Source organism: Benincasa hispida, chromosome 6 (genome assembly GCF_009727055.1).
Source record: "Benincasa hispida cultivar B227 chromosome 6, ASM972705v1, whole genome shotgun sequence".
Lineage (NCBI taxonomy): Eukaryota > Viridiplantae > Streptophyta > Magnoliopsida > Cucurbitales > Cucurbitaceae > Benincasa > Benincasa hispida.
In genome coordinates, this window is record NC_052354.1 from 5792799 (window position 1) to 5864887 (window position 72089).

General features: G+C 34.9%; 3 protein-coding genes across 5 annotated transcripts in view; 1 reads left to right on the plus strand and 2 right to left on the minus strand.

Annotated features, from left to right (window-relative positions):
* The first annotated feature begins 13772 nt into the window (after positions 1 to 13772).
* Positions 13773 to 18101, plus strand: LOC120080460. Its single transcript, XM_039035114.1, has 5 exons — positions 13773 to 13961; positions 14165 to 14748; positions 15775 to 16977; positions 17097 to 17167; positions 17742 to 18101. The coding sequence occupies exons 2-5, from the start codon at positions 14185 to 14187 to the stop codon at positions 18076 to 18078; spliced, it is 2175 nt and encodes a 724-aa protein (XP_038891042.1). The 5' UTR covers positions 13773 to 13961; positions 14165 to 14184; the 3' UTR covers positions 18079 to 18101.
* A 7361-nt stretch (positions 18102 to 25462) lies between these two features.
* Positions 25463 to 40362, minus strand: LOC120079652 (fanconi-associated nuclease 1 homolog). 3 transcript variants are annotated; one of them, XM_039033923.1, is made up of 15 exons: positions 40099 to 40362; positions 39832 to 40003; positions 38597 to 39087; positions 36670 to 36774; positions 34512 to 34773; positions 34366 to 34428; positions 33767 to 33841; positions 33549 to 33658; positions 29798 to 29868; positions 29602 to 29692; positions 29350 to 29490; positions 29064 to 29272; positions 27703 to 27976; positions 27260 to 27493; positions 25463 to 26501 (listed from the first exon to the last, which is right to left on the minus strand). In XM_039033923.1, the coding sequence occupies exons 1-15, from the start codon at positions 40189 to 40191 to the stop codon at positions 26055 to 26057; spliced, it is 2838 nt and encodes a 945-aa protein (XP_038889851.1). In that variant the 5' UTR covers positions 40192 to 40362; the 3' UTR covers positions 25463 to 26054. The 3 variants fall into 3 exon arrangements, with proteins under 3 accessions (XP_038889851.1, XP_038889850.1, XP_038889849.1); XM_039033922.1 differs by having other exon boundaries at positions 29605 to 29692; positions 33549 to 33664; XM_039033921.1 differs by having other exon boundaries at positions 33549 to 33664.
* A 22443-nt stretch (positions 40363 to 62805) lies between these two features.
* LOC120079675 (ran-binding protein M homolog) overlaps positions 62806 to 72089 on the minus strand; it is a 23560-nt gene continuing 14276 nt past the window's right edge. The window contains exons 5-10 of the mRNA XM_039033976.1: positions 69339 to 69415; positions 68522 to 68684; positions 67287 to 67355; positions 65004 to 65063; positions 64819 to 64905; positions 62806 to 63326 (exon numbers count right to left, since the gene is read on the minus strand). Of these exons, the coding sequence (XP_038889904.1) occupies positions 63045 to 63326; positions 64819 to 64905; positions 65004 to 65063; positions 67287 to 67355; positions 68522 to 68684; positions 69339 to 69415 (738 nt within the window). The 3' untranslated portion in view covers positions 62806 to 63044. The remainder of the gene's footprint in view (positions 63327 to 64818; positions 64906 to 65003; positions 65064 to 67286; positions 67356 to 68521; positions 68685 to 69338; positions 69416 to 72089) is intronic.

Consider the following 72089-nt stretch of genomic DNA (forward strand, 5'->3'; position numbering starts at 1 on the left):
TTCATCCGAGAGATTGTGCATCAAGGAGATGACTGTCACAAAGATAGCTTTGGAGCACAACGTTGCTGATTCATTTACGAAGGCCTTCACAGCTACAGTGTTTGAGGGTCACCTATAGAGAATAGGTCTATAGAACAGACCACGGCTGGACTAGGGCAAGTGGGAGATCTTGTACTAGGCATGCTATGTCCTAGTTTATTGTTTTGTATACTTGTATTTTTTTATCTTCTACACCTCACTAGCTTTAAGACAAGTGGGAGATTGTTGGGGTTGATGCCTTAATCTCGTAGGGTCCTATAATTTGTAAACCTTGTATAAACAAACTTGTATGTGATTAATAATATTTGATATTTTACTCATTTTGTCTATAAAATATGTGATATTTTAGTTGCAATAACCATAAACCAATAAAATAACATCCACGATTATCGTTGTAACTTACACATGTATGTGGAGACATACAGACCGTCACATCGTGTAGCTAGAGCTATAGGTCCATGAAGTCTCCTCGGTAGCTTAACGGGATTTAATGAGAATCTGCTTTTGGATTACTTTTAATTATTCGAATTACTCGAGGGAATTAATTATATATGATATAATTATTATAATGTATTTGATGTATTATATTAAGTATTTGTGAGAGGAAATAAGTATTTGGATATGATTCAAATATTTATTATATGAATTGGATTCATATGGTTAAATTCAATGTAAATGTGATTTATATTAAATGTCATTAATGAGAGAAAAGAAACTATAGGTTATGTTGTATATAATACAATATTAAAACTATAGGTCATATGTTATATTCGATATAACATATAGTTTAATATATATTATATGATAAGTAAGCTATCATATTAATATATATTAAATTAAACTAAACTAAATTAATTTTACTAATTTAAAATTAATTAAGGGAGGGAGTTGACTCCCTCCCCCTTATTTCTCTCCAATTTACGTGAGTGGAAAATATGGGTTGGCAGTGGTCTACTTCTTCATGTAACAAAATACACAGAAAGTTCTGTGATTGAATGTGATCCTAGAGAAGAACTCAATATTTCTACTTCCTCTCATTCCTCCTCCCTCTCAATCCAAAATCACCAAAGCATCACACCTCTTGGATTCTCACCAGAAAACACTGAGGTTTCTTTCTTGGTTGTGTCCGATTGGAGATTGGGATTTCCTTTTGAAGAACGTCTTGAAAGGTAAGGGTTTCCAATAACCCTAATTGTAATTATTTTTTAATTTTTATATGCACGTTATATTATTGTATGATTAATTGCATAATCTATCTTTATTTTTTCTGTAAAATTATCAATTATGTAAAAATAAGATTTGAGTATATTCGCTTTCGCTCAAGGATCCCTTACATGGGTTCCCTTTAGTCCAAACTTAGAGCTCTCCATCGGTTGATATAGTCGATGACTGACTCTCCCTTTTTCTGTTTGGTGTTCGTCAGCTCCATCATGCTAATAGTTCGCTTTGTGCTGTAGAAGCGGTTCAATAACTCTCTCTCCAATTGTTACCAGTTGTTAATCACTTAGGGCTCTATATCAGTGTATCAGTAGAAAGTGTTTCTTTTCAAGGTTCAGATGAATTGCTTGATCAGTGGATCTTCTCTGGTTTCTGCATTTTTGTAAGTTTTAATGAAGTGAGCAACATGTTGCTTTGGATTGTCCTTTCCATCGAACTGCTAGAACTTTGGAGGTTAATACCCAGTTGGCATTTTCAGGTTGTTGATTCTCTTGGTATACAACTTGAAGTACATAAAATAAGTCTATGGCAGTCCTCCATATTGATCCCTTATGGAGTTTATGATCATATCCTGCAATTGTTGAACTGATAGAGAGGTGATAGAGGTAGATTGTTGTGGCTAACTTTCCTACAAGATAGTCTTTACATTGTCATTAGCTTTGGCAGCTGGAGTTTGACTCATCTCAATAGTTTATCGAGCCTATATTTGATCTCTTAAGGAACGATTTCATGGTTACGCTCCTCAACAACTTTCATTAAGAGATTTATCTTCCTTTCCATCTCTATCACGACCGACTCAGCCGTTATGTTAGCCATCATGTCACACCCCTTCCCAAGCTCACCCTTGAACCCGAAAGAAGGTGTGAGGATGACAGATACCACTCTTTTGTGATACCTACTGCCCACCTGAAACTTCTGTCTCTTAATAAAACTCAAATCAAGTAAATACGCAACAATTGTTGGCTAAAATTATTTTATTACAATTAGTATAACGCTTATACAACTTCCAAACATAACTAGAAATGTTTACAACAATAACTTAAAACTGGAAGTATGGCTATGGCATAACAAACCTTGACCTGAGCAGCACTCTGGAACTAGGGTTGGCAAAATTACCCGCGATTGAGGCAGAGAATCCCCGGTTTGACTGGGAATGGGGTCAAACTGAGGAAATTTTTCGGGGCCCCATCCAGGGACTGTCTCTTATACACATCTAGATGTGTATAAGAGACAGGTGATAACCTAAATAGGTCTGTAGTATAAGGATTAAGGTGGAATACCTGATCTTGGTGACACTACGGATACGACCCACTTTGTAGAGGTTTGCAAGTGTTGTAAACTACTACAGATGGTAGATCCTGACCATTCATATGGAGACGTGCGAGCGGGGGTGTCCTATACAAAGAGTTTGTATAAGACCTGGACCACAAGATGTGTCTCTTATACACATCTAGATGTGTATAAGAGACAGCCTGTATATAACGCCGTTGATACTAGAGACTTGCATCTCACCTAAACGACCATAGGTGACATGACCTCAATCCTCAGTGTTTTGGGAACTCCTACCTTTGAGAGCGGTCCTTTAATTAGTATGGGTGAGAGTGGCCAGATTGTCAACTCAACATACCTACCTTTTTGGGGACTTGTATATAACGCCGTTGATACTAGAGACTTGCATCTCACCTAAACCACCATAGGTGACAGGACCTCAATCCTAAGTGTTTTGGGAACTCCTACCTTTGAGAGCGGTCCTTTAATTAGTATGGGTGAGAGTGGCCAGATTGTCAACTCAACATACCTACCTTTTTGGGGACTTGTATATAACGCCGTTGATACTAGAGACTTGCATCTCACCTAAACGACCATAGGTGACATGACCTCAATCCTAAGTGTTTTGGAAACTCCTACCCTTGAGAGTGGTCCTTTGATTAGTATGAGTGAGAGTGACCAGATTGCCAACTCAACATGCCTACTTTTTTGGGGACTTGTTTAATATGGGAGTTGGGAACTCAATCCACAAGATGGAATTCACTCATTTCCTGAAGCAGGGATAAGTTGAGAGATTGCTCCTTTAAGGGCTGATTCCGGAGCTTGAACATAGAGGCCACAACTTCTCTTTGGAAGAGAAGACTCAGTCATAGTAGGACTATGATTTACGTTCATTAGAGGGATTAGTGGTACTTAAGGAGATAGATGTAACTATAGGGGCATAACGGTATTGACCCAACTGTACTTACGAGCGATTTGTGAAGGGTTGTCACACTGCTAATTGGTTAAGATGGACACATAATATATCTGTGGCAAGGAGAGTTCAACTGTCAGTCTTTAGTGGAATGCCTGGCGGTTAACGGATGATGGATCCCGTGACTAACGTGTTTAGTCAGTTATTCACGTACCATTGGAGCTTCGAGCTACAGGTCCATGAGATCCCCTTGGTAGCTTGGATTCAGTAGAGGATCAGTTCCTGGTGTTGATTTGAAATGTTCAAATTGACAATAGGTATTTTGATTATATATGATATAATCAGTATGATGTATGAGATACATCTAGTGGAGGATTGATGTTAATGAGATTTACATTAAGTACCATGAAATAGAAAAAGAACTATGGTTTATATGTTTCATGAGATGAAATATTAAAACTATAGGTTATAAATATAGTATGATAAGTTGGTTATCATTTATATTTATATTAATATTAATTACTGGATAATTAGTTCTTTTTCTTTTAAATAACCAAAGTAGTGGGTGGTTATTGAATCGTAGTAACCGTGAGTTTAAAAGGAAAATAGTTCTCCTATTTTGAAAATGAGGTTTTTACAAAAGTTGAAAAAAGATTTTGAGTTTTCTCTCTCGCGGAAAAGAAACTCACGGGGTCGTCAAGTAAATACAGATTTACTAAACAACGGCTGGGTGAGCTAAACGATCGTGCAATATTTACTAAATGATCACATAGTTTTTCTAGAGGATCCATGGCCCAAGGTATAGGATCTTGTAGAGTCTGTAGGGGACAGACCGAGCTAAACGATGACCTAAAAGATCCCATAGCTTTTGCTAGACGATAGCTTAGCTTTATCTAAACGATTGGGCATCGATCTATACGATAGGTCTCCGCCATCTCCCACTTGTCCAGTCGTGTAAGCGATCAGTGTTTCCTCCGTTCGTCTGCCTTATACCAAGTCCAAACAGAGCCCACCCTTTGGATTCTCACACAGAGAATACCAAGGTCGCCTTGTTGGTGGTGTCAGACTCAATTCGACATCATCAAGGTTTTTTGGAGGCCGTTCGTGTTACTGTGGAGGTCGTTCGCTGTTGCAGAGGAGAACGTGACCGAGGAGATTGTTGAGGACGAGCGTGAAGTGTTCATTGCGGTGTTTCAATCGTGTAAATTGGGTGTTCGAGGTCGTTGTTGTTGTTCGAGCGTTCGTGCGCATCGGAGCGTGGAGACGCTTCTGCTATTGTGCGTAGAGTTTGATCTCTTTATGCATTTGTATTGTTTTTGCTGTAATTTCTGCATTTTAATTGTATAACCGCTTATTTTGAAGTCGACTGTAAATATATTTCATTTATGATTGTAATTTGGAATAGTCTTGTTCCGCTGCTCATAGAAATCCAAAATCCGATTTCCTTTAGAATTAGTAGGGGAATCCCCACGGGGAAACGGGGAATGGGGCTGTGTGGAGACCCCGTTTCCCCGACGGGGAATCCCTGCCCACGTTCTTACCTTTAAATGACAGGGACGGGGGCAGGGATGGGGGAGAATTTCTCCCATGAGGCCAGGGACGAGGGACGCCCCCTCCTCCCCTACCCTCCCCTCTACAATTTCCAACCTTACCTGAAACTCCTCATCTTTCGCTACTTGAGAAGAAGACAGGAAAGAAAAGAATGAGTTTCAAGAAGCCCAGTGAGTAGTAATAACTCAACAAGTCTCTTTCAACTTATAGCAATAAAAGCATATCACATTATAAGGTCAACATTAAAATCTCAGTCTTGAACGAGTCTTTTCTCAGTCTTACCTACACACACGGTAGATAGTTAAATATAATACTTATCCTAAACGTTTAATCTCCTATGTTCCTTATGTGCACATAGATTCCCCTCTTATGGGCTCAAAAGCTAGGCTCGTCAGCCCTCTAACCATCCCATACGAGGTTCCTCTCACAAGCCAAGGAACTAGGCTTCATGGCCCCCTGACCATCCCCTGAGATTCTGCTCCAGGCTCAAGAACAGGTCTATTGACCCCCTAACCATTCTTACCAAATATTCTCATTTTCATTTGAGCTACTCATTCAAAACATAAACATAAAATCTAAAAGATATGCTTAAGACCTTAAAAGAATACCAATCACCTTGTTTTACTGGAACCTTTCTCTCTTCCTAAGTTCCCTGGTTTCCTCTAGCTTCCTTTTGAACCCTAATTTCCAGATCATTTTGAAGCTCAGATTACTCATCATTCCAAATCTTATTTCGAGACACTTTCTTTTACAAACTTGTTTAGAAATGTTAACTTACTTACCTTAAAATTTGAACTTTAAATTTCAACTAAAGAGCTCAAGAGCTCAAGATTACTCCATCTTGCTCGGTTGTCCCTGATTCTGTGAACACCTCTCGGTTTCCTTTGATTTTGATAGCCCTTCTCCTAGATTTTCTTTGTGACAACACTTATACAGAAACTACACTCAATTTATGAGATTTTGGCTTAAGAATCACATGATTTGCATGAGTAGTTTGAGAGAGCTCCTCGTGTGAACTTAGGTTACAGTCTGCCCCCAATGCCTGGATAGCACCTGCACCTTCTAACTTAGGCTCAAACTCTTCTCGGTTTAGCCATTTGTCCGGATGAGTTAGCAACTCAGCCTTGTCCTCCAAGTTTTCCTTGTCATCGTATAAACTTCCTCATGACTGCGCATTCCACCTAACGTATGGTGCCCCTATGTGTCCATCACTTAGCCAACAAGACACCTTCTTGGTGTTACTGTTCGCCTAACCTCCCAAGACCAGCGCCCCATGGTTGGCCTTACACCAAAGCATCCTAAAAGTCCAACTCATGCGTCCATGCCTTAACTACAACGTATAGTTTGTCCTTGGTTCATCACTTAGCCTCACACAACCTCTATAAGCCTTTGTTGCCTCACATACATAATGCCTCATGCGTCAATGCTTCCTAACACCAATGCATACCTACTCTTGGCTTCTATACTTAGCCAATTTTTTACTCGCTAAGGCGAGCATAAAGCCACCCATGAGTCCTATTTCAACACTTAGATTTTCTTCTTCCTTTTTCTCTAACCTTTTTCCTACAACATAAATTAACTTATACCTTGTTTATCTCTCTAATACTCACGTAAGTAAGGAAAATAGGATTCAGGTTTCACACATCATGACAGCCACTACATCAAAGTGTGATTCTTTCTTTAATTGATCAAAAGCAAAAGCATAGTTGTCGAACAAGGGATTTTCTTTGATGAAGATACCGCCTTCAGAAGATCCCGTCAGTTGTTCCTAGATTTTCTTTGTGATGACAATGCCTTGCTCTTATTTATGTAGAATCCCCTTTGAGTGTCTTTGAGCGAAAAGTCTTGTATAAACGTCACTTGCGACAGTAACTTTGGATGTGGCTTTCTTTGGTGTCATTTGTTGATATATTGATTTGGATGGCGAGAGAGATGAGAGGTCCTACTGGGCATGCCAATTTGTACGCATGAGGTTTCCAGAGAAACTTGCTTCGTGGAGTTGAACTTGTATTAATGTTGACGTTGATTTGATGTGATGTGGTTTAATCTGTAACAACCCGACTCCCTAGGACTTGAGCTAGGTCGTTACTATACATATGCATGCATAGAATTTAAAATGATACATTTTCATATTGAAATATAGGCTATATAAATAAAGTCAAATAAAAGATTTTCATTAAAACTAAATAAAAGTCAAATAACAGGGTACTCTAAATTATAATTAGAAATTTAATGAGTCTAGAAAACTATAAAAGTTTGGTAACGAATACTAATCAGTAAGTTTCAAACATGAAGACTGAAAGTGAAAAACATGAAAGAAATCTAAACATCATGAGCGGAAGCATAAAACTAGTCCCCAGTGGCTCGTTCAAGGATTCCTCTTATCATTCACCAGTGTGTTCTTGCCCTTACCTGAAACATAAACATGAGAAAGGGTGAGTATAAAATACTCAGTAAGTAACCCCATTACCAGGGTCAGGCTAAGCATTTATGTCCAATAAATGCAACATGAACTGAAGCTTTCTACTAGTGGGACATGAAAATTTCCCTTACATGGCTCACTCTTTTTCCTTTCCCCTAGAGTGCACCTCCTACTTACACCCCAAGTCCTCTCTATGAATGTAGGGACGTGTACCTCTTTTCTACATATGGTTATGCATACACCTCTTTCATATACACATAACCCACTGAATGTGTACCTCTTACGTACACATGGTTATGCATACACCTCTTTCGTACACATGGTTATGTATACACCTCTTTCATATACACATAACCCACTGAGTATGTATCTCTTTCGTACACCCCAGATCCTCTCTATGAATGTAGGGATGTATACCTCTTTCGTACTCATGGTTATGTATATACCTCTTTCGTATACACATAACCCACTTAATGTATACCTCTTTCGTACACATGGCTATGTATACACCTCTTTTGTACACATGGTTATGTATACACCTCTTTTGTATACACATAACCCACTGAGTATGTACCTCTTTCGTACACCCCAAATCCTCTCTATGAATGTAGGGATGCATACCTCTTTCCTACACATGGTTATGTATACACCTCTTTCGTATACACATAACCCACTGAGCGTGTACCTCTTACGTACACCCCAGTACCTTCTAGGTATGTATCACTTTCATACACAACAACCCTAGTATATCTCTTTCGTGTGTTAGCGCCCTCGGGCATGCATCACTTTCATGCGGTCACATAGTCTGAAAAGGAAAGGAGATTGCATCTAACTTTATATTACATATAATATTCACTTAATCCTGAGTCCTCTAAAATCTCCTCATCAACCTCATGTTAATTAACCTCAACATACATATTTAATCTAGTTTTAAATGGATCAACTGTAGCACATCACTCTCATGCACTAAATCATGTAAACAATCGCACGTTCGGAATTTCATAATACATCATATAACATACATACTTTCATAATAAATCACATAAATATGTACATAAAAAAATGCTCCAACTTTTACCTAGCTTTAAGACATTCCAGTAGTAGTGTCATTTAACTCATAATTTAGAGTCATGCTCAATCGTCCTTTTAATTGTCTCATAAAATTCTAAATCATGTTCATACATTAACATGCTTCAGACATATTATCACATGCTCATATATTTTTTCTAAACAGTCCATTCAATCTCAGAACAATTAAAATCATCCTTATAAACAGTCTTAAAATCCTAAAAATAAATCTTAAATTTATCGTATGGCACAAAAGCGGTTCCAATAGTAAGATTACTTACCTTAATATTAGGTCGAACCAAAAAACAATTGTATCACCCGAGAATTTGCTTGCGAGGGTTTAAAGAGAGAGAATTGGGTGGTTCGGGGTCTGCATGGGCTTCTAAATAAAAGAAAATAAAACCTAGCTTTCTTTTATTTTCTATATATGTAGACCCACAGTAATGGTAAATTCTTCAATTAAATCTTCTCATGTTATCTCTTCAAATTTCAATTCTTTTATAAACTTAATAAAAATTCTAAATCTCCTTTTTTTTTTCCTTTTTAAATCTCCACCCACGCAAATTATAAATAATATATATATCTAAAAAATATATTCTTCCCTTTATTTTTCTTAAATTCCAAAACCTATATATTATATATATATATATATATTCTTTTTCCTTTCCTTAATAAATATATCACATCAAACCAATCTTTCACCTATTCTCAAATTAATTAAAAAAATCTCAACATAAATCCTCAACTTTCTGCTTTCCAAAAATCCTAAATCCCAAAATTAAATTCCAACTTTTCAAATTAACTTAACCTAAATTTACAAATCTTTTTAGATACTTGATTTAATAACTTCCAAATAAACCGATTATGTTCTCCTCCTAATTTTTTACTTAAATTTTGGATCCAAAATCTAAAATTAAAGAGGTAAAATTTTAAAACCACAATTTTTTCTTTTCCCTTTCAAATTTCACAAAAAGTCAAATTTATTATGCAAATAATTCAATTATCCCTTCCAATTAATTTAAACTCTACTCAAAGGATCCACATTAACCAATAAAACTTTTTCAACCATAACAATTTGATTCCAAATCCCAGATATTAGGGAAACTAAAATCAATAATTTGCAATAATAACTTTAAAACTTCCTACAGCTTCGGGATGTTACATAATCTTAAGTACTTGATCCTCTATTCTCTTTTAGTTGAATGCATACGGGTATGCTTGACTTGACGAAGCGGAGCACGTGATGTTCAAGGAGTGTGCAACTTTACGAGTCTAGGAATCTTCTGATTGTTGGAAGAATCTATCTGGGCTCTTAGAATTGCTAACACCCACCAATGAAGAGAACTACTCTATTTATAGAGTTGTCAAGTGGCCTTGGGTTTGGTTGGTCCATGAACCTGGTCCTTGGACCCAATTAATTGGATTTGAGCCTAATTTGGCACTTGAGTCAAATTAAGACCTATTTTTGGGCTCAATTAGACTTTGGACCAAATAAAAATATTAAATTGGACTAAATTAATTTTATTCAATCCAATGGTCATGAAGAAAATATATGGCACCATCGAAACTTGCCAATTTATGTCTTCATACTTCAATTTGGAAAACATGTCAACTTCTAATTGGTCCCAAATTTGATGATTTATAATTTCGTCATTAATTTGAGAAATGATGTGACAATTTGTGATTGGTCCAAAATTTCTTATTCAACGTTATATGATATTTTTTATATATTAAAAATCAATTGGAACCAATTACAACCTCTCAAACAAATGGTGGGCCAAATAATTTAATTTTCAACTTACATGTTGAAAGGGGATCCAAGTAAAATTTTGAGCCCCACGATTGTTCAAATTCATTTTTCTCATTAAGAGAGGCGATCTTCCCTTTGATGAGGTTTACTGTGTGAAAAAGTTGGATTCAAATTTCATTGTCATACGACAAGTAAATTGGACGACTACCAAGCTATCAATCCTACTCTAGCTTAATCATTGTTAGATTTCATTATTAATACTTAATTGGTCCTAAATTTAATAAATTGAAGATTCGTTGGGATGACGCGACGAAATGATCTATTTGGAAAAAAAACATTTTTGGACCCTTTGACTTTTAAATAATATGAAGTTACAATTTTACACTTATTCTTTAAGAAAACAATGTATTTAAAAGTTTATTTTCCTCCCATCATTTCATCCCATCCAATTTGTGATTTATTGTTCAATCAAGTTATATCTCTAAAAAAAATAGTGATTTAAATAAATTAACTCTGCTATTTAGACTAAGGCTCCGTTTTGGGATTGTTGTAGCTTTGAAAATAGTTATTGGCCGCTGTATTTTTAGAAAAACCAGTTGTGAAAAGGAGTAAAATAGTGAGATAAAGTTTATCAAACTTTAAAAGTAGGCCCCGTTCGATAAATAACTGCAAAAGCATCTTATCTTAGATATAACAACAAAAGCAGACTTACAATCAACATTTTTAAGTTTTTTTTTTTTTAAATTTAAAATTTAAAATAATTGTTTAGTATATAGATTGTTTTTAAATATTAAGGAAAACAATTTTATTTTTAAGAAAATGAATATGGTATATTTTTTTTTTTTAAAATGATACTTTTAACTCATGAAAAATATAAATAAATTTGTTGAGGTGAGAAATAGGTAAATATATAAAATAAATCTTCTTTTTAAAGTATAAAATTGAAAACTAAATATTAATTAAAAATTTTACCTGATTTGAAGAGAATCTAAAATCTAGAAGGATATTGCTTTTAAAGTTAACGTGAAATCAACGTATTTTTAATATTTTAAATTTAAATTTGTTTTAACAAATGTAAACAAAACGATTAAGATTTTTTCCAAATAGCTTTTTGAGGGCAATGCCAATTGTAGTTTAAGTTTATTCATGATGACATTATCTTTATCAACGAAGTGTCTAAAAATATTGTTTTTTTAATTGCAATCAACAAACATTAAGTATATATCAATATTTATAGAAAATTGCAAATATACCAAAATTTATCAGCAGTTAACTCCTATCATTGATAAACTTTTATTAGTGATATGTTCTATCATTGATGGAAGTAGAAGTATGAGCTAATATGTTCTATTACTAATATACTGTAGGAGCTTATCTAAATTTTGCCATATTTACAATTTTTTTTTTGCATTGTGCAACTGGCCCTATTTTCATTCAAAACATTAACATTTAAGAGATGAGCCAAACATCTCAGGAGAGTTGCTTTGGGCATGAATTAAATGGAAAAGGAAGAGTATGACAATGAATAGATGGAGGGGGTGCTTTGGGCATGAATTAAATTATGAAGTATGAAGTTAATATATTGGAGTTAGAAAGTTTTAGTTATGGATGCAAATTGTAAGATAGAATTACAACTAAACCTACATACCATTGAAATTGAGTTATTTAAAATAGAAGTTGGGCCAAACATCTTGGGAGGGTTAAAGTTCTATATCTTCTCTTCCTCGAAAAATTGACATTTTTCCCTTTAGAAGTTTTCCTTTGAAAAAAAAAGGACCTCCTTAAAAAAGAATGTATTTTTGACCCCTCAAAATTTACTAGAAATAGGAAAAGATCATTATACCATTTTTTAGGAAAAATATTCAAACTTAAAACTTTCATCAAGTAAGTAATTATTTTCATACATTTTAGGAAGGTTTTAGTTTTGAATTTCTTCATTGTTTTTGATTTCATACTTTTGTGAGTCTTTATACTTTATTTGGTTATAATAGTGAGTTTTGATCTTATTTAAGCTCATTTGATTCTTTTTTGGTAACAAATTTATGGGTTTTACTTTCATGGGGTTTCATAAATATTTTAACTTTTTTGTGAAAAAAACATTACATTTTAGAATGATTTTGAGGCCTATAGATAATGTATGAGTTCATTTATATATTATAAGCCTTTTTTTGTTCCTTTAAATTATGATATGCTAATTTTGAGATCTCTTAATTCGATGAAGTCTGAACGGGTGACCAGGTGGGGGACTGGGATGTGATGCAGGCAGGATCAAACAAATGAAGCCCAACCGGGCTACTTGAAATATTGTTCGCGTGGGGACTGGGTGGGATGCGAGCGGTGGGACCAGATGATGAGGTGGGACCAGACAACTCGGGACCAAAAAAGGGAGTGGGGGGGGGGGGTGTAAAGTGTACGTAAACTATTTATTTATTTATTTTTTTTTTTGCCAAGTCTCATACCCTGTCAGCCTTGGTCGGTCTTACATTTTTTTTGGATAGTTTGATTCAATGTGTTGTATTGTGTTGACTTTTAATTTATCCATTTGATGAAAATTATAGGTTATAATAGAATTGGAAATGAAGATTCATCCTAACGATCATTTTCTTGTAGCCTTTCATGTTGTTCTCATATAGAAAAAGTCATCCCTAAAGTTAAAGAAGAAATTGACTCCGACACGATTAGCCATGTTTAGACAAACATGTTTTGGTCCTCTCCTTGACACAAACATCATCTTCAATGGACCACTGATTCACTATATTTTTATCCGAGATGTGCTAATAATCTTCGTTGGAGTCTACATCTAATAATCTTCTAGTGGATCGATGGAATCTACGTCGAGATGCTTTCGTGCCTCAACAATATGAGAATGGTGATTATGGTATGTTCACATGTAACTTTTCCTAATACAATGTAACCAGGTCCACAATGACAACATAACACAAGATAGGATAACATATTTTCGTAGACAATATATCATTCAGATTTGGACAAATAGAGCATTGTTTTAGAATTTAGCAAACTTTTATGAAATTAATAGTTCAAGAGATGAAACTCTATAATTGGCTTAATATGTTTTTTTTTTTTTTTTGTTAAGTAGTTTGTGTTATGTAAAACATGCAAAATACACTCAATTACCTGGGCAAGTTCATGCATGTAGGCACAATTCTCGGACGGGTTCATGCAAAACATACAAAATACATACAATTCTCGATTAATCCAAAACATACAAAATGCACACAATTCCCACCTAGGTTCATGTATGTAGGCGCCAATTCCTTGCCAGATAATTTCAACCCATTTCCATTGTACCCGATGAAGAATGGGTGAAGCCCGACCAGGTATCTTAAAAAAGTTAAGTATTTTCGTTTTTTCTTTTTTCTTTTTTATGTTTTTTTTTTTAAATTTTCAAATATACTTCTTTGAAATTTTCAAATGGTCGCCCCATACTTCATATCCTCGGTTGGGCCCACACCATGTCCCTACTCTAATCCCGTCAAATAAAGATATAATTTGGTGATGAGAATTTTTTATGGATAATTTTTTTTCGTGGGTTGTAAAACAATTAATTTGGTAGAAATTTTTTTTGTGAACCTGGCCTGAAGTAAGAATCCCAAGCTGAACTCTCTCCCGCGGCTTTTGAACCAGAATTCGCCGCCCACGTCATGGAACTTGCGGCGCACCAACGGCGCCCTGCTTCCACAACCGTGCCTAGCCTGTACAGAATTTCACAAGTATGTGCCAAATCCTCTTAGTTTTCTTGTTCGCATTTCGCCATTTCCCTTTTTTTTTGTAAATATATATTTTTATTTTAGTATAGTTTCGGCTATTTCTGTTTTCTTGCTGCTGAGACTAGGTGAATTCTGAGTTCATTGGAGAATTAATCTATGAAAACTTTGATTGTTACTCATCTTTATTTACATTTTGTCGTCGTCAGGGTTTATAACTCCTGCCATCATGAAACGTGTGTACTGCCTCCTGCTTCAATTGTCTTTAAGTGAACAATTGGATTTATCTAGAACTGAAGCTGCGTTGAATGAGTTGAACCACGAATTTGGTCGGTCTGGATTCAAGGAAAGTTTTCGGAATTTTTGGGCTTTGGCAGATTTTTTGTTCAAAGAACTTGATAGGAGGTTTAAGGGAGTTTTCCATGATTTGAGAAGTATTTCTTTTTGCCCTTCTCCTGAACTTGCTCGTAAAGACAATGATTTGTGGGATGCCGTTAAAGAACTTATGTTGCTCTTAAGAAGTTGTTTGGTTATCATGACTCTGGTCGATTTCGAACAAAATGCTCTACTGGAAAAGGGCGGTGTAGTTCTTTCAGTTCTCAGGAAATTGCTAAATTTGATTACAACTGGAAAGGAGGAGAAAGACTCCATCAGCTTGGAAAAGTCTTTTTTACACGAATGCAGAATCACTGAATCTCATTGTACTACCATTTTCTCTGAGGATTTTTTTGCTTCCTTGTGTATTTTAGAGCCTTCTGATCCATGCCATCCATTCATATGTGCAGTCCTTGAGGTTCTTACAGAATTTCCTTCTCTCCTTGGGGACTTGATATCATTTCTCTCCTTTTTACTGCATTTTCACCTTTTTTTCCCTTGCAAGAAATAATTTTTCTAACAAGTTATTAATCAATTACCATGATTAAAAAGATCTAATATTTTGATACCTATGCCAATTAGATAAGAATGTTGTTGTGTAGGAATATTATAAGGAACTCACATGCACAAGTGCACTCACTTTGGGAAGTGGCTGAATTTAACATCTTTTTGTGGGTGTTTGTGACTAAATCTTTTTGTAATTATGAGCTTGGTTTCGTTCTTTTGAACTAAAGTCCTTTTCTGTAGTTGGGGTAAGACTTTTTTTCCCTTCTTCTTCTTCTTTTCTTGTCGGGCTGGTTTTTGATATATGCCCTTGTAATTTCTTTCATTTTTTACAATGAAAATGTGGTTTCTCCCCAAAGAAAAAAGAGCACTCACTGAACCGAACATACTCACATGAAGAAGCGCACTGTTATCTTTTGTTAATATATATCATTTAGTTCGCATCTGTTATATACCAAGAATCTATTTGGTTGGATCATCAACTTATTAGTGTGCTCGGCAAGTTTTTATGCAAATGGAAAATGCCCATGGTCTAAAGGTTGGGCAGCTATGTCTCACTTTTGCTTTCTGATCTTTGATGTTGGCTTGTCTTCGCCACCATTCAGCTTGGCAATCTCCGTATGTTCACATAATATCGTTTTAATTCTTAGTGGAGGAGTGGGTTTCAGGGGGCAGTCAATTCTCATGATGTCTTGCACAAACTGCTCACCTTGTTGTGATAAGCTTCTTATGTTTGGTTACCATTTTGGCTTTATTTATATATTATTATTACTGTGTGCATTTGTTGATTTGTCACCTCGGTTAATTTGGGACAAACTGCTCACCTTGTTGTGATAAGCTTCTTATGTTTGGTTACCATTTTGGCTTTATTTATATATTATTATTACTGTGTGCATTTGTTGATTTGTCACCTCGGTTAATTTGGGCTATTAATTCTTAGGTATTCGTGGATGAGCTTCTGATGCATAGATCATTAAGAGAATACTTTATGCTGGTAGATTCTGTATCTTCTACTACTAAAATGATATTTATGCACGACCTAGTTCATGGTGGAATTGGGACGGTGCTGGAGGTGATTTCTGCTCATTTTATTCTGTCAGTTTCTGATGAGCAGGCATTTCATAATTTCCTCAATAGACTCTATTGGGCACACTATGAGGATTTAAAAGTTCCTGAATTAAGCCTGACCTCAGCTTTATCATTACTTCTAAATCCTGTCATGCTCTCTGCTCCCAAACTGTTTCAGGCTCATTTTATTTCACTGGTTTCTGAAGTCATTGGCATCGGCGTTTTCTTGAGATCCCCAAACCCAGATCATAGACTTATGGATTGGTACCTTATAGCATTTGAAAAGGCAATCATGCTGTATAATAGGCATATGTCTAATTCGTATATGAAAGGTACCTCATTGAATTCCAATGGCTGTTTTTCAAATTCAAGGGTGCCTTGGAATAGTGGTCAGCAACCTTTTGAATCTTATATTCATCAAGTTAGGAGAGAAAAAATTGACAATCTTATTTCCAAGTATGAAAACACTTGTTTGTTTTTTAGGGATAAATCAGAGCTGCTAACCTTATCAATGTCGTATGTGGAGGAGAACCAACATATTTTGGATGAATCACTCAAAGATGATTCTTTATCAATCTTACATTGTATAATTCTTGGAGCTTCTCAGGATGATGTTAATGACACTGAAATTTACAAGACTGGGTATACAAGTCACTATGATATTTATCTTCTTGCTTCTATATTGAAGTTGATGAGTTCATCGTTTTTGCCTGCTATCTGGTGTCTAAGGCACCATGGAAACTCTGGTGGCCGTAAAAACTTACGAGACATTTCATCTAGTACGGAGTATGGTTTTCTTTTGAGTATCATCGGCTGTTTTCAGGAATTTGATATTTTCCTGCCAAATCAGAATCTCATATCTAAATTGATGAAATCTTACCCAAAGAGGCATAAGAATTCCAAGTGGATGTTCCTGCATTTTATAGGACTACTGGCATTAAGCTTTTCTAGAGGGTCTGACATCTTAGTGAAAGACTGTGTACTGGCAATTATGACAACATTGAATTTGTTTGTTTTTGAAGAAGGAGATCTAGATGCCTTATCATCAATAATTGGCTCTGACAAAGCTGAAGAGGTACATTTTATTTTATTTTGATTTTAATTACTTCGATTTGCTGTGCTCTTTAATTTTTCTTCTCTTTCATTTCACTCTCACTTTTAATTACTGCTTTTAACTATTGACATATACTACAGGGGTTCTTACACCTAAAATCTAGTGAAACAGTTGCAATGGAGTTCCAAAAAATTCAGACAATTCACATAAGGTACAAGGAGCCACTTTTTGCAATATCTTTAGAACTATTCCGTATATGGACCAAATGAAACCTTCTCATCTTCTGGGTTCATTATACTTCACACTTGTGTATTTGTGTCATATTGGGTGTCTGAATTCAGTCACTCCTCTTTATGGATATGTTAAAACTGTTTTACTTTTAAATGCAAATTTCATGCTGATCTCTTTTATGTACTAGTTCCTGCTTCCTCATCTCTTAGATTGCTATTCATAGTTGGTTTTTCTTCTTTAGAGAGAATTTCAAAACTTCTCTCTTTTTGGTATTGTACAAACACGACAATGAGAAACATGTTTGTAAAGCCCAATTCTTCAGCTGACTGGATTAAATTGTTCTCTTCTGTACCATTAGCCTTGTTTTAAGATGTCTGATTGTTCAAGTTGCATTTCTTATTAGCACTTCTTTATGCAGCACTGTTTGCTTTGTGTATTTTTCTGTTCCTGTGACATTAACATATCAGAAAGATCTGGCTGCAATGGAATGCTTTGGCCTTGTTTTACTGTTGAAAGATTTTTTAAGGTATATTTATTTAACCTTCATCTTGCAGCACGAATTCTCTCGAAAGCTGCCATCGAAGAATACAGGATGTGTCGGGACAATCGTTGGAAACTGCAGCCAGTCATAGTAATAGTGAAGAGGAGAGTAATATGGACGTAGAGAAAGCGGAAGAAACTTGCAGTGGGGAGGTATTTCTAAAATGTTTAGGCTCTTCATCCCATGATGATATAGCAGACTTTGTGGAGTGCAAGCGTGGGAAGGATTATTTGCAGTGGATGAAGAACAGAACAAAATATCGCAAATGGAAATCACATAAATTGGCCGTGTTGAGATGGAAGAAAAGGAAAAAAATTTGGAAATGTATCAAAATAAATAATGATAACTGATTTGCTAAATAGCTTTCTTTTTCCTCTTTTTTTTTTTTTTTTTTTTTTTTTTTTTTTTTTTTTTTTTAAATACAAATTGGGGGTAGGGAATTTGAACTACGGACCTCTTGGTCCATAGTGTCGCACCTTCATAAGGGTTTCGAGGCGATTGTGCGACATTTGTTCTTGTCCTCAAACAAGTCGGCCAATCAACATTCGAATAGCCGATGACACAATGGGCATTTCTAACAATCTCTACCTCCGTTTTTAGAAAAGGTTTTAGAAAACAGGTTTAGAGGAAAAGGTTTTTGCAAACGTTTGAAAGCATGTGTAAACAATGAACATTGGTCGTACAACTAGAAAACAATAAACAACAACACGACTTTATAGCAGACAACTCATTGGTATGAGGATATGGTGATTAATCTTACCCCTATATAGTGTATTATGAACAAAAACACATTTGTCACCCTTGCATATGGAAATGGGCGGGCAGTCACACACTAAGAAAAGTACATAGAAAGTAAACTACCTAACAAAAGGAAATATATAGGATGAAAACATAGTAAAAAGACGTGGAGGTGGACATGTGGCCATTGGTAACATGCCTTGGACAAGCATGATCGTGACATTCTCCCCCACTCAATTGGTTGACATCCCCGTCAATCGACTCTACTCGAACTCAACAAATTGTGGAGCAGTTGTCTTGAGGTCTTCTGTGCGCTCCCAACGAACTTCTTTGTCTAGGCAGCTTTTCCACCCTCCAGGAACTTTTCCCAGCTTGGTTCTGGTCTTCCAACTTTGTCGTTTCTTCCAGCAAGTCTTTCACTGACTTCTTCCTCTATCATTCTCTTTTTCGTGGCAGTCGGACGAGTCACCACCCTACATTGCTCCTCGACATGGTCGAGATGACAGGGTTTCAGTCTATTTACGTGGATGAGGGATGAATCTCCATCCACGATGGTAACTACACCCGATAAAAAGCTTTCCCAACCCTTTCGATGATTTCCACCGGTCCTCTAAAGCTGCTCACGAGGCGACGTTCTCCTTGTCCTCGACTTTGAAACTGTCCTAAGCACAAGTTTATCCGAACTTTGTCCCTGGTAGGAACTCTCGGTGTCTGGGTTTCCTCTTTCTCCTTCTCCTTCTCTTTGGAGGCAGGGACTTGTGTAAATTGTCCGGCTTGACAACAACACTTCTCCAAGATACACAAAATGTCTCGAGGGGCCTTTTCTTCCATGGTTTCAACTGGCTTGTGGGAAAGGTCCTTCTCCAATTGGAGGGTCGAGATCATCTTTATCCCCTTCAGTTGTTTGATCCCGACATGCACAATGGTGGGCGTGGACCTTGTGATCATTAAACATTTGGCGAGGGGTATCAGTATTACTTTATGTTCAAGCAAGAACTCCATCTCCAACACCATGTCAAAATCATCCATTTTAACGACCACGAAATCGGCAGAGCCACTCCAATCCCTCAACTTCACGATTGTTCTTTTTGTCATTCCTGTAATTGGCAAGGCCGCAGAGTTCACAACTTTCATTTTACCTGCGCCTCCTTCCCAATGGAGATTCAACCATCTGGCTTCCATTTCGAACATAAAATTATGGGTGGCATTCAAGTCGACCATGATATGTTTGGTCGATCTATGGTTGACCCAAACATCTATATACATCAGCCCTCCCCTTTGGGGCTCATTTATTTCTCCCGTGTTCTTCTGGAGGGCAGTTAAAAATCTTAGGGCCCCAACTTGTGGGGTCTCATCTTCCTCAGCTTGTACCTTCTCATACTCTACCTAAACAGCTTTGTCTTTCAAGTCCGAGGCTAATGAGGCTTGAAAAACGTTAAAGGCTGCTCGTTTTGGACATTCGTTCGCCTTGTGCTGTCTCTTGCATATATAACAGGAAAGGGGCCAATAGAAATTCTGCTCTGCCCCCACCACGTATTTCCAGTCGTTTATTGAAGTGGTTTTCCATCCCCAACTAGCGTCTCTCTCTCCACCACTGTTCCTCGATAGGCTCAAACCATTGCCCTTTCTCCCCCTATTAGGGGATCTCGAGTGTTGCCTCATCTCTTAAGATTCATCAATTAAGTCGAACAATTGTTTGGCCGCCGCGTATGCGGTTGGAAGATCCTGTATTCTCTGTTCATATAGTTTTGCCTTTGCCCACGGTTTCAGACATTTGACAAAACAGAAAGCTTTGTCTTTTTCGGACATATCTCTTAAGTCCAACATCAACCTGGCAAATTGTTTCACATAGTCTCTAATGGTTCAATATGTTTCAATTCTCATAGCTTACGTCCTGCCAAAATCTTAACATTCTTGGGGAAGAATTGAGAACGCAACTCTTATTTTAGTCTCTCCCACATGTCAATGGTGCACTGACCCTTTTGGATGCCCATGAAACGGGACCTCCACCATAACTTAGCATCCTCTACTAGATGCATCGTCGCTAGGGTGATCTTCGACTCTTCAATCGTTGTGTTTGTAGCTTTGAAATATTGCTCCATGTAAAAGATAAAATTTTCTAGCGTTTTCACATGCGAGCCCCACAGAAGGGCTTAGGCTTAGGTACTTTTACCGTATTGAATTGGACTGCATCCCCGATTGAGGCTTGATTTCCCACCACTCTCATGGTGAGGTTAACTGTTGCACTAATGTCCGCAATCTCCCCCAATGACATCGATGGTGGCTCGAAATTCTTCGGATAACAACTCAGTCACCATCTAAATTATCGCTTTCTGCGAGTTGTCTAGTTCTTCGACACGCTTTTCCACAAGGGCAACAGAGCCCGACGAACCATCCCCATGCACGAGAGGCCTAGTTCTCGTAGCTTTTGCCTTTAGGGTCTCAACCCTTGTCAACAATTCCCTGGCGGGCATCCTGTCTAAGCGGTCAGCCACCGCGTCGATTTCATCGGCCTTGTTAGCGATTTCTTGTAATCGAGTTTTTAGGAACTGAACCTGATTAGGGACTTCTATTAGATAGAGCATTTTCTCTTCTATCTCGACCAACCGATCAACATGAGACTTGCCTAACTATTTTGTAACAGATATGATCACAACTTCTCAACTCCGCGAGCCGACTTGGCTCTAATACAACTGTCACAACCACATCTTCGTAAGGGTCTTGAGGCGATTGTGCAACACTTGTTCTTGCCCTCAAACAAGTCAGCCAATCTAAATCCGAGTAGCCGATGGCACAATGGTCGTTTCTAACAACCTCCACTCCCGTTCTTGAGAAAAGGTTTTAGAAAACGGGTTTGGAGGAAAATATTTTCGTAAACGTTTAAAAGTATGTGTAAAACAATGAACATTAGTCCATAAGCAACAATGGCTTTATAGCATGCAACTCACTGGCATGAGGATATGATGATTAGTCCTACCCCCATATAGTGCATTATGAACAAGAACACATTTGTCACCTATGCATATGGAAATGGACGAGCGATCACATACTAAGAAAAGTACATAGAAAACAAACTACCTAGCAAAAGGAAATACATAGGATGAAATCATAGTAAAAAGAGGTGGAGGCGGACATGTGGTCATGGGCAACACGTCCTGGACAAGCATGATCGTGGCACATAGCATGCATGGATTCCAGATGAGCTTAGTTTTTTTTAGTGCTAACATAAGTTTCTAAGTGTATATATATATATATTTTTTGCAAAACTCAATATTATGCAAATCGTACGATATTCCATAAAATCCTTAGAACTGGTGTCATTTTTGTCTTCTGTGTACACACTGTTGAAATGAAACTCCTAAATGAAAAGGCATTAAAAGTTCTCAATTCTATCAAAATCTTGCCTTGCTCTTGATGATTCTTGCACTTGATATGCTATTCTTCCATTTATTGTTTCTAGTTTCTTTTTACATGCAACGAACTCAACAAATATGAGCTTCATAGACTAGATTGCCAAATTGTGACATGCTGATAGTTTTTCAATATTCTCAAAGGTATTGAAGACTTTTGTATTGTGACATGTTGGTAGTTTTTCAATATTCTCAAAGGTATCGAAGACTTTTGCTCCTTGCTTTTGAATCTGGTCAATGTTTTGTCTCATTCTTGTTAGTTTCAAATTCTGAATTCTCAAAATTTACTCTAAAATTTATCTAATCTTTCTTAACTCCATATTTTGAATCTCGTTGACTTACTCTCGAATCTAATTAATGGTTTGTCTCATATTCATTAACTAATCATTCTATTATTTCATGACTTTTACTTTATATCTTTTAAAGAATAGTGACTTCCAAATTCTTAACGTGGAAGATGTAATCAATATGTCGATATAAATATATTAAGATTTTAGAGAAATGGTTCTCTCTTTTTCAAGCATAAGGAAGAATAGTAAACCAAGATAATGAAAGATGCAATGAGGGTGTAACTCTAATCCTTGAAGGGTCCCAAATCAATTCAAATACTAAGAATCAACAAATGAATGGACTTTGGGTGAACATTTTCTATAATACTCTTGAAGGGTCACACTACTACATCCTAAATTTTAATCCTAAAGGATAAGAACTCGGAGTTAGAGTTGCAGTTGTGTGTGAAATGCATGGTAATGCAAGATAAATGAGATCAACACATTACGAGCTAATAAATAATCATTATTATTATTATTATTATTATTATTTTAGTACAATAGGTTGGTCCAAACCATAGACTTCTTGGTAGATATTAAACAAGGGACTTTTGCATATGGTCATATATTTTCAAAAATGTCTTTAATTTTGAATTTTTTTAATAAAGGTTTTTAGTGTTATTTTTTGACAGAATTGTCTTTTCTTATTTTCTTTCTATTTTCGTTTTTCATCTTATTAATTGCGTAATTATGCTTTTTCATTAATGAGCCACCTTTATTTTTCTATTTCTGAAGTTCTCTTAATGATAGAGAGAAAAATACATTTATTATGGAGGGAGAAAATGAACTTTTTTTTTCATTTGTATTTGGAGAGAGAAAAAGTATTTAATATAATTTTTTTCATTTTCAATTGGATCGAAAAAATGCATTATTTTAGTTTTCATTTCACGATTTCTAGCGTCTCTTCATTTTTCATGTTTGGTTTTTAATATTATGTGATATATACTCTTGTTTGTTTTGAGTATTATTTATTTTAATATAATATATTCCATTATTTGTTTTAGTTATTTTATATATACACTTAGGTATCACTTGTGATGGTAATATATTCCCTTGATTTACTGATATGTATATCAAAATACCTTGAAACATTGTCAATTCACCTTAGAGTACATACAAAATTAAGAGTGGATATTACAATGTACAAGATTAAGAGTTGATATTACAATATACAAGATTAAGAGTTGATATTACAATATACAAAATTAAGAGTATATATTATTTAATCGAATTTCTTTATCAGCTATCCCATAATATATAAATCACATATTCACTTGATGTTCAACATAAATTAGTACATATCAAATAAACAAAGGTATATACCACAGTATATAATTCTCATATATTAAATAAAGAGATGCATATTGACTTGGGGATTTATAACATATATATTTAGGGTTTAAAAGAAAAGAAAAGTTCTCCTCGGTCTTGGTGCAACGGATCTATATAGGCAGCACGAACAAAGTCCATCTTCATCTCTCCATCTTCATATGGGGGTTTATAACACATAACTCTCCATCTTCATCTCCTATTTTTCTTTAGTCATGGCCGCCACATATGTCTCTTCCTGTGCCGTCGACTAGATCTACTCGCCCCATCTTCGTCAACCAAATTTGTTTGCCCCACCGTGCCGGCGACCAAATCTACTCGCTCCCTCGCCGTAGATTTGCCCCATGTCATCCGTGTCGTCAATTCGTCCCAAGCTGTTCATGTCGTCTCGTGTTGCACTATCAATTCGCCCCACGCTGGTCGTCTCTCGTCGTCGGATCTACTCGCCCCACGCCATTGTCTTCCGCTTGCGACGCACATCGTCGGAAGAAGAAAAAAAAGGGAGGGGGAAGGAGGAATAAACGAGCGTGAATCGTGGGGGAGAGAATATATGAAATATATTATTGGAGCAAGAGAATATATGCATGGGGGAGAGAAAATGATATATAAAATAGTTACCATAATATGTATACATACATACGTGTATATATATTATATATATATATATAGTATATATATACACGTGTGTATATATATATTGTGTGGAGCCAAAGCCTAAATTGTAAATAACCATTGATATTAGTAGAAAAACAAAGTTTCAATAGACTTTTCTTGAAAAAAAATGAAGTGTTCAAGCCGTTAATGTAATATAACCCATATTTTAAGGTTTTCTATGTAGAAATCCCTATAAAAAAAAGCTAAAGTTCAAAATTTTGGATAAACATTGGTTGTTCTAGAATATGTGAATAAATCTAAGTTCGGGTTCTGCTAACCATCCCCAGTAAAACACCTAGGGTAATACATTGAAACCACTAAACCGAACCAAATACTAAATCAACTGAAACCGCAATCGAAACCAAATTAATGTTGGTTCGTTTGATTTGGCAATATTTTCAAAACAGAATTATTGTGGGTTTTGATTCAGATTTCAGATATGGAAACCCATTTGAACAGAACCGACCCACTTTTATTAATAATATATTAAAAAACAATATATATATATACTATACTATATACTAATTTATAATATATATAATATATATAAATATAGAATTTAGAAAATATGACGAAGCATAAAAATTTTTAGAAAAACACAACAAAAAAAGACCATGAAGTCAAACCGAACCGAACCGCTTATAATTTAGAAAATATGAAAAATATAAAAAAAAAAATTAAAAACTGTGAAACCAAACCACTCATATGCGATTTGGTTCAAACTGAGCATGCAATTCGTTTCGGTTTCAGAAAATACACTTTAAAATTTGCAATTCGATTCGGTTTGAGCCCTAAACCGAACATAATCGAACTATGAACACCCCTAACCCCAACTGATCAAACAATGTAGTTAGCTTGAGTGTAGAATTTCATGTACCTGCATGAGAATCAAAATTCATCGAAGGTCACACTACTCAATCTCCAAATTTAGTCCCGATGGGTAGAGCTCAAGTAGGAGCATCGTGAATATACGTGAAATGTATAATTGACAGTCTATATAAAATGAACCGGAATAAATACACTACAATAGAGACAATTACAATAAATAAAATAGACTACTAAAAAATGTGTGAATAACAAAAAATAAAACGTAACGATTTTGACATTCTTAAAATAGTCTCTAGTTAAGTTGCCAATCCTCTCACCTCGAAAAAAAAAACCTTCAAAAAAAAAGACATCGACCGCTCTGCATCACAACAGCTTGCATTTCTCAAGCAAAAGAAGCTCATCTCATCCAAACGTTAAAGAAAGAAGAAAAGGAAAAAGGAAAAGGGTTAAGTTGAAACGGAATGAGTTTTATTCTGCCAAGAGTACAGGGTGAAAAACAAAGTTCAGGTGTGACCTATTGTTGTATAATCATAAAATTAGTTGCTGCAAAATTCAACGGGAATGTAGTGCATTATATTATCCTCGAAACAGATTCAACTTGGGAATTGTTTTTCCTACAAAGTGAACTAATTTAGTAATTACCACAAAGAATTGGTGAAAAAGGCACGAGGATACTTATTAGTTGTTCCAGTTACAGCTCTTGAAAGCTCTTCATAAACTTTTCATAAGCTTTTCCCTTTTCAGCCACCAACCCCAAAAAGCACTTCATGTCATTAAGTGAGAACCATTTCATCTTCTATTCATAAGACATGTATCTTTCAATGCATTTACTTGGGATTCAAGGATCGTTTCTTCATTTTCTTCTTCCCAGAATTCACGCCTACTAGTTGGCAGATTGAAGTCATCCCCTGTATCTAAGTGGGCTATGACAGTCATCCTTATATCATTTCCCAACAAAGGTACCATTGTTACTTAGGTAATCTTGGTTTGAACTTTGAAGACAGGCTCGATTTGCCTATTCTGGTGATGATCGACCTTTTAAGCTAGTTTTGGCATGGGGGTGATTTTGCAGACTTCTGTTATGAAGCCACAATCCATTAGAAGTAATAGCCATGCCCGTTGCTGTTCAGAGAGTCTGTCTCTGGGACCTTTTACTTCAACAAGTTTAGCTTCACCACTGTATTCACTATTAAAGCGCCACAACAACAAATCTGGCATTCCACTCGACCAACTTTGATAATCTTGTGCAAGATGCCGACACAGTGAAGCCATACAAGGGCCACCGATGCATGTCACAGCTGCCCGCAGCTCAGCTAGCGAGTGCCGATCCCAGTGAACTCCATTACATGCCGTTCCCTTGTGTGATTCCCAAGATGTAATGAGGATCTCTTCACCCATGCCTTCTTGAATTTTCTGAAGTTGAGATTCTATACTATTCTGTCTCAATAAATAAAAGCTATCTGTTCCAAAATCCAGGGGAGCAGTCTGCAAATGACAGGTTTCTATGTTAGAGATCCTCTTAACTGAAAAGACAAATATTAGAACTTACGAAACCTTATATTTAAAACAACAGACCCAGTAACATACTCATCCTCGTACCAACATATGAATGCAGATTTTCCATAATTGTCAATTAGTGGCAACCTGCATGACCCTAAATGACATGAAAACTCGTTGGTTATTAAATCCTACATAGGTGGTCACCATGGATTGAACCCATGATCTTTTTAGCCCTTTATCGAGGTCATATCCCTATTTACCATTAGGCCAACCCATGATGGTTAGTATGTTGGCCAACCCATGATGGCTTTAATAAATGTTTATTAAGTTGAATACATTGCTTTCGCCATATGTAACATTTATTTTACATAGTTTCAGCATGGCACATATAATGACAATTGAAAGTGCAAGTAACTCCAGCTCGAACTTTATTGACTTCCATGAGAGCGCACAGACGAAAGGCCCACTATGTAAATATAGCTGACCAGCTCACACCACGGTGTGTATTGCAAACTATGTATTCCCAAGAGAGTGTAGATTAGACATTGTTGGTTTTTATTCATCATTACTGGTTGTACATCTTCTTTGCTTTCCTTGTACTTGCCCTCCCTCGTTTAGACTACATCTGTTTTTGGTTTTTCTCCATTTTGTACTCTTTGAATTATTTCGTAGATCAATTAAATGTTTCTTAAATTGAGATAAGTGAATGGTGCTTAATGCCATCTTTTTAAATTAAAACATACCTGAAATTTTGTGCGAAAGACATTTGGGACATCGGAAAATATGGCATCCCACAAGAGAAGCCCAAAAATGGTTAACCAAATGCCACTTTCTGAATGGACACCTTGCCATCCACCTCCTTCCGCACTATAATACTCGAGGGCAAGCTGCTCCACTGAACATTGTTCCCCACTTTCTCCATAAAACCTGCTCTTCATACCTGTTTCACAGTTCAACGGTCGCCCTTGAATGTGTACCTACTTGTTTGCAATACAAGGCTACAGTTACTCACTAACATTCAACTTTGATACAAGGCAACACATTCAACGGTTGCCCTTGGATGTGTACCTACTTGTTTGCAATACAAGGCTACAGTTACTAACATATACCAGAACCAACAACTTTGATATTAGCATCCAATAAACATATTAAACCTTAGAATAACAGCAGCCATGTATGTCAATACCTCTGTGATTTTCCTCTTGATAGAATCAGCAAAACTAGGGATTTTCCACCGCCGTGGTGGTTTTCCTAACCGAAGGATGCGCCTTTGCAATCCCATCCGTGAACCAGCTCGAACCCATGGATCCAACAATCCACGCTCAGCTACTGACAAGCTCTCACTGGGATAGCCCAAATGCTCCAAATCAATTGACAACCTCAGGGTCCAATATCCTCTTCTTCCATCACGAGTGTAACAATTTAGCAATCGCTTAAGTAGTAGCACTGCATCATTGTACCTACTCAGAAATACAAGTTCCTTTTTAGTCCTAATGATGAAGTAACATAAACTGGTAACTATTTCCACTGAACATATTTTCCTCGAGTGTTATAGGTAAGAAAAAATTTTGCTTTGACCATTTTTTTTAACGATCACTCAATAAAGCCTTCTCTGCATGATTTATTACATTGGCAATTAAAAAGGTGGTTACTGAACACCAAACTTGACCTTTACTCCCAGATAACAACACACATTTAATTGACTAAACAGAATAGCCTTAAGCTAATTCTGATTGCTTGCTTGTACTACTGATCAGTTGGGAGCAAACGAGAAAAATCCAGGGATAAAAGCTGGGGTAGCATAGCAAAAATAGCTAAAGGAGGCAGAAAATAGAATGCAGTGCCAATAACGGTCTTGTCAAAATAATGGTGCTCAGGGTTGGTGAAGAGGGGCAGAATTCTACTTTCCACTAATAAATGTAATAAGTGATAATATAAAATAAATATACAATACAAGTAGGGGGAAAAAAGAATAAAAAACCATACAAAAATATTGATTTAAAATAAGTACAACAAGTAGTATAAAGAAGAAAATGTCAGATATGATCGGATTATATGGAAATCACGAAAGCCCAAAATTTTGTTGAATGCCAAGGGTAAGGGGATCTCAAATTCTGGCAAAAAAAGGAAGGATAGATAAGAGTCTTGTGAAATGCAAATTTGCTCATTCTATTTACATTAACGGGTCATGTCAAAATGCAAAGCAGTGTGTTCTCAAGGCAAGGCTGTAGGGAGTGTTCTCTATTTCCTTTCTTCTCCTCTGTGGTGCGTTAACGATCACACTCCATTAGCATTCATATTATCCTTTCTTACTGACTTTACGACATCTAATCAATTCAAGCATGAATGGTGATATTTCATCCAGCGCTTACTGCTAATTTTTTTTTAGTAGTCAATAGACGTTCAGTGTCAAAGTTAAGTAAAACAAAGGCCAAGATGGTAGGCCAAAGCATGAATATGTGTATATGCATGCATGCGTGCATATTCGTGTCTGTGTAAGTAAATATAAAATGGGGCTGAAGCAGAAATTTTAAGAAGCAGATTGACCTATTCTCACGCTCAAGAAAGGAAACTCCAAGAGACACTACTTTTGAATAGATCCATGATGCTGAAAAGCTTGAAAAGAATGCAACTGATTCAGAGGTAGTGCATGTATTTGGCTGCACACGAGAGTCAGCAACTGACACACATCTTAATACCATTTTGTTGTCCTTCTCATCGAGAGCTTGATCAATTAGTTGTGCAACTTCAATGGCCTATAGAATGTAAGAATTACATAAAGCAAAATATCACAAGAGTCGATACAAAATCAGCATAACAAAAAAAATTAAACCTCTTCATAAGCAAGCAAATCGTTTCGATCCAAGAAAATCTGATCTGTAATTATGCAGCTGTAAGTTGGATACTTGACTATTCCCATATCAACAAGCAGAAAGGCTGACAAATCCTGCTCTCCATTGAGGAAGAAAAGCCTCTGCACAAGCAACAAAATTGACATTCTGCTTTTAAAAATAGGCCAGGCTAAAATTTTCTGATGAAAGTTATGACAAAGATGAAAAATTGAAATCATAATGCAGATACCAGCTACCTCAGCACGCCAGATAAGCAATTCAGCTTTAGATGATATCCTAGTGCAGAGACCAGCTATGCCCAGAATTAGATCTGGAAGTAGTGGACTACAGAAACAATGTGAAAGAAAATTTTCAGATTTCTAATTATACAACATAGTTGATGTCTTCGACGAAAAAATTAAAATAAAATAAAAATAAAGGGATATATACCATAATCCATCTTCATAAGGGGACAAAAGAGAGGCAACAAGATCATCCTTTCTCATGCTGCTATTGCAATTCTGAGACCTCAACAGGAGTATGGAAGAAACATCAGATAAACATGCAAAAGTACACGTCTAGTGAGTGAATCGATACTAGGTCTGAGCAAGCCTGAATTGTACAGTTACCCGTGTCAGACTGAAGTGATCCAACCTCTTTCTATTAGTTCAATCACCTCTTCAATGGTTTGGTTTGAAACTTGTGGAAATAAATTGCCTTTTATTATCTTCTTGGTTTACTGGGGAACTTGGAGTTAACTCTGTTGTTGGCTCAAAGTTTTTGGGCTTTGGGTGAAATTTCAGGCTTCTTCTAGGAGTAGTATAAGAGCGTTTGAGTTTGTTGGTTTGGAGTTCAGGCTTCTTCTACGTGTAGTATAAAAGTGTTTGAGTTTGTTGGTTTGGAGTTCAGGTTTCCTCTTGTAAATGCTCAAGACCTTCATTTCTATTAATTTACTAGAGTCTCACTTCAATGTGGTGGAATTTTGGATCACTTGAAAAGCTCACCTTAACATAAGCCGTACGATAGTTTAGTTTCTAATATGAAAAAATAACATAAATTCATACGATAAAAAACAATTGAGAATATACAAAACAGCAACATTGCTGCTCTTAGGAAATCATAAGATCTTATACCTTTGATTCTACTTGCCCCTTGTGGACATGTTCCAATGGCCTATGTACACAGCCAAATAACATTTTGAACTTATGGTTCCATTCAACTCTAGCTCAAAGAGTTAGAGTTGGAGGAGTGGAGTTGTTGAACTCCACTCTTTGTTTGCCAAAAGAGTTTGTGGGGCCCACGACTACACAACTTATCAGACTTAACAACTCCACCCCTTGCTCCAAACGCCCCCCTAAATGTAGGATGCACCCACTAACAAGTTATAGAGAAAAGTGTTAGAAATAAGGGGCTTTGTTAATAGTTTATAGCCTCGAAGGTATTTTAGTATTTTACTTTACCCTTTGTTTATTTCCTTTTTTGTATTAGGACTCGCTAGAGTCTATAAATATGGCTTCTCTTGTAACTTTCATTTTATGTTAAAATAATAAAAAGAGACTCTCTATCGTGGTTTTTTCTCCCTGTTCTAAAGTTTTCCACGTAAACTTAGTGTTCTCTATTTTCTATCTTTTAACATGGTATCAAAGCATGGATGTAACGTTATACTTCATCCCGAAAATACTTCATGGATGTAACGTTTATCTAGCAAGGTTATAAATGCTTCCATCCTTCCCGAAAATACTTCATCTCCATGGATGTAACGTTCCTTGAGGATTAACCTTTCTTCCCCGTTAGTCATCTTCAAGGGGAGAGTACCAAGGAAGAGACTAATTGGCCCATATCTTCAAACTCATCTTCAGTCCCTACCGACCTTTCTAAACTCCTTCTTGAACCCCTTCCTGAACCCATCCTGAGTGCCCATGACACCGTTCTACCCACTAAACAAGTCCCTTGGATAACTTACTACAGAAAGAATCTCAGTAAGGAAATGGTGTCCCCTACTACTCCGACGACTCCGGTCCATGAATCTGAACTAACACAAGCTCAAGGTACTACTGACCCTAATAATACTAACTTGTGTGTTGAGGATGATATTGTTGATTTGGCTGAGAATGACAAGACTGATTTGTTAGTTCCAGAGAATAACAGGGTTGCAAACAGTGATGAGACTTCGACAGAAACACAAGAGGATGAGACTCTTCCTCGGGCTGAAAAATGTAATCAAAATCTCATTACAGATGGGGATTTAGACAAACTAGGGGATTATGATATCTTTCTTGACATGTCCATTGCATTGAGAAAGGACACCAAGTCCTACACCAAGTACCCCATGCATAGCTTTCTGTCCTACAATAATCTTTCTTTTGAGTTCAAGGCGTCCATTGCCAGCCTTGATACAACAACAATATCGAAAAACATACATATGGCTATGGAAATTCCTGAATGGAAGACTGCTGTCATGGAAGAAATGAGAGCCCTTGAAAAGAATAATACGTGGGACCTTGTAGCTCTTCTTAAAGGGCATAAAACAGTTGGGTGCAAGTGCGCGTTCACTCTAAAGTATAAATTAGATGGAACTCTATACAAGTACAAGGTCAACCTTTTAGCAAAAAGGTTTACTCAAACTTATGGAATAGATTATTCTGAGACTTTCTCCCTCATAGCAAAGTTAAACACGGTCCGGGTCCTTTTTGTTGCAGTTAATAAAGACTGGCCTCTCCATCAACTTGATGTAAAAAATGCATTTTTGAATGGTGAATTAGAAGAAGGGGTTTATATGAGCCCTCTCCCAGGTTTTGAAGCTCGGTTTGATCATCAAGTTTGTAAACTCAAGAAGTCTTTGTATGGTTTGAAACAGTCTCCGAGAGTGTGGTTCGACAGGTTTACTACTTTTATTAAGTCCCAAGGTTTCACTTAGGGACACTCTGATCACATGTTGTTTACAAAAAGGTCGATATCTGGGAAAATTATTGTTCTAATTGTATATGTAGATGATATTGTCTTGTTAGGAGATGATACTGCTAGGATCACCAAGCTAAAAAAGAAAATGGCTGACGAGTTTGAGATAAAAGATCAAGGGAATCTAAAGTATTTCCTTGGAATGGAGGTGGCAAGATCAAGGAAGGGGATCTCTATCTCACAAAGGAAATACACTCTTAACTTATTAAAAGAAATAGGTATGACTAGATATAGACCTGCTGACACTATTGAATTCAATGCGAAATTGGGAGATTTTATTGACGAAGTTCCTGTTGATAAAGAGAGGTATCAGCGTCTAGTGGGAAAGCTGATTTACTTATCTCATACTGGACAAGATATTTCCTATGTTGTCAGTGTTGTTAATCAGTTTATGCAGACACCCTACGAAGAACATATGGAAGCTATGAATCGGATTCTGAGACATTTGAAAAGCTTTTCAGGTAAAGGTCTGATGTTAAGGAAAACTGACAGAAAATGCATTGAGGCTTATATCGACTCTGATTGGGCAGGATTAGTCATTGACAGAAAGTCTACCTCTGGATATTGTACTTTTGTGTGGGGTAACCTAGTTACTTGGAGAAATAAGAAGCAAAGTGTTGTTGCTAGAAGCAGTGTTGAAGCTGAATACAGAATTATGAGTTTGGGAATCTGTGAAGAAATCTGGTTGAAGAAAGTTCTATCTGATCTTCACCAAGACATTATTTTACCTATGAAGCTCTATTGTGATAATAAAGAGGCTATAAGCATAGCCAATAACCCTATACAACATGATAGAATGAAACATGTGGAGATTGATAGACACTTTATAAAAGAGAAACTAGACAATGACAGTATCTATATTCCGTATATTCTAATCAACAAGTTCCCGATATTCTCAAAGGGCTACTCAGGCAAAGTTTTGACTCATGTATTAGCAAGTTGAGTCTGATGGACATCTACGCCCCAACTTGAGGGGGAGTGTTAGAAATAAGGAATTTTGTTGATAATTTGCAGCCCCGAGGGTATTTTAGTATTTTACTTTACCCTAGGTTTATTTCCTTTTTTGTATTAGGGCTTGCTAGAGCCTATAAATATGGCTTCTCTTGTAACTTTCATTTTATGTTAAAATAATAAAAAGAGACTATCGTAGTTTTTTCTCCCTGTTTTAGGGTTTTTCACGTAAACTTGGTGTTTTCTATTTTCTATCTTTTAACAAAAAGGAACACTAATAATAATAGCAAACCTTCTTAAGCATGCACATAACTTCACGTAGCTCAGAGACAGTGAGAAGATTCAAAATCTGGATCATGTCAGTGTTATCAGCTTCATTTGTAGCAAAGCAACATAGATAACCTGCTTCTGAGAGTGAGTGAGGGATGAGGGGTGAGGGGTGAGGGGAATCCCAAAACTTAATTTCCAAACTTACAAGGATGATTGTGCATATGGGTGAAAATAATTTACCTGAGAGCTCCTTGACTGCCTGTTTAGGATCCAATACTTCTTTGTAAGAAGTACAAGACATCCGAAACCATGGTCCTAAAAACAAAACAACACAAGAAAATAAATATTTTGGGCATGAAGAGAGCTTAGAGGATGTAATAGGAGGCACTTAGAGAAAGCCATGCTAATAGAAACAAGAAAACAATAGCTTATCTATCTCTTTTTATGAATTAACAGTCAATAACCAAAAGAAAATGAGAGCAGTTATCCCGATTCATATTGTATCTGTGCCATGATAGTACTATAGAATGCAGTTCCCGAAAGTTGCTGGTGAAACGGAGCTAATTGACTCTATTAAATTTTTTAAGTAAACTAATTGGCTTAAAAGATTAACAGTGCAGGTTGAAACATCTGCACACCTCCATAAATCACAGGTCAACTTGACTCTATTAAATTTTATTGAAGACTTAGTTTTTTGTATGCTCTTGTACTCTTTTGTTTTTTTTTCTTTTATTTTTTTCTCAATGAAAGTGGTTGCTTTATAAAATTATTAAAAAAAAAAAAAAAAAAAAAATTGTAAGTGATGGTTAAATACAAAGAAAACTAGAAGGAAACCAAACCTTTACGCATATAAAGACGGATAAAAAGCCTCTGACTATCATCTGATAGTGAACTGAATACATCTGTCCAAAGTGGAATCCATAAAAGACAAAAAAAAGCTTGCAAGAAACTGGATAACTGATGATAAATAACTTTGATAAGATACCTAGAAACTGTTTTTCATCATCGGACAATAAATGGGAATAACCCTGTAAAACTTCTTGTACTAAAAGAGAAAAGTTCTTCTGATATTTCAATGCATTAGGCGTGAAATTTTTTGTGGAATCAATTGCTTTCTGAATGCTTGTCCATAAATTTTTGAACTCCTCAACATCAAAATTATTTTCATGAAATAATTTGTTGTTGTCACACATGACCTCAATGGGTACAACATCAACAGAACTTCTAGGAGCAGTTGTCACAAATCCCTGAAAGAAATCAAAGTCTAAAAACTCATTTTCCCCTCTTATTGCAGGAGGCAGTTTAGGATATAAATTAAAATAGACAACTCAAAAGAATATAATTGTCAGCATTTTGATAGCCAAAAGACAACTCCCCTAGCCAGAGGAGTCTCAGAAAACCAACCAATTGGCTTGAATATCAAAAGAGGTATAGTTAACTGTTTTGGTCATTGGAATGATAAAGTTCGGAATTACTTCTTGGAAAAGCAGAATGATTTGTTCATAACAAAGCTTTCATTCAGATAAATAAGATCATAGGAAAATGTCACAAAAAACAAAGGCCACACCCACATAGGAAAAAGAGAAATGTGCACGAATACTCCAGCAATATCACTCATTTATACATGAATTTAGAGCTACGGCTATGGATGAATTATTTTATTTAAGTTGAAAAACACTTTTGGTCCTCAAAATTTTATAGAAGTAATAATTTAATTACTGAACTTCAGTTTGTACAATTTAGTCTTTGTACTGTAAAATTTGTAGCAATTTAGTCCTTGAATTTTAAGAAGTAACAATTTAGTCCCTATATTTAAATTTTGTAACAATTGATAGGAAATCTTTTTGTAATTTCATCTTATAAATGAAATTGTTACAGTTTCCTATCAAAATAATAATACTAATAAAATTTAAAAAAATCAAGGACTAAATTGCTACAAATTTGAAAGTAAAGGAACTAAATTGTTACCAAATAAAGTTCAAAGATTAAATTGTTACTCTCATGAAAGTTCAGGGATAAAAGGTGATTTTAACCTTTTTTTTTTATCAATAGCTAGTGCTTTCATTAAGAGAAATAAGTAACCCTAAACTTTAATAAGTCACAATTTAATCCTTATAGTTTACAACTTGTAACAATTTGGTCTTTATCTTGAAAAATATTAATAAGATGTAATGAAATTTCTTACACATCTAGATCGATAGACTGATGGAGGATCAAATTTGTTTATATATTATATAGACTAAGTCTATACGTAATAAAAATTGACACTTAATTTTGATGAGATTTTTAATAATGATCAGTACGTTGTCAGTTGTCACAAATTTCAAAGTATAGGACTTTTCACTTATTAAAATTCAGAGACTAAATTGTTACGAAACTGAACATATAAAGATTGAACTATTACCAACTAAAGTTCATTGACTAAATTGTTTCTTCTATTAAAGTTCAGAGTCCAATAGTGTTTTCTTTTTCTTTTTCTCTTTTTTTTTCCCTCTTAAAAAGAAAGATGAAACAACTTTGAGAATGAATGAAATAATACAAGTGCATAATTACATAAAATAATACATATAGAATAATTACAATAGCTCTTCGAAATTGAAGACCAAAGAGACATCCCAAGGTTCCCTCTCCAAACCTCAAAACACTCTATTTTTCCTCTCGTGCTAAAGAACCCACAAGATAGCACATACCTTAGTAAGCCATAAAAACCGACCTTTTTATGAAAAGGCAGAGGGAGGAGGAACTCCTTTACCATATCACTAGTATCCCTATGATGGGCTAGCATGAAGCATCTAAAAGAAGTAACTCCGGATAGATCTCGCAAACTCACATCTCTAAAGAATATGATCATGTCTTCCTTCGTCTTTCGACAAAGAGTGTAACAAAACAGGTCAACTAATGAGGAAACTTCCTCGAAAGCCAACCCAAATTGTTAACTCGTCCGTGTAATAATATAAAAATTCATACTTATATTTCGAAAAAGAAATACTCGTTGTATTACTTTATTATCTTTTTTTCCTATCCCTTATTTGAATATTTTGTCCTCTGCATATTAGAGTATTGTAGTGGAAACTAATTTCAAAACTTATCACAAATTTTTTATGCATGAGAACAGTTAACTGTCAAGTAGGCCAAAGAAGTACCTTGAAGTTTAGGCAATACTTCTCAATTAGGGGAGATAAAAACTGGGCTAATTCACGTGGGAGAAATCCGAGCATCTTACAACATTCAGAATCTGCAGAGATAACCTATATCAAAAGGACAGCAGTTATTTTAACGAAGAAAGAAAATCGAGAAGGCATGTTGTTAAAAGTCAGAGTTCTCATAGCTGTTAGGAGTAAAAGTTTTCTTTGTTTCCCGGTGCTTAAAGCTTCTCTTCCAGTTTCAGATTCATTCACAAAATACAGGTTTACAGATGACTTCCCCTTGACAGTAGAAGTTGCATAACTATTGTTTCTTTACTCATCTAAGCGTATTTTACACTAGTTTTAAGGTTTCATTAGAAGTGTTAATTTGTTAAACAGGTTCAACAATTCTCCTACACCTGTTAGCAGTCAGTTGGTTTGCTTTAATTATTATGAATAAGTCTATACTCAAGTAGTCAATCTCCTGCATTTTTTCTCTTAACCAAAAAAGTAATATAGAGGCCGTATTTTCAGCAAAGTATCAAAGCAATTAGAATTGTAGGAAGCAGATATGCTACATTGCAGCTGGTCCATCCATAGCAATGAGAATCCTCCATCAAAGATTGACTCATAAGTTGAATGAAGAGACCTTCTTGTAGTCAGCCTAACCTGTGAAGTTTTCATGGACAGAGCCGGATTTCAAGTACAAGAAACCTGCTCAGATTTGAATGCTATTTGAGACACTGAATGTCAGCTCATAGTGTGGCCAGAAAAGTACATGGAGCCAGAGATCAGCCAAGGGTGAATTTAGAAGACTCCTGTGAACAATCTCTCTATCAAGAGAAGAAATACACTTATACCAAAATTTGAGGTGGATTTTGACATTTTCCAGCCTAAGAGGATTTAAAAGACCGTATTCTTGCTCTTTCTCAAAGGGTTATTGACAGGGCTTGAGTCATCAAGCAACAAATGTCCCAAGCTCCTAATCTTTGCAAACAAGAAATCTTTAATGAGGATGGGAAAAAAGAGAGTTGAACTAGCATAGTGATGGACCTAATAGCTATGATATGATAAGTCTGCAATGAAACAACTCAAATTAGAAACAAAGGTTCTTTGAGATGTTTTGATAGCAATACTACTGTTTACATGGACTAACAGTTCATACTCACCCAAAGGCTACACCCTACACAGACCATCAAGTAGGTAAAAGAAACTGCAACAGTGATACACTTCTAAATGCTGCCAAATAGTTATAACTGCTATTCAGAAAACAACTTGTCCCTTGTTCACATCATGGCACGTCACATACTACAAGAAACTCAGGCCCCAAACCCAATGAAGAGTTAATGTGATCCACCCTATATTACATTTTCAAACAATTTAGTGCATCAAAGGTAAAGAAGAGTCATTTGCCTTATGGGATAAATACTTTCTTGGTCACAACTCTGAACTCAGCTAACTGTCGGCCCTCATGTGTCATCTTGCACGTTCTCATACCCATGGCTTGTTCACGATAATGTCATAATCTAAATTTGAGGCTACAGTTGCATACCTTGTGTTCAAACAGTGAAAGATTAGCTAATATAACACCAAAAGTTTACTATAACAACAGTTTTAACATGCTAAGCGTTAGAATGGATGATATCTATATACAAATGTGGGGGAACATAGAAACTCGGTAAACTTCCACCAGTCAGGAGTTTGATTTCAAAAATTGCCTGCTAGAAGTTTTCAAGGTTCAGTAGTTCATTGATTCCCTGCTCAAGTGTTTTATAGTATCTCAACACTTTGGGTTATTTTAGGATGCATTTACAGCAGTTAATACATTAGAAACATAAACACTTCCGTATTAGCCAGTCTCCACAAATTTTCTACTAAGCAAGTAAATTAGGGGTTATGCATTTCCCGCAATAATGTAAGAGGGAAAATGGCAGAAGAATCATACCTTGATGGCATTGGGATCATTTACATTGGTAGGATCTCTTTCAAGAGAGATGCTTTCCCCGAGATTTAGCTCCTTTTCATCACTAAACTTACGACCGACAATAAAAGTTTGAAGAATCATCCCAGATAAATCATCCTTGGCAGTAACCATCCCAGATGTGATTCTTTTATTCTTAGGAGAACAAATTTCTGAAGCATCGTTAGTTCTTTCACAATTATTTAGGGTATCCAATAAACAGTCCTTTTGTGGCCGTATTGAACATTCTACTAATGGTTCACATATAATTTCATCATTTTCAATATGAGATGCATCTTTAGGCAATTTATGGACATTACGGTGCATTAGACTATCACCGGGACCCACAGAAGACTCATTCTTCTCTGATTTCAGAACATGAGATTGATGTTGAACTTTTGACCGGGAACAGAAGTTTAGTTGAAGAAGAGTGCTTTGAGTCAACTTCCGCTTCCTTCCCCTAGATAAGCATGCATCTGGAAACCACAGTCTTCCAGTCATTATGAAAATCAAAGGAGAAGTATTAAACAACTATAGCAGTAATAACAGTTCATTATTTTTTTAGTTGTCTTTAGCTTCCACGGCACTTTAAGAATGTAATGAAGGTTCCGTAAACAGTTGGTACAAGTATGAGGTTTCAAGTCACAATAATGCCTACGGTTCACAATTGGTAATGTGCACTAACACTCCTTTCACTTCATATATCCATCCCATTTAAGTATAAGGTTTAAAAAAGTAAATTATCATCATAAAAAAGAATGACAAACTTCATTTGCAGCACCTACGAGATGCTTAAGATTGAATTTTATATGATTGCAACAGAAGGAGGTCAAGCAAATATTGATAACTGCCTCCTGTATAAGAAATTGATATCTGAAACTCTTATCTGATCATTATGGCGAATATTAGTTTCTTTCAGCTAACTAATTCTCAGAAACTTGAAAGGTTTGACGACTTGCTGCACCATATAGTATTTAATGGCACAGGCAGACGTACCCCACCGAAGAATAGAACCTAATAAAAATCTACACTTCATTAGATGTATAGATGCACATTGAAATTCCTCAGGGAAGCAAAGCCATCTTATGAGTTATGCTTCCAGTTTCTTTCTAGAGACCACAATTAAGTACAGGTCAGAGAAAAACTTTCATAAATCATAGGGAGGTAAATTTTACCAGCAAAGCATCTATGCATATATAATCTTAAGATAGGAAGAATACCCAGATGGGAGTTGATAATAGAGTCTTCCCCATTTACTCTGCTTCCGCAAACAGGGCAAGTAACATATTTCCCGGAGGCACTACTTTCAATGTCCCCATGTTCATGAGCGTCCCGATTTTTCTCAACGGCAAGGGGCTTGCAATGTTCATCAGAGCATAGATTTAAAGTGCTCTATAAAATTGAAACAACGAGGTGAATAAGACAAGAGCAAAGAAAGAATTGAACTGAATCATCAAAAGAAGAAAAAGGGGGCGATAAATGGGCACCTCGAGGGGAGAGGAGAGAATGGCAAGACGATTAGGAAGGAAGCGTCTACGTTTGCCTACCAATCGGACCAAGCTCTCTCTTCCTCTTAACATAATTGAGAATCGGATTAGGGCTGCATCTCCACTGCGTTACCTTCTTCGTCCTCCTGCTACGATGATCGGATTCATATTACGCTCAGTATATTGAAAGGGAGCGGGAAATGGCGTCAAATTCGCGCCAACTTGCGATGACCACCTGGCGCTCTTGATTCTGCATTCCCCACATTTCAGATATTGATTTTTTTTAATATTATTATTATTATTATTATTTTTGGGTTAAACCTTCAGATATTGAAATTAGGGAAATTGCAACGGGTTAATTTATTATTTGTAAATATAGTAAAAATTTAAACATAAATATATATATTATTTAGATCCATTGGTATTATTGGAGATTTATTGGTTGGCTCTTTGTTTTTTTAAAGTACCTTTTGGTGGTTTGATTTAGTATAGATACAGGACTCCTCAACTTTATATTCTTTATATATATATATATAATTGACATAATATCAATATCAATAAAGTGGTAAATATAACTTCTAGTTCCCTCCACACGGTATAAGCTCCACTCCTTACATTTATTTGTTCCAATTTTCCTTAACTAACATCCTTTCGATTATAAAACCCCTCGTCAACAAAATTTATAAACCAGCCACTAGTCACAAGCAATATTATTTAATGCAGTATAGATTTATTTTACCAAATATTTTCTTTATTTTAGGTGCTGCTTATTATTTCTGATTGAGGAGTTTGTTTACTTTCTTGGCCACGGTTTTAAAAGGACAATAATGATATTTTTATAGGGTTGTCGCATTTGTTTATGGTGTAAAAATGTTTTTGTTCTTAGTGGCCGGTTTGTGCAACATCAAAGTTTTTTTTATTTATATTCGTCGTATTTCGCTATGCGATTGCATTGGTTGAAAATTGCAATATCTCAAAGATAATTTTTGCCTTAGTAGGAGCCTAAGGTATTGTTATTGAGAAGGGATTCTCAGTCTTGGGGGAGCCTAAGACTTCATTCTCAATGAGTTCTCTATCTTATGAAGGACCTAAGATTCGTCAATGAAAGGAGGTCACTGAACTAATAGAAGATAATCAAGAGGAGGGGAGTCTCACACATTGTCGAAAGCCAAAATGTTCAACACTAATAGTAACACACTTAGGGGGAGTATAAGCTCAATAGAGAGGGAGTCTCACATCTAGGGAGAGCCTAGGTGATATGTGAGTTGAGCTCTACATGAGTCACTGTAGTATTCATTGAATTACAGATAAGTAGGGGTGTGCACGGTCCAGTTTGGTCCGGTTTTGAATCGAACCATGAACCGAACCAAAGTGCTCGGTTCTCAAGTAAACAGAACCGTTTGAAACCAATTTCCATCATTTTTGGTTCCTGAACTGAACCAACTTGAATCAATTCGGGTCGGTTCGATTCGGTTTATAACCATTTTTCTGTTGGTGCATTGTGTCGTTTGTTTAGCTAGATTTTTACTATTCCTTGTTACCAAAATCTCAATTAAAGTTCATCTAAAATTTTAATCAAAGTTCATCAAAATCTCAATGAAAGTTCATCCAAATCTAAATTAAAAAAATATTCAAATCTTAATAAAATTTCATCCAAAATCTCAACTAAAGCTCATTTAAATCTAAACTAATGTTCATACAAAATCTTAAACAAAGTTCATCAAAATCTAAATTAAAGTTCATCCAAAATCTCAATAAAATTTCATCTAAAATCTCAATATAAATTTAATATTGAAGATATCCATCCAGATTTGATCCAAGTTCAAACATAAAATACAATCTATCCATTAAGTTATGTCCCCATTCAAAGTTCAAACACAACCTAAAATCAAAGTTGAAACATGTGAACAAATTACAAATTTTTGAAGTCCAAACACGGTAAAATTGAATTCCAGACAAAGAAAGCCCAAGGATCCTCCCACTCCATTCTTCAATCACCTTGATTAACTAGTAACTATCGTGGATGCTTCGTCTTCTCCACTAATGATTTCTACCAAAAAAAAAAAAAGACAAATTAGTTTATGAAATATAAATAAAGAGATATTAAAAAGTATACTTAGATTGAAAAAATTATATGACTCAAACTTTTCAATACGGTCGGTTGTTATCTTAATTGTCTCATCTCTACGTATAATTAGTGCAAAACACATCCAATTTTGTGTATAAACAAGAGCTTCAACTGTTTTCAAAGACAATGTACTCCGATATAAGTCTAAAACCCAACTCCTATGCTGAAAGTGAACTCTGAAGCTACAGTTGAGATAGGAATGGAAAATATTTCCTTAGCCATTTTTACTAGAATCGTGTACTTTCCAGAATTTGCTTTCCACCACATTAATATGTCAAATTGACTATCTACGAGGGGATAAACTGATACTTTTAGAGTCTTTAATTTTTCGCATGGCTCAATGATATACTTATCGAACTCGGTCTTACTCCCTTCACTATCTTTTTTACTCAAGTGTTCGGTAAATATATAATAATTGCGAACAACTCGAGATTCATCATCATTGTTCTTCTCCATCAAATTCTCCAATTTCTCGATTTGATTTATTGCCCTATCCTCATCATCATCACTTTTACACTCATTATACATTCTTCTAATCACATCATCAATTTTTTTCCCAATTTCATTTCCAATTTCATTTGTCATCTCTTCATCATATAAAGTCGTAAGCATAAATATCACAAATTTCAACTTATAACTAGGGTCTAAAACAACATAAACATACACAAGAAGATTTATCCTATCATTTTTCTTCCAATATTTGTCAAATTTTACTTCTATTCTTCTCACCATGGCAGACAACAAAGGATTATCACATACTGAAGAATCTTGAATTTGTTGTTGAATTAAAAAAATTTATTGAAAATAGATATTTGATGTTACCGTCAATGAAGCAAGAATTTCATCTAGTAGGAACATCCAAACAAAGTGAAATTTTACTAGCTATTTTCTCATTTCTCACACAATTTTGACAAGTAACTAGATGGTGAATATCTTACCTATTGAATTGTATGTTGGATTTTAACAATTGAATCATTAAGTTCTTTTAGAGCATCCCCACAATGAGATTGAGAATATGAGTACCACATCTTACATGCAAACATTCTCCATCTAAACTGGTCATGTTCCAATTTCGCATGTTTCTTCTCAAATAATTAATGGCCACACCATTGGAGCTAGTATTATCTACCGTCACACTCAAAACATTATCTATCCTCCAGCCTAACAAACATTTCTCAATTTTTTCCCAATGCTTTCTCCTTTATGATTTGGAATCAAGCAAAAGGTTAAAATTCTTGTTTGTAAATTTCAATTATTATCCATAAAGTGTGCTGTGACTAATATTTTGAATTGAGGTCCATGTGTTTGTTGTCAAACTAACCTTCAACCCTTTCTTCCCAATAAATTCTTTCAACTTTTTTTTATCCGTGTAAGTTGAAGACAATCTCTTGTAATTTTCCATCGTGATGACACAATAAATTTAGGTTGTAAAGTACTTGAATATTCACGAAATCCTTCCGACTCAACCATCCTAAATGACATCTCTTCAACAATAAAAATTTTTGCAAGTGCTAATCTACATTTCTCGACGCTAAAAGATGTGGCAACCAGACTATAAATTCTCTCTCTTTCCTCTTCTATTTTTTCAAAAAGCAATAGTTTTTGTTTAGCGTCATTTACTCTTTTTGGATATTTTCTATACTTAGCCCGAATATGCTTTAACATATTTGTAGTACTATTCTTTTGAGTATCACATGCATAGGTAACACCACGGTAATTACACTTTGATCTAGAGAAATCAGACTTACTTTCAACTTTTGTAAAATGTTCCCAAGCACCTGAGGTCTTATTCGTAGTAGTTATCTTATTCTTCTTCACCACTTTTGTTTCAATGGATGGCAAGTTGGGTGATGACTTCCTCTTGTCGTTTTTCTTTGTGCTCAGACTTGTATTTTCAGTCACACCCTCCATAGAAAATAACTTTTTAACAAAATAAAAATGACATTAATGATTTTTTAGGATTGATATTCTAAAATCTCAGTTTTTTTCCCTAAGCAATTTGCACTAAAAACAAACAGAAAGAATTAAACCAATTTTGTAAATAAAAAACAGATCTATTAATTTGGAGAATGATACGTGAGATGAAAGTTGGAATTCGAAAGTTGGACAAAATGAAAATGAAAATGGAACTTCCGAGCGGTGGCTGGATGAACAATTTTGAGCGCGGTTGGATGTCCGATATACGACTCCGAGTACGGCTAGATGAACGGCGATATAAATTTTATCAAATGGATGTAGATAATGCTTTCCTAGATGGATATCTCAAGAACAAAGTGTATGTTTAGCAACCCAAAGGATTTGTGGATCATTTTCATCTTGATTATGTGTATAAAATTAACAAAGTCTTCTATAGGCTCAAACAGGTGCCTAAAGCATAGTATGAACTTTTGACTCATAAGAAGCAGAGGAGGAGTTAATAAGACCTTGTTTGTGAACAAATCTCAAGAGAAGTTTGTAATTGTCCAAATTTATATTGCCGACATTGTCTTTGGAAGGATGTCACAAGAGATGTTAGAACTTTTTTTGAAACAAATGCATAAAGAATTTGAAATGAGCATGGCAGGAGAATTGTCTTATTTTCTAGGGTTTCAGATCAAATAACTAAATGAGGGAATTTTTATTTCCAAGAGTAAATATGCCAATAACATTGTCAGGAAGTTTGGTCTCGAAAACACTAGTGTTAAATGAACCTCTGCTCTCACTCATGCTAAAATTTATAAAAACTCAGGAGGAACTCAAGTTGATGAGTGCTTATACAGAAGTATCATTGGAAGTTTACTGTATCTAACAGCCAGCAGACTTGATATTGCTTTTGTTGTTGGTGTTTATGCCAGATATCAGTTGTTAGGTTTTGTGTCCTAAAACTCGTAGATAGTAAATGTATATAATTGACCATCATCAATAAAGAGTTATCGATGTTATTTCAATAAGTGTTATTGATTATGTTGTATCCATTATGTCTTAATAACCTCAAATACAATAAACTAACATTTTAGGCTATCTTATGAGTCTTGAACTATATGTAGAGACATATAGAGATCAATGTTTAAGATACAACCTAAATGGTCTGTAGTGTAGGGATAAGGCTAGGTACCTTATCATGGGAACACTATGGATACGACCCACTTTGTATTTAATATAAATGTAATGATCCAACAGTTCCTGTAAGTAACATGAGAATGGGGGTATCTTATGCAATGAGTTTGCATAAGACCGAACCGCGAAATAGTAATCACTAGATGTAACATCGTTGACTAGTTAGGTTTCTATTTCAATACGATGACCTAAGAAACTTAGTTTAATCATGCGTGTATTATGAACTCATGTTCACGAGGGATTGTCCTTTGATTTGTATGGGTAAGAGTGGCCAGTTCACCGACTCAATAAACCTACCATTTTGGGGGCAAGACCGAACGGAAAGCTGGAAACATAATAATATAAGATGTATTTCACTCATTCCCGACTTTAGGGTAAGTAGATCAATGCTCCCTTCAGTGGTGACTCTAATACTTGAACAAAGGGTCGTACCTTCTCGCTGGCTTGAGAGTGGTTTTTGTTTATTAGTTGGACCATGAACAAGTTGTTCATTAGAGGGATACTGGTACTTAAGGATACAGAGGTAACCCAGGGGTAAAATAGTAATTTGACCCAACTGGTGCTACGAACACTCGTGAAGGACTAACTTGTTGTCATTGGTTTATATCCATGGACACATAAATATATTTGCAGTGAGATGAATGCAGTCATGAGTCTTTAGTGGGGTATACCTACAATTAACAAATATTGATTAATTTGGTTAATGAATTTAGCCAATTAATCTCACATCATTGGAGCTTTTGATCTCCATGAGGCCCCCTTCTTGGCTCATAAAGGGAGTTGAGCTAACCATGTATTGAATTGAATTTGAAATGTTCAAATTCACTCAGGGAAATAATATAATGTATAATGATGCATTATAATATAAAGTTTATATTTTAATTAAACTTTATAATATAAAGTTAATTTTTGGATATGATTCAAAATTAATTTATGGGGGAATTAAATATTTGAAGGAGTTCAAATATTAATTTAATGTGAATTGGATTCATAATAAATCTATAGGTTAAAATTAATGTGTATTTGATGCACAATAAAACTATAGGTTATGAGAGAAATACAATTGAATATGGTTCAAATGTAGACTAACTTAAATATTTGATATTTGATCTGGTCATTATTTAATTGGAGAATTAAATAATTATTTAATTTAATTTAATGAAACTATTAATTAAATTAGATTTAATTAATGACTAATTAATTATTAAATTAATTAATTTAATTAATTAATCAGATAACTCACACGTAAGGAAGTTACCTGAAACATGGGTGATCCCACATTCCTCTCTCTCCCCCTCTGTTTGTGTTGATTAAAAGCATTGCCTTTTGATCACTGAGAAGTGAGATTCTACAAAAGAGTTTTGGACTTCTGTTTTTCTCTGCAAAATTATTCCTTTTACTTTTCCCAATTCAATTGGTTCCCACAAACCAAAGCCCTCAAAGAATTCCCAGATGGTAGGGAGGTAATGTTTGTGGTGGTATTGATTTCATGAAATCAATTGGAGAATAGGTTTTGTTGGATTTTACAAAGGTAGAGGTTTCCTCTCCCTTCCTTTATAGATTTATTTTTAAGCATGCTTAACCTAGGTTCTAATTTTACAGTAGGCTAATTTTTTGTTTAATTTGGTCTCTTATTATTTATGAATTGCCCTGAGAATTTCATAAATCCTAAATTAAAAACATTTTTGTTTTTTTTATTTTCGTTGCGTTGCGTTCATCCCTACCATTGGTATTAGAGCTATCTCATTATTTTAATTTAGATTTTTGAAATTTGCACCAGGTTTTTGGTGGAATTAAATTGCATTGTGAATGTTAGTTTTGCATTGTTTACAATAATTTTTATGGCTATAGATTTTCATATTTTGATTTGATAAAAAATTGTAAAAGCCCCTGCGTTTTTAGGCATTTATCATAAAATTCGGCATATTTTATAAGTCTGCGTCTAGAAGTAGGGTTGTGTTTGATGAAGATCAAGATCAATTTTGACCAAAATGAGGAACAGACGCAGATTTTGCCCAGAAACGCAACCTAGAGTCGCAACGTTGCAATGCTACGACAATGCAATTCTAGGGTTGCATTGCATGTGGTTCAGCGGCAGTCCAGGGTGGTTCTGTCCGGTTCAGTCGGTTCAAAGTGGTTTGGCCCGGTTTGGCATTAGGTTTGCTCGGTTCGTGGTTTTAAGGTCCAGTTTGAAGCGGTTCGGTTCGATTTTGGAGCGGTAGAAGCTCATTCTAGGATAAAATTAGCATAATTATTGTAATTTATTGCTTTCTTTTATATCCTATGGGCCAAAATTACCAGTTCATTTACTATTTAAATGCTTTATGGATGTAATTTAGATAAATCCCACTATAGATTAAGCATGGTCAGGCATTTTTAATATGTCATAAATGTTATAATGTATGGTTTTAAATGCATGATGTGGGTATGATTTCATGAGTTGTATTATGATATGTTAAATATATGAAATTGGAAAAGTATGATGCATGACATTACTTAGGTTAATACAAAGAGTTATATTTATTAATGTCTTGTATATGCTTGGTAGATTTTTATGAGTTGTTTAATATAAGTGTTATATTAATAAAAATTGAAAAACAATTTGCATCGAGTATGACAAATCCATAGTTTAATATAATTGTTATATTGAAGTTATGAAATGCATGTAGTATGGTTTTTTTGTTAATTAGAATTTGATTGTTACTCAAGTAAACCATAAAATGCATGATTATAGGGCTAATAATTAATTTTGTAATTGTTATAGAATTAATATTTAGTAACCATCAACCTATATTAAAGAGTTGCATGTAAACTAAAGATCTTAGTGATTGGATTTAATTTTAAAATGTTTAAATTAATGTAGACCTTATATCACATTAATTCTAATAAGATTAGAATTTCGTCCTATTTGTTGTAATAAATTTAAAATATGACTAATAGGACAGATAGGACTTTAGGTTGTAAAGGAACTCTAAGTTCTGTCTAGGTTGGGGGTTCTTAAGATGACGGTTTACGGAACACCTCCTACCTAGAAACTAACCTGAAATTTAAGTTGAATTAACCTTAATTTTGTTAACATGCAATGTCACTAGGTTAATTAAATGGTTTAGTTCACTCAGAACATTAGAGTTAAGACCATTTTATAAGTGTTATAATAGGCATAAACTTAGATTCATTAGCTGAAATTTAACTAAGTATATTAAAACCCTAAAATAGTATAATACTTTACAGGGAGAAAAATGGCATATGAATATATCAATTTTTTAGCTCTCACGTCCCTAAGAGTTCACACCATGAGATCCATGCTCAACTCGTGTCGCCTTGGGCATGGTCTCCTTTCAAAAAGTGTTTGCATGGGTCAATACTAAGGTGAATAGGAAAAGTGTTCATAGGAAGTAGGAGAAGGACGCGTGTCAATGTATCCTACATGCTTCTCTACTAGGTTGTATCATGAGATTCCTATGGTCCGCCTGCTTGTTGTCCTAGAGCGACCATCCCTTCGGAGGATCTGATCATAGGATTCAGAACAACGCAAACTCCAGTAATGGATAGGGTTTCTTAGCTTAATCTTCAACAATTGTCTTTCTTTATGGTAGCATGTTGAAGCATACCTCTGGGATCTAAAAATGGGAGGGTCACACTTATAGGATGAATTAAGCTAGTTAATGAATCCTTGACCGAAAAATTGTAGTTCGAACTATAGGAATAAGAGTTATTCGAGTACTAATAATTAGCTGATATTGTCTCAATTTAGAGGAGGGGTAACTGATCACACTTTGGTGGATGTTGCTCTAAATCTCTGAAGCAAAAACTAAATCAATAGTTTAATTAGAATTCTATGATTGCTTGTTTTTGTTGAATTGATTGGATACTTTTTTTTTTTTTTTTTTTTTTTTTGTGTAATAGGTTAAAACAAATATAACTAATACTGTCGATTGTTTATTATTCGTTTAAGTATGTCTTCCATAGTAATTTCCTTGCTTAAGAACGAAAAACTAACTGGTGAAAATTATGCAATGTGGAAATCTAACTTGAATACAATTCTAATTATAGATGATTGATTCGTCTTAACGGAGGAATGTCCTTCTATCCCTACTTGTAATGTATCCTAAGCTTTAAGGGAAGCTTATGGCCATTGGACGAAGGCCAATAACAAGACTCGAGTCTATATCTTGGCAAGTCTGTCTAACATTCTTACCAAGAAACATAAGGCCATGATCATTACACATTAGATCATGGAGTCCCTCCAGGAGATGTTTGGACAATTATCCTCTCAGATCTGGCACGAGGCCCTCAAGTACCTTTTTAATGCACACATGAAGGAAGGTCAATCGGTGAGAGAACATGTTCTTGACCTGAGGTCTGTTGGGATTAGTGTCCTAAATCTCCTGATAGTCTCATAGTTTGTACACATTTTGCAAACATATTGTTATTAACAAAATAAGTGTTATTTTATAAGCTTTTACTCAATCCAATAAACTAAGATTCGTGGTTATTTTATGTAACTTAAGCATGTATGTGGAGACATACAAGTGGATCATGCCTTAAGTAATAATCTAAATGGTCTGTAGTAGATGGATAAAGGAATGATACCTTATCATGGTGACACTACGGATACGACCCGCTTTGTAGATGTTACAAGTGTTGTAAAGTGCTACAAATGGTCAGATCCTGACCATTCATGTAGAAACATGCGAGCGGGGGTATCCTATACAAGAGTTTATATAAGACTGGACCACTAAATGATTAGTCTCTTTATATAACATCGTTCATAATTGAGACTTATATTTCACTAGAGTGACCATAAGTGACATGACTTTAATCCTGAGTTAGTTTAGAACTTCTGCCTATGAAGGCGGTCCTTTGATTTGTATGGGTGAAAGTTGATAGATTGCCAACTCAACAAGTCTACCATTTTGAGGTTTCGTTTGATTGGGGAGCTGGGAACTCAGCTACACAAGACGGAATTCACTCCTTCCCCGAAGCAGGGATAAGTAGATAAATTGCTCCCTTAAGGGCTGATTCAGGGTCTTGAACATAGTAGCCACTCCCTCTCTTGGGAAGAGAAAACTCAGTCATAGTAAGATTATGACTTGTTGTTCATTAGAGGAATCAGTGATACTTAAGGAGTTAGATGTAACTACAGAGGCAAAATGGTAGATTGGCCCAGCTATACTTACGAGTGATTTGTGAAGGATCATCGCACTGTTGATTGGTTATATGAGCACAAAAATATATCTATAGTGCGAAAAGTGCAACTGTCAGTCTTTAGTGGAGTGTCCGACAATTAACGGATGGTGGATCTCATGATTAAAAAGTTTAGTCAGTTATTCATGTACCGTTGAAGCTTCATACTACAGGTCCATAAGGTTCCCTTGGTAGCTCAATGGATTCAAGTTGAAAATCAGATTTTGGGTTAGTTTAAAGTGTTCAAATTAACAAGAGGAAATTTGATTATATATGATATAATTAAATTGATTCAATTATATGTGATATAATTGATATGATGTATTTAATACATTATTAATTGAAGGAATTAATATAAATGTGATTTATATTAAATACCATAAAATAGAAAAATAACTATGGTTTATATGTTTCATATAATGAAATATTAAAACTATAGGTTATAAATATAATATGATAAGTTAGTTATTCTATTTATTTATAATTTGTTAATTATATGATAATTAATTATTCTTTTTCACAATAACCGACTTTAATGGGAGGTTATTGGCAGTTTGTGGTAACTGTGAGATAAAAAAAAAAGTTTTCCAAATCATAGTGTGAATTTCATTCGGATTGGTCTCATAGAAAGACTATCGAGTAAAAGTGTTTTACTAAACGATAGGAAAAAGAGCATACACGATAAAGTATCAAGTTTACTATATGATAGTTACTCGTTGTTAATCGAGTAGCAAGTCTATACGATAGTCTTCTTCTTCTACACGATCGAGTATCAAGTCTATGAGATAAACTTCCTTCCTCTGTCTCATACTCGATCATTTACCTCATTCATTCCTCTATCCAAAGTCATACAGAGCCCACAACTTCTGGATTCTCACACTGAGAATACCAAGATAACTCTTGTGGTGGTGTTCTTGTTCCGTTCGAGGGTCAAGGATTGAGTTGCACCCGATAGTGATCGAAGATTCTCAGTTCGTGCGCTTGGTTGTTCTGATCGTTGCGTTCGAGTTTGTGCTGTTGAACGAGTTGTTGGACGATTGGGGGATACTTGAAGAAAGAATTCTTCAAAGGTTTGCATACTATATCCTTTATTTAATTAAAGAAGCATGTTGTAATTTACTCGTTGTGCATAATCTCTTCTTTTAGACTGTAACTGTTTGTGTTTTTTCTCAATGAAATTTGGAACGATCCGTTTTCGCTCACTGGTCCTCTATTTAGAGTTCCTTCATGGTCCATTTCAATATTATTGAGAATATGTTATTTTCAATAAGTGTTATTGATTATGTTGTATTCGTTATGTCTTAATAATCCCAAATCTAATAAACTAACATCTTAGGTTGTCTTATGAGTATTGAACTGTATGTAGAGACATACATGGATCAATGTTCCAAATACAGCCTAAAGGGTCTATAGTATAGGGATAAGATTGGATACCTTATCTTGGTGAGACTATGTATACAACCCACTTTATATTTGATACAAATGCAATGATCCAACGTATTTGTGTAGGTAACATCCGAGTGGGGGTATCCTATGCAATGAGTTTGCATAAGACCGGACCACGAAATAGTAACCATTAGATGTAACACCATTGACTAGTTAGGTTTCTATTTCAATAGGATGACCTAGGCAACTTAGTTTTAATCTGATTGAATTATGAACTTCTGTTCATGATGGATTGTTCTTTGATTTATATAAGTGAGAGTGGCCAGTTTGTCGACTTAATAGGCCTAGCATTTTGGGGATAAGACCGAGTGGGGAGCTGGAAACATAATAATACAAGATGAATTTCACCCCTTCCCGACTTTAGGATAAGTAGATGAGTGTTCCCTTAAGTGGTGACTCCGAGACTTGAACAAAGGGTCCTACCTTCTCACTGGCCCGAGAGGAGTTTTTGTTAATGGTTGGACCATGAATAAGTTGTGTTATAAACATTCGTGAAGGACTAACTTAAGGATACATAGGTAACCCAGGGGTTTAACCTAGCTGGTGTTACGAATACTCGTGAAGGACTAACTTGCTGTCATTGATCTGTATTCATGGACACAAAAATATATTTGCAGTGAGATGAGTGCAGTCATAGGTTTTTAGTGGAGTGTAACCACAGTTAACAAATATTGATTAATTTAGTTAATGATTTTAGTCAATTAATGTCATATCATTGGAGCTTCTACTATGTAGGTCCATGAGATCACTTCCTATCTCGTAACGAGAGTTGAGGTAACTATGTCTTGAATTGAATTTGAAATGTTCAAATTCACTTAGGGAAGTAATATGCTGTTTAATGATGTATTATAATATAAAGTTTATATTTTAATTAAACTTTATAATATAAAGTTAATTTTTGGATATGATTCAAAATTAATTTATGGGAGAATTAAATATTTGATGGAGTACAAATATTAATTTAATGTGAACAAATGGATTCATATTAAAACTATAGGTTAAAATTAATGTGTATTTGATACACATTAAAACTATAGGTGATGAGAGAGATACAATTGAATATGATTTAAATGTAGACTAAATTGAATATTTAATATTATTTGATACTTATTTAATTAGAAAATTAAATCATTATTAAATTAAATTAAATTAAATTAATTGAATTAAAACTATAGACTATGTAAGAGATGTTTCATTTAATATGATTTAAATGAAATCATTAATTAAATTAGATTTAATTAATTAATTAAATTAAATTAATCAATTAAATTAATTAATTAGATAACTCCCATGTAGGGTAATTATCTAAAATGTGGGTGATCCAATATTCCTCTCTCTCCTTCTCACTCTTTGTTGATCAAAAATATTGCCTTTTCATCATAGAGAAGTGAGATTCTACATAAGAGTTCTGGACTTTTATTTTTCTCTAAAAAGATTCTTCTTTTTACTTTTCCAATTCAATTGGTTCCCACAAATCAAAGCCCTCAAAGAATTTCGAGAGGATAGAGAGGTAACGTTTGTAGTGGTATCGTTTTCGTGAAATCAATTTGAGAATTGATTTTTTTGGATTCTACAAAGGTAAAGGTTTTCTCTCTCTTTCTCTGTAGATTTAATTTTACAGTAGGCTAATTTTTTATTTAATTTGGTCTCTGTATTATCTCTGAATTGCCCAGTGTATGGGTATTTTTAAAATCCCAAATTAATAAAATCTTTGTGATTTCCGTTGTGTTCGGGCTTTCATTCCTACATCAGTCATGTCCCAAAATCAGTCACTTGCTCGGTGCTAAAAGGATAATCAAATAAATCAATGGCACGAGTGATTATAGTTTACTGTACACATTTGATACAAGTAGCTCTCTGGTTGGCTATTGCGATGTTTATTGGGTTGAGGAGCTCTAAAGACAAAAAAAAAAAAAGTACTTTTGGAGGTTTTTTTAGGGAACAACTTAATTTCGTGGTTTAGCAAGAAACAAAATTGTGTTTATTTGTCGACAGCAGAAGCTAAATATATTATCGTTGGGAGTAGCTATACTCAGTTAATCTGGATAAAGCAAATGTTAGAAGAGTATGATGTCTCACAAGATGTCATGACTTTCTATTGTGACATGAATGCTATAATATATCCAAAAATCGTGTTCAGAATAGTCATACTAAAAATATTAACATTCGACACCACTTTATTTGTGACCTGGTTGAGAGTAAACATATTATGTTGGAACACATCAACACAAAAAATCAAATCATAGACATCTTCACTAAGGCATTAGATATTCGTGAAGCATACGAGCGGTGGACACAGATAAATGAGAAGGCCCGAGCATACATCTTGGCAAGTCTTTTTGAAGTATTGACTAAGAAGAAATGAGTTCATGCTCACAGTTCGTGAGATCAGGGAGTCCCTGAGGGGAATGTTCAGACAACCATCTGTATAGCTCAGGCACGACACTATCAAATACATATTCAATGCCCTATGCAAGAAAGGGCATCTGTTAGAGAACATGTTTTCAATATGATGGTCCACTTCAACGTGGCAGAGATGAATGGGTCCGTCATCGATGAAGCCAATCAGGTTACCTTCATCCTGGAAACTTTACTTGAAAGTTTCCTTCAGTTCTGTAGCAATAATGTTATGAACAGGATTAACTACAACCTGACCACCTTGCTTAATGAGTTACATACCTTTCAATCCTTAATGAAAACCAAAGAACAGAAGGGTGAGGTAAATGCTGCTTCATCCTCTAAGAAGTTTTTCAGAGGTTCGACCTCTTGGACAAAGTTTGTGCCTTCTTCTTCCACAAAAAGTGGAAGAAAAAGAAAGGTGGAAAGAGGAAAGTCAACCCACCAGCTGCTACCCAAAAGGGCAAGAAGGCCAAGGTTGCAAAGGGAATTTTTTTCCATTGCAACCAGGAGAGACATTGAAAGAGGAACTGTCTTAAATACTTGGCAGAAAAGAAGAAGGCCAAGCAAAATAAATATGATGTACTTGTTTTGGGGACCTGTCTAGTGGAGAATGATTATTCTGCCTGGATAATTGATTCAGGTGCCACTAACCATGTTTGTTTTTCATTTCAGGGAATTAGTTCCTGGCGGAAATTGCGAACCGAGGAGATGACGATGTGGGTTAGAATTGGGTACGCCATCTCAGCTGTGGCAGTGGGAGGTCTCCAGCTGACTTTACAGAATAAATATATTTTACTTGAAAATGTATATGTTGTTCCTGGTTTGAAGAGGAACTTAATTTATGTAATGTGTTTGTTAGAACAATATTATTATATTTAATTCTCTGTAAATAAAGTGTTTATTTCAAAGAATGGTATTAATATTTGTTCTGATAAATTGGAAAACAATCTTTATATGCTAAGATCGTTAGCAACTAAATCTCTCCTTAACACTGAAATGTTTAAAACTGCGATAACTCAAAATAAAAGACTTAGAATTTCTCCTAAAGAAAATGCCCAACTTTGGCACTTGAGATTAGAGTACATCAATCTCATTAGGATTGAGAGATTGATAAAGATTGAACTTCTAAGTGAGTTAGAAATAAATTTTTTACCTGCGTGTGAGTCATGCCTTGAAGGAAAAATGACTAAAAGATCTTTTACTGGAAAAGGTCATAGGGCCAAAGAACCCTTAGAGCTAGTACATTCAGATCTCTGTGGTCCGATGAATGTAAAAGCAAGATGAGGGTTTGAATATTTCATCACCTTTACTGATGATTATTCAAGGTATGTGTATATTTATTTAATGCAACATAAGTCTGAATCCTTTGAAAAGTTCAAAGAATTTATGGCCGAAGTTGAAAACGCATTAAATAGAATAATTAAGACATTTCGATCTGATCGAGGTGGAGAGTTTTTGGATCTTACATTCCATAACTATTTGATAGACCATGAAATAGTATCCCAACTCTTAGCATCTGGTACACCTCAGCAGAATGGTACATCTAAAAAGAGAAATTGAACCCTGTTGGACATGGTTTGGTCTATAATGGGTTACGCTTCCTTACCTGATTCATTTTGAAGCAACATATATTTTGAATTGTGTTCCATCCAAGAGTGTTACGAGAATACCTTTGGAGTTATGGAATAGTCGTAAAGCTAGTTTACGTCATTTTAGAATCTAAGGTTGCCCAACATATGTGTTTGAGGCAAATTCTAAGAAATTGGAACCTCATTCAAAACTATGCCTATTTGTAGGCTACCCCAAAGGAACAAGAGGTGGCTACTTCTTCGACCCTAAGAAAAATAAAGTGTTTGTGTCGACAAATGCTACTTTTCTAGAAGAAGACTATATAAGGGAGCACAAGTCTCGCAGTAAAATAGTGTTGAATGAACTTTCCAAGAAATCTACTGAGCCTTCATCAAAAGTTGTAGAAGAACCCAACACCTCAACAAAAGTTGTTGAAGTTGGATCATCTAGTATGTCAAATCCACCTCAAGTGTTGAAGGAATCTCGACGTAGTAGGAAGACTGTAAACCCCCCCTATTCGCTATATGAGTTTAACAAAAATCCTAGCTATGGTAGCTAACGACGATGTTGAGGATCCATTGTCTTATAAGAAGGAAATTGAGGATGTTGACTAAGATGAGTGGATCAAATCTATGGATCTTGAAATGGAGTAGATGTACTTCAATTTGATTTGGAATCTTGTAGATCAACCTGATGGGGTTAAGCCTATAGATTGCAAATGGATCTACAAGAGAAAACGGGGTACTGATGGGAAGGTGCAAACCTTCAAGGCTAAACTAGTGGCAAACCTTCAAGGCTAAACTAATGGCAAAGGGTTATACTCAAGTTGAGAAAATCGACTATGAGGAGACTTTCTCACTTGTTGCCATGTTAAAATCTATCAGGATTCTCCTATCTATTGCATCATATTATGACTATGAGATTTGGCAAATGGACGTCAAAACTACTTTTCTGAATGACAATCTTGAGGAGACCATTTATATGGAGTAGCCTGAGGGATTCATAACCCAAGGTCAAGAGCATAAGGTTTGCACACTGATTCCGGGGGATCAGTGGTACTTAAGGAGTTAGATGTAACTACAGGGGTAAAATGGTAATTTTGGTTCAACTGTACTTACGAGCATTTTGTGAAAGGTCATTGTACTATCGATTGGTTATATCCAATGGACACAAAAATATATTTATAGCACGATGAGTGCATCTGTCGGTCTTTAGTGGAGTGCCCACCAATTAACGGATGTTGAATAATTTAATTAAAGGAGTTTAATTAATTATTCACGTACCGTTGGAGCTTCAAGCTACAAATCCATGAGGTCTCTTCTATAGCTATATGGGAATTAATGAGAATCAATTTTTGGATTAATTTGAATTGTTCAAATTAATTGAGAGAATTAAGTATATGTGATATAATTAATTTAATCTAATTATATATGATATAATTACTATAATTATTTGATACATTATAATATAAAGTTTATTTGAGAGGAAATGAATATTTGAATATGATTCAAATATTAATTATGTGAATTAGATTCATATAATTAAGTTTAATATAAATATGATTTATATTAAAAGCCATTAGTGAGAGAGAATTGAAACTATAGGTTATATTGTATTCGATACAATATAGAAACTATAGGTTATATGTTATATTTGATATAACATATAGTTTAATATATATTATATGATAAGATAGTGATCTTATAAATATATATTAATTGATTTATTAAAAATAAATTAAGTTTATTTAATTTTTTTTTTTTTTTAAAAAAAATCATTTATGGGAGTTAACTCCCTCCCCCTCTTTCTCTCTAAATCGTGATAGTGGGGAGTGGTTGTCCTTCTTCTCCCTCTGGCTTTCACAAAAACCAACCCATACAAAACACAGAGAAACAGAAGGATTTTGATTTATCCTCATCCTCTTATCTTTCTCAAAATCCATCTCTTCCAAAATAGCCAGAGCCCACAAAACTTCTAGATTCTCACCAAGAGAATACTGAAGTAGCTTTCATAGTGGTATTTGTTCCGTTCGAGGGATTTTCATTGAAGATCGGTCTTCAAAGGTAAGGGTTTTCTAAATTCATATTTCTTTTGTAAAATTCTCCAAGCATGCTATAAATCTAATTAAATGCACATGGTTTCTATTTCTTCTCTTTAAAATTAAGTGTTCTGTAAATTTTGGGATTTGAGTCTGATCCTTATTTTCGCTACTAACCTTTCAATGGTTCCTTCAGTGTGGGTGGTGGAAGTCAAATCAAAGTCAAGTCGGTAGCTGGTAAGAAAGCTTCATTGTAGAACCAATGAACTTCTGACGCGCAATAAGTGGCGCATCAGTGTATGAAATTTAATGCTCCTTATCGGCACAATCATTAGTAAGAGAGGAACAACTGTCTCTAAACACCTATAAATGCGCAACGAAATCGTCGTGCAAAAACACACAAGGGGAATAGAAAGAAAACTCTGCAAAAATTCCACTCCTCTTTCCACCATTTGAAAATCTTGAGGAAAAACTTAAGAATCATTTTTTAAGGCAGAAGAGGAACCCTATTCTCAATACTCCTAGTGAAGCAGTCATTGATAAAGACGGAGAAAGCAAGAAATTGCACACAACGACTTGTTTCTCTATCTCTATTTCCTTATCTCAGTGTATTTATATTGTATAAACGTTGAAAGACCTCTTTCCTCAATATGAATACATATTCAGTTCATTCCTCATCCATATTTTCTATTCTTATTATGAGTCACTAAACCATTTATAGGTCGAGAAACATTTAGCTAACATGATTTAAGCAATATTTAAACCATGTGTTCTGCTTGTTTTATGTATACTTATTGAAGCGGTTAAATAACTCGAGATATTATTCTAAGTAGATTAAATCTAGGTTTGAAAGAACTAGAGATTTAGAACTCATAAAACAAGAAGAGAGGTTATTTAGAAATAAAGAAATATCTTTTGTAATATGCACTCATCACATGCATCCTAGAAATAGGATATTGTAGCTATGTAGGCAGAAAGGTTTAGGTTATAATATTGAGTGTACTGCTTAAACGCATGAGTTATATATTTGCTTGGGGAGTGTTAGTGAATATTCTTCTCGACCCTACCATCTCTCATTTGAATTTCACATTCAATGCATACACAGTTACACTTGAAGTGTAAATCCCATCGCATCCGTTACTAAAATTAATCTTAGAATTAGAATAGTATCAAAATTCATCACCTGTTTAGTGTTCAAATTGTGTCAAGATCATAATATTAGTTGTCAACACATTCACAACAACGCAATTTCTAAGTTCGACCTTGGACTCGCTAGATAAAACAGTGCTTTAGAACCCAATTTTCAATATTTACTTCATCGCATGGTATGAACACATCAATACCCAAAGACATGTCATATTTTAATAAAATGAATATTTTCTCTAATCCCTAACCCCTCAATTTTTAACCCTAAATTAATTTTAACTCAACCATAAATGTTAATTTTTTTTTAAAAAAACAAATTCTTATCTTGTTTTTTGCCCATTTGTGAAATATAAATTTCAATTTTTATGATTAATGATTTTTTTGTGCAAATGTTTGATTCCTTACATTTTACATTAATAAGACGAAATATATATATATTTTTTTTGCAAATATATTTTTGTTCAAACATTTTTTATGGTTGGTTTTTAAGAATTTTTTTTTTTTTTTTTTTTTTTTTTTTTTTTTTTTTTTTAAGAAAAAAGGTGTAATTAAAGTATGTGGTGGAGGAAATGAACCTCAGACCTCGAGATCGATAGTACAAGCACTATGCCAGTTGAACTACGCTTTTGTTGGCAGGTTTAGTCTAATTTGCCATTTACAAATGAAATAACAATATCCACAAAAAGGTCTATGTACATGTAAAAAAAATGCATAACAATGAATACAACTTGATACATTACAAATTTTTTCCCGAAAATTAAACAAAATTTAGACTATAAAAAATAGACTCTGAACTTAAACTAATGAACCTTAAACTAAATATTTAAGAAATTGTGCAAGTTTGAGCCCTATAAGTAAAATAACAAAATGTAGTTAGATTAGAATAAAGCTAAATGAAAATAAAATTAAAATCAAACATACTACAACATATCTTCAAAGGTTTGGTATGAATTAAATCGAAATATCAAGACTAAATAGGGTTGTCATTAAGGGTTTATTTACATGTTTACAAAAACTAGGGTTGCCATTAAACTTCTCATTAGAGGTAGTCTTCATCAGAGTTGGTTGCATGAGGTTGATATTAGTGTTGGTTGACAGAGGTGGTGTTCACCTAAGTTGATCATCGAAGATGGTCTTTGTCGGAGTTGTCATCAAAGGTGGTTGATGGAGTCTAGAGTTGCTCATCGGAATTGGTTGAGCAAAAATGATTGTAAGGAGTTGCTTTTGTGCAAAGATGATCGTCGGAGTTGGTTNCTAGAGTTGCTCATCGGAATTGGTTGAGCAAAAATGATTGTAAGGAGTTGCTTTTGTGCAAAGATGATCGTCGGAGTTGGTTGCTAGAGTATTGTTGGAGGTGCTTATTGGAGCTCGGAATTGATCGTCAGAGTTGTCTGACAAAGATGGTCATCAGAGTGTGTCGTCGGAGTGTGGTAGCGGTAGTTGCCGACAGTGGTTGATGGGTGTAGCCATTGAAATATTGGAGAGACAGAGAGTTAGTCTAAGTTGGAGGAAGAGTTGGGGTGAGTAAGTCACTTCAACTCTACTAACATTTAAAGTTGGTGGGACAAACATCGAGTTGATAATTTTTATCAACTCAACTCAACCCATGTTGGTGTGCTAAACACCTCCTAATTTTTTTTTTGTGATATATCAATAGTATATCAACACTCATTCAAAATTAATATTACATTAGTGTATCAAAATATATGATTAATCATTAAAAATTTATTTCAAATATATCATTAATGTATTAACGGTATTGTCATCATCTATTCTAAACCTATTTCAACTATAACATTGGTGTATCAATAGTATATCAACAGAACGACCGACTAATATGAACTCTCTCACATGATATTTGATTATAAGTATCTCCTCTTCCACACAAAAATCTATCATACGGAAGAACTTAACCTTCTTGGAAATCTCCCGTCCATGCACAGAAAAATATAGAACCACTCGACAAAGAGGAACTAACCAAATATTTCAAAAGTGAATTGCACAGAAGCCTTTGGATGGACAGGGACTCCAAAGGTGAACATCTCTCCTATTAGGGCTTGGTGAAAGTCACCCAACAAAGATAACATAGTCATAACATGTGTCCCCTGATCAACCCACACCCAAAGAAAATCTATTATCAACTTCTCAATGGCCTTGCTAACCATATTGGGTTTAACAAAAGGACAAGAAGTAAGTTAGGATGCCACTTGAGATCGACTGTATAAATTAACTCATCCACCCTTCGAGAAAAACTCTTCTAACAAGATGCCAGGCTTCTTTTAATCTTATCAATGACAAGGTCCCAAATGCACATCCTTGTGTACTCAGCAACATTTAATGCCATGTCGTAAGAGTTTCTATCCCTACGTAGCTTTGCCACGGAGTCTTTACCAAAAACAAATTTCAAGTCATCTTGTTCCATATTCCTTTTGTATTTGATGACCTTGCATGTCAAAAAAGTTATTACTATTCACTCAAATGTAAAAGTTTAATATGGCTAAGTAATCTTATTTCAACTGATGCATCAAATACTTCTTTCTTTTCTTCAACGGACTAGAACTTCTCTTTCCAGCCAAATCTATTCCAAGATGGTCGTTGCATCTCTGCAATTGCAGTGCAATGTTACTTCAAACTTTTGACCCTAAATTTATTGTCGATTTCACGATAATATTAGAACCCAATATCTTTCACTCATCAGTTGTTCAAGCTGTTCTAAATTACATGAGCCTAAACATGTCATTATTAAATCTCCAACCACTTACCTAAACGAACATTAAGAGGCAATCCTCTTCAACCTTCATCCATGTGTGTTCTTTGGTTTTTATTAGCACCTGCCATTTTGCTACATGCCATTTTGTGGTAGGATCCGTTGTAGCTTGTGACTAAATGAGTCATTATTAATTAATTTTCCCCTCCCGCTCAAGGATGGTAACGTTTACTGGGAGTTCGGTATAAAATCTCAAGTTAATGTTACTTTCCGATGGGACAAGTAGATTGACATGGAAATTCACTTTTTGAATTATGAATTTGACAACCAGATGGTAATGTTCGGTAGGTCCAATGATTGAGGTGATAATTTTATTGAGAATTTCTAAGAACTAATACAAAAAAAAGGATAGAAAAGGATACTATAGCTCATGATAAAAGCAAAAATTATAATAAAATAAACTAACGAGAAACATAAACGTAAAATTCAAAAGACCAATCAACACAAATTTAAGCAAATGAACCTAAAGATTAAGCGTGCGTGAACAACCACAAGGAAAAATATGAAGAATCTCAATCAAACTTTATGTCTGAGCGACGAAGCTATAGAAAATTCTAGTGGAGGTCCGCAACGACACTAATGGACAAATTATTTATCTGATTTGAGCATAAGGGCAAAATACTAATCGAACCTCCTAGTAGTCAGTTCCTTCTGAAGTTTCCCTCAGGATAGCAAGTTCTGTCGGATAAAACCATGGATTGGAGGTATCGAAGCCACAACGCCCTCAACCTATTCTCAAACTTAAATAATTATAATAATAATTATTATTATAAATAAAAATAAAAATAATTATATTATTAAAAAAATAATAATAATAACCTACGATTAGACGGCTGTATACAGCTCAATGGCCATTTTATCACTGCTTTGACAACCTTATTGTCTATTATTCCCACTAATCTCTTCACAATTGTTTACTTTGTAACGAGGTGCAGTAAATGTGCATTATAAGAATTTCATTAAACCTGATCAAGTTTATAGCAGACATAAAATTCATACAAAGTAAAATCCTGAATTTACATGATTACAGGCATACACAGAGAGAGCCCCAATTTCCTAAGAAATGAAACACTACTGGACCCCTATTAGGTAGAGTATTTCCAGGCACAGTAACACAATGGGGAAAACGTAAATGAGGCATATAATAGGATCAGGATGTGTCCTAGGCACTAGCACTTAGACTTTTCAATGCTGTTAAGCACTCTGTGCAGTTGAAAAGCTTCACCTTGATCCCCATTCAAAGACCTTCTCACCAAGCAGCAAGCAGTCAGCTGCCTCAATAACTGTTCGAGATACGGATGCAAGCAACCTTGTAAATTTTTCACATTTGGATTAGTCGATAAGACCATAGCATTCACTGTGTCAGCTACAATTTCACGCTGTGTATCCTCCAGAAGATAACCAACAGGTGACTCTTGAGGTCGTTCATATGCCAACAAAGCAACAGAGTCCTGGGAAAAGGGAGTTCAATTGATTAGTTAGAGAATCTTATTAATCCACATATGGAGAGCATTGCCAGAAATACATGCACTAGAAATTTGTGTTGCAAATGGAAGACATCATTCCTAAACAAATAGGCCATACTCTAAATTAAATTACAAGTTTAGTCCCTCAATTTACATGTTTGAGTCCAACAGATCCCTGAATGTCTAGTAGTTCCCTGACATATACAACATTTGTTTTAAAAGAGTCTATAAAACACAAATTGAATTTTACACCTAATAGGAAAGAGTTTTAAAAATGCTGAATAGGCCTAGGGCCTAGCAGTCACAAAATTGAATGTTGAAGGACATATTAGACACTTTTTAAAGTTTAGATATCTATTAGAAACAAATGAACAGGACCAATTATGCACTTGTTAAAATTCAATGGCCTATCTGATATAGACCTAAAAGTTCGGCAACCAGACTTGTATATTATAGTGCTAAAATTAATATTATTATATTATTGTAAATATCCTCGTCATAATGTCTCTCACTATCTTTACCTTCTACTACATAGGTTACTCTATTTATATCTTGGATGGGTAAAAAAGAGCACCATGATGTCTTTAAAGGAGCTGAATCATAACACTCAAAACATGAACTTGAATAACTCTGAAATATACGTTTGGATAGAGGCATTTGACTGGCATTAGTCCACAATAAACATGCATTTGAACTCAACAAAGGACCGCACAGGAGCTGCAGCCACGTTGTCTCTAAGAACCCCTCCAGTTGATTTTCCATTTTTTTTACAGAAAACAAACAGCTCATTGATGGAAGAAAAATTCTAAAAGAGCGTAAGATCAGCTCTCCTCCCACTCAGAAACCAAAGGAGATTATAAATTAACTTATACTGGTCTTAAAAAAATGAAGCATAATTACAAAATTGTAGAGTGAGTACATCTAGTGAAGATAAAAATATAACTTGGACCAAAAAATTAGAAAATTTTTATGAAGATTCTTAAAAAGTTATATTTCTCCACCGACCAAATCTCTGAAAACAAGGGTTTAGTATAATTGTAATCCAAAGAATCTCAAAATTTTCTTTAAGAAGGTGACCGCAAAATATGTTGCATGAACTACCCTAGTCCTTGTGGAAAACACTTAACACACCGTGATTAATATCCAACATTTGTAAATGCCCATCTGTTGGGTGGAAGGTAATTTCTAGTAGGTTGTGTGGACAATGTGGTGTAAACAAAGAGGAGAAAATTGTCATCATTTTTACAATCAAAATATCAACACTTCTATCCTAAAAAAATTTGGAATGCTTTTATTTTCTTTGTTAATCATGTTTTATTCTTTGATGTATTTTCTTTTAATTATCGTTGCTTGTATTTTTTTAGCACTAGACTCTTTTCATTATATCAATTATAGGACTTATTTCCTTTAAAAAAAATCCTAAAAAATATTTGCACTAAATGATTCCACACTTCCTACACAAGAAAAATTTCAGTACCTGAACTAGATCCTGAAACCCAGGCACACCATAAAACTTTCCCAATTGATTCCTTCCATATTTAACAGCCTCCTCTAGCGCTCCAACCTATACATATTACAGCAGGAAAACACATAAGCAATCTGATATCACATTACAATTGGAAAATATGTGACATTTACGTATTTCTAGAATGAAAAAGGTACCCTGACTAATTCAATGAATTTTTGACAATGGAGGAGAAAGCAAGTAGCTGATTTTTCATCCTGCAAGAAACAAACTTGAAATCAAGACAATTATTAAAAGAAGAAGAAGAAGAAGAAGAAGAGAGAGATCTTTGCAAGAAGACTACTTGACTTGATCAAACTAGGATACAAGAAAATGAAAAACTAAACTTCATTGATTAGAAAAGCAAATTATGGGATATATATTTGGCATTACGGAAGATAGGAAAAACAAGAAAAAAACCAATTCCAGAACCCAGTATCAAGAGTCTTCAATGTTCAATTCTCGCAGGAAGGGAGTAGAATAGTTGATAAGCTTGTCCGTTCTTCAATCTCAGGCTCTCTGAGGTTTCCACAAAAATGTAGGTCCATATTTCTGTGTTGGGGCACCAAAAATCAGCAATGGTTGCCTCATTCTAATTCGATAAGCAGTAAAGTCTAGGGAAGAGATGTTGAAGATTTGTGTTCCCTGTCCATACGTCCTTCCAAAAAGGAGTTTGGACATTTTTTGTCCATTACTGACCTTGATTGATGTGTGAGCATAGACCCTCGCTCTCGCTTTAGTCCTCTAGCTCTCACTCTCGGCCTCTAGTTTACAGTGGGGGTTTTAGTTTTTTTGGTGAAGTCATTATGTAAATGTGCGTTGTTTTACCAGACCTTAAAAGTTGTCAAATCACAAATGTTCAAATGTAACCTTTAAGTAGGGTTCGTTCATAGATAGTATTGAGGTATTATTGAATAAAAAATCATTCCACCATTAGTTTGGTATCAGCTCCTCGACGAAGGGATCAGACGGACTATGCAAAAAAATCCCATCACCTTCAGTGACACAGCTCAAGCCAGCGAAGGGGTTGAAATCCTCAACCCAAGGTCAATCTCCCGAGTCCCAACAATTCCATAGGATGGAAGAATCAATGGAAGAGCTGTGGAGTAAATGATTAGAACTTCATCAAATGGAAAAGGCTTTAACCGAAAAAATGGACACAATGTCCATTCAGTCAAATAGCGATCGGCAGCACTATTGGTCTATAATGGAAGAAACAGAGCAAAGCAAAGCTTTTAGCCTAAGGGACATCAGCCAATAGAGGGAAGAAGACTGCAAGACTACGCGCAACCACCCCCTCCAGCAGTTCAAAACTAAATCCACATACTATCACAAAGAAGAAGAAATCTTGTTTCATAAAAAGCCACTCCAAGAACAAGCAAGATTGCCTCAAGAACTTCCAAGAAATGTACTCCCACCCGGTCGAATTCAAGAACTTCAAACTAAGCAAGTCCAGAATCTTTGGTGGAAACGGATGCTCAAGCTCTGGTTAACTACATTTATGGAGACTCGGGCAAGACATCCAGTGTGGGAGTAATTCTTGAAGAAATCAAATTTTGGATGAGGAGGGTCAACATGAAGAGTTTTGCTTATATTCCAAGATCTTGTAATCTAGTGGCCCATAAATTGGCTACTTGGGCTTGGGCTAATGGGGGGTCAGAGGAGTGGGTTCATAGCTCTCCCTCTTGGTTGGCTCTGGTTATTCATTTTGATGCTTCTCACTGTAATTTTTCTTCGTTTTCTTCTTATTAATGAAGTTTTTCCTAGTTTTCGAAAAAAAAACAAAAAACAAAAAACGAAACGAAACAAAACAAAACAAAACAATTAAGCAAGTTGTCTTTGCAGATGTTGACGGATATCACAAAGAAAGAAAACCCATTCAAACAAAGGTGAAACTTGTGGAAGAACTACTTTTTCATGATCCTGCTGATTATTTTGAAGAAGATAGCCATGAACAATTAGAACTGACAGACTAGAGAAGATGAATTTCTTCCGAGTTTTTCTGAATATTTTGATGAAGATACATTTTATTTTTTTTGGAGAATGTTTACTGATATGGAAGAAAATTATGGATTCGAAACTAATCAGATCCAAACCTATGCAGTTGAACTTGAGAAAAACCTTGTTGAAACCCATGTGGTCGGCAGTGGAGGATATCCAATTGAAGCCAATCTGGTTGGAACATCTGGAGGTTTTTCAAGAAAATTCCCTCAAGAATCGAATGCTGATTTGTCACACGAAAGTATTATGTCACATTGTAACTTTTGAAGTTGGAACATCAGAATACGATCCAACATATTATATTCAGGTATTGTTGAATAAAGAATTATTCCAAGAAACTTGGAAGATTAGTGTCACATTAGAAATCATACATAGTTCGGTATCGTGTGTTTTGCAGATGAGAAAACAAACGTGAAAAATTGAATTGAATAATGGTTCACCTGAACAATCTGCGGGAACCACTCACTAAGCTTTCCAAGTGCAGCATCAATCTCCCCCTTCCTGATAAGCTTCATCAAGAAAAAGAAACTGATCAAAAGCAAAGTTCTATAACGGTTGAGAGATTGACATAACTCATTAAGCTATGAGCGCAGCTCCCTCTCTCTCTCCAAATTGTAGCAGTTATTACATTTGTTTTCTTGTAACAAAAAATTAAATGCTATGATGGGCGGAAGAAAGGAACTATGCTATTTATCTTCTCTTTTTTTTATTTGTTATCTTGGTTTAGTTTCGATTCTCTCTTCTTGTACTGGCTAGCTTTTGATAGCTTTATGTTTAGCTTTATGTTTAGCATTCTCTTTTGTAATTTGAGCATTTGTTTCGTTTCATTATTTCAATGAAAATTTATGTTTCCATTTCTTTTTTTTTTTTAAAAAAAAGTAATAATTTAGTCCTTCTAGTTTATAATTTGTAACGATTTAATCCAATCATGCAAGATATTACAAAGATTTTATGAAATTTCTTACACATGCAGATTGGCATACTGATTAGAAGTCAGATTTGTTTATAAACTATAAAAGACTAAGTCACTACAAAATAAAAATGATACTTAGTTTTGATGAGAATTATCACCTTAGATACTAAATTGTCACAAATTTAAAAGTATGGAGACTAAAATGTTTTTTTTTAAAGGAAAGAGAACCTTTCATTGATATATGAAAAGATTTTAATGCTAAAAATACAAGAAACGATAATGAAAGAAAAATAAATCAAAGGATAAAACAGAGAATAAAACACTCTAATTCAAACTAATATCCATAATAGAATAATTATAATAAGCATTTGAAAGTATGGAGACTAAATTATTACATGGACTAAATCATTACAAATTTAGAAGTATTGGACAAACCATTATAAATTAAAGTTTAGAGATTAAATTGCCACTTTTATAGAAGTTCAAGGACCAAAAGTGTTTTCACCCCCCTTTAATAAAAATTCTTCATTATGATTCTTTTTTCATCAATAAAAGAATATTCCTTTCTGTTTCAAACAAAATATTCAACTGTGCTTCAGAAAGCAGGGCAAGGAAACATTGTGTTAAAGCATTTCTGACAATTATATACAAATTTATTATTATTAAAAGAAAAAGAAGAATCGAGGGAAAGCTCCCCACATAAAGAACATATGCGAATTCACAAATCCTAATCCCAGGAATCTTTGGTAAAATAATTCATACCTGCCTTAAAGTCTTTCTCTGGTTTAGAGCATACATGACATCTTGCTCATCAAAGCCATTTTCCTGAGCTATATAGATAGGAGGAACAGTGCTTTTGCAAGCCATATCAAATGCACTGAGCGTATCCTCGTAACCATAATGTTGCAAGTATGAGCGCACTATTCTGGTAACATAGAACAAAAGTGTCAGCAATCAGACCATACACATTGTTCTGACATGAAACACGAGTAACTAACGAATATGCACATGTAAAAGCTCGTCCCTCATTCAAGCTCCTCCATCATGCTGCTTTCTTCTGTACTGTCACCATCCTCAATGAAATGCCAATTCCTTACATTTATTCATGCACACAGACATCCATGCATGTATATATATCAACAGTACTTGTAAGTTAATTGGCTTCTGGATGCATATGAATAAATAATAAACAAATAAATAAATAAAGTTGGCTTCTGAATGATGGAAGATTATCATTATATTTGATCAATCTCATAAATTTTATCAATGAAACCCCAATTCGTTATTTTATCAAATAACAAATCATCTTATAAATTTGTAAAACAAGACTGTCAGAGAAATCTGCCTCTCTTTCTTTGGGTGTTCAAGAGTTGCCAAATTGGTTGAAAGCTCATGAAAAGGCTATAAGGTTATAAGGCACCCGTTACTAGCTACAATTTACTAACAGACCTTCGGTCAACTACCTATGAATTGGGAAATTATTCCTCAACCAAATGTTGTATAGTCGAATGGTCACCCTACAATGTCAAACTATAGAGGGTCGGAGGATTTAAGCATATTTAAAAACAATTTTCTTTACCTATAACTGACATTTGAGGGCAAAGATAACTTCTCAATGGTGGCATGTCGCTTCATCCTCTCTTGTGCTTCAAATACCTACGAACAACCATGCAACACAGGAAAAAATCAATATGCATTTTGTTTGCCCATTTCTATGTTTAGATACTACTGCTTCAGGCCCACAAGTATGCACTCCAAACAACAAAAACAATGTGAGCTCATAAGAATTTTTTGGGAGCATGATTTCCGTTTCTGTAACTTGAAAAAAATCATAGAGATAATAACCACACGGTAAAACTATGATAATAACTTCCACTCTTTTCATCTTTTTAATGAAAAGTTTGCCTAAAAAATAAATAATAAATAAAGAAGTACCCCGAAGGTACACTAAATTTTATTAATGAACAATACTATCCATATGCCTGTATGCATGTCTATGAAGGTCCGCAAAATAAAATTAAGATTTACCACAAGGGATGTAAAACTATGGACGAAACAACATTTTAAATTTTTTTTAATGAATAACCGAAATTTTATTGAGAAAACAATGAATTAATACAAGAGCTAATGATGTAGCCTAAGTACCCTCAAGGAGTAATCCTCCAAGAATCAAGATTGTGAATATTTTATTAGAATGATGATGTGTTTCATACAAGAGAGGAATGTTCCTATTTATAGAGTTCTATTACAAGTGAGTGTAAACAGGGAATTAATCTAGAATATTGTCTACCCAATTAACCCCTATTCTTCTTACATCATTCTACCCCTTCAAAAAGAAACTCATCCTCGAGTTCTAATAAGAAAAAATGAAACAATCAAGAAGTAAAATAAACTCGTTCGATGGCATATGGCCTAACCAACCTCCTACATTTTGAATAAAATTATCCCGATTAAAGAAGTAAATCCGAGACAAAAAATCCAGTATTGCCACCAAAAGATGAACTTCTCCATCGAACATAAACCCAAAAAAGAAGTTTTCATCAAGCTCATTCAAAACTGTAATCATATGACCAATCACAAAAGAATTAGCTTCCAAAGAGAACCCTTCAAGAATCACATTTCCTCCATCTTTTGCTTCAAGTTCTTTGACGTGGTGGTGAACGATTTCCAATGCAATCAGTGTGTCATTCTTGGTCAAGTTTTTTATTTCTGCCTTAACGTTTAGAGTTTCGATGTTTGAGACCTCTTTTCCATCTTCTTCGTTGGATTTTTCTTCTTCACTCAAGACTACTTCCGAATCGACATTTTCAAATTCTTCCTTTTTAATCTTCTACTTCATTCACGTGATTTTTGCCTCAATCACCTCTGTCAACTACATGGGTCTCAACGAGATTTTGTCAAATTTATCTTCAAGATTTTCTATTTGAAAATTTTCCAATCGTGATTCCTTTGTTTTTTTCTTCCATTTATGAAATCAATCCATTCTTGAACTCTTACAAATGAATTGATAATTGATCAATATGTTGAGTCATTTTTCCCAATGAATGTTGGATTTCTTTTGTTGTTTTCTTTATTTCCTCCAATGCTACAGGATCAAAGTAGTCATTATGTTGGATTCTAGGATATGTTTCAATCTTATGGTGGATATAAGACTCATCCATTGATTTTTTTGATAACGTTTTGATCTGGAAATTTTTCTATCGTTCGTGTATCATTGAACAGTAGGGGGAACCTTTCTTGATTGTGTTTCACAACCAAAAGAGTAATTTTGATTTTTTTGCCTCCTTATTCCATCCTAGACTACCTTAGAAACATCATCGAAATCACTAGAATCACTAGAATCAAATTTCCAATGTGGATTATGATAGGTTCCTTGAGAAAATCGAACATAGACAAAATTAGTATGTTGGAATTCTTCTAAATCACTTGAGTCAGAATTCTAGAAGTAAATTTGATTTTCTTACTCATACCAACTATTATATTTTTTTCTTAGACATCTTTGATCGGCAATAATCCATTCTTGCAAAATCTTGAAAAATCTTTAGTTTCTTCTCAAAAATAAAGTTTGCCAAAAGGAGCCAAACTACACAAAAGAACTCTAGTCAATTAAAATAAGAGTAAGAGAATAATTAAATTAAAAAAAGGCCTTTGACATGGAAACTAAAGTGAAACATAGAATCTAAAAAGGGCCAAATATCATCCAAAAACCACTCTTGACCCTTAAGATTCTATTATTTCTCTCCCCTCAACCACACAAAATAGCATGCACCCCAACCAGCCATAAAAAAGACCTTCCTAATGAAAAGAAAGACCTTCCTAATGAAAAGAAGAGTGGAGAGGAGATACTCAATCAAGTCTCTACAACCTCAAAAGCTGCTAATGCAAATACCATACACCTCAAAGAAACGACTCCAAACAGCACTGGATAACTACATCTCCTTGAGCATGATCAAGGTCCTCTACTGCCATCCTACAAAGAATACAATGGTCCTCTCCAAAAACCACATTATTCCAGATACCCTTCTGAGTTGCCCGAAAATGATACAATCCACCACAAAATAAAGAAATTTAAGGGAGGGACGCCCGAGCCACACATTCTCGAAACGAAAAGGAGAAGGACCCCATCTTTTAAACCCCTGTGTAACATCCCAAATTTTAGAGAAAAATTATTTTAAATTATTGGAATTCATTTCCTTCGATTCTGGAATTTTTGGAGCCGAATTTAAGAGAATTGGAAAAGATAAATGATTTTTATGAAGATTTTATTTGGTTAATGATTTGAAAAGTTTGAGGGTTTGAAATTTAGGGAGAGGGATTAGAATATTTTACA

Bases quoted from the DNA above. Each gene is read 5' to 3' on its own strand.
- LOC120080460 (XM_039035114.1), top strand. From the start codon at position 14,185: ATGAAACGTGTGTACTGCCTCCTGCTTCAATTGTCTTTAAGTGAACAA. The intron at 14,749-15,774 runs GTTCTTACAGAA...ATTAATTCTTAG, and splicing joins TCATATGTGCAGTCCTTGAG to GTATTCGTGGATGAGCTTCT. The intron at 17,168-17,741 runs GTACAAGGAGCC...TTCATCTTGCAG, and splicing joins ATTCAGACAATTCACATAAG to CACGAATTCTCTCGAAAGCT.
- LOC120079652 (XM_039033921.1), bottom strand. From the start codon at position 40,191: ATGTTAAGAGGAAGAGAGAGCTTGGTCCGATTGGTAGGCAAACGTAGA. The intron at 36,775-38,596 runs GTATGATTCTTC...CTTTTGATATAG, and splicing joins ATGATCCCAATGCCATCAAG to GTTATCTCTGCAGATTCTGA. The intron at 33,842-34,365 runs GTTTGGTTTCCT...TTTTGTTTTTAG, and splicing joins CCGTCTTTATATGCGTAAAG to GACCATGGTTTCGGATGTCT.